Source organism: Manihot esculenta, chromosome 10 (genome assembly GCF_001659605.2).
Source record: "Manihot esculenta cultivar AM560-2 chromosome 10, M.esculenta_v8, whole genome shotgun sequence".
NCBI classification, from domain to species: domain Eukaryota; kingdom Viridiplantae; phylum Streptophyta; class Magnoliopsida; order Malpighiales; family Euphorbiaceae; genus Manihot; species Manihot esculenta.
Genome location: NC_035170.2, coordinates 20,750,131 through 20,822,219, shown reverse-complemented (window position 1 = coordinate 20,822,219; position 72,089 = coordinate 20,750,131). Strand labels below are relative to the sequence as shown.

Genomic DNA, 72,089 nt, shown 5'->3' with positions numbered 1-72,089 from the left:
GCCAAATTCTCTAAGTGTGAATTCTGGCTGAGGAGCATCTCGTTCTTGGGGCATATAGTGTCAGAGAATGGGATAGAGGTAGACCCCAAGAAGACAGAAACTGTGGCTAACTGGCCGAGACCCACTTCAATGACGGAGATCAGGAGTTTCTTGGGTTTGGCAGGTTACTACAGGAGGTTCGTTCAGGACTTCTCGAAAATAGCAGCTCCTCTGACCAGACTAACCAGGAAGAATCAGAAGTTTCTGTGGACCGACCAGTGCGAAGAGAGTTTTGAAGAGCTTAAGAAGAGGTTGACTTCAGCACCAGTTTTAGCTCTGCCATCAAGTGATGAGGACTTTACAGTCTTTTGTGATGCGTCCCGTGTGGGACTGGGTTGTGTACTGATGCAGAATGAGAGGGTGATTGCTTATGCTTCTAGGCAGCTAAAGAAGCATGAGTTGAATTACCCCACACATGACCTAGAGATGGCAACAGTAATCTTTGCACTCAAGATATGGAGGCACTACCTCTATGGGGTAAAATGTGAGATCTTCACAGATCATAAAAGCCTGCAGTACATCCTGAGTCAAAGAGATTTGAATTTGAGACAAAGGAGATGGGTAGAGCTGCTGAGTGACTATGATTGCAAGATTCAGTATCATCCGGGTAAGGCGAATGTCGTGGCGGACGCCCTAAGCCGGAAGTCACTAGGCAGTCTATCCCACATCACGGCAGAGAGGAGACCAGTGGTGAAGGAGTTTTACAAGCTCATTGATGAAGGCCTACAGTTGGAGTTGTCTGGTACAGGTGCCTTGGTTGCTCAGATGAAAGTGACACCCGTGTTTCTGGAGCAAGTGGCTCAGAAACAGCATGAGGACCCAGAGTTAGTAAAGATTGCCAGGACTGTTCAGTCAGGCAAAGACAGTGAGTTCAGATTTGACAGTAAGGGGATCCTCCGCTATGGGAGTCGTTTGTGTGTACCAGATGACATAGGGCTAAAAGGAGACATTATGAGGGAGGCTCATAATGCAAGATACAGCGTTTACCCCGGAGCCACCAAGATGTATCAGGATTTGAAGAAGGTTTATTGGTGGCCAGCGATGAAGAAAGAAGTGGCACAGTTTGTGTCCGCCTGCGAAGTATGTCAGAGGGTGAAGCTGGAACATCAGAAGCCGGCTGGAATGCTTAACCCGCTACCTATTCCAGAGTGGAAATGGGAGAATATAGCTATGGACTTCGTAGTGGGGTTACCGGTGGCGTCCAACAGAGTGGACTCCATATGGGTGATTGTGGACAGACTCACCAAATCTGCTCACTTCATCCCTGTCAGGAGTGGCTACTCTGTGGACAAGTTGGCGCAGGTATATGTAGATGAGATCGTCAAACTGCATGGGGTTCCAGTTTCGATAGTGTCGGATAGAGGGCCCCAGTTCACCTCCAGGTTTTGGCGGAGTCTGCAGAATGCCATGGGTACTAGGTTGGATTTCAGCACTGCCTTCCACCCCCAGACTGACGGACAGTCAGAAAGGACCATCCAAACTATCGAGGATATGCTTAGAATGTGTGTGCTGGACTTTGGCGGTTCTTGGAGGCAACATCTACCTTTGGTAGAGTTTGCCTACAATAACAACCATCATGCTAGCATCGGGATGGCTCCATATGAAGCTTTATATGGAAGGAAGTGCAGGTCACCTGTTTGCTGGGAGGAAGTTGGAGAAAAGGCCTTGGCAGGGCCTGAGTTAGTAGAGATCACCAGCCGGGTGGTGCCCATTATCAGAGAGAGAATCAAGACTGCTTCAAGCAGGCAGAAGAGTTATGCAGACATCCGCAGGAAACAGGTAGAGTTTCAGGAGGGAGATCTGGTATTGCTCAAGGTGTCTCCAATGAAAGGAGTGGTTCGCTTTGGGAAGAAAGGTAAACTAGCTCCACGATACATCGGACCCTTTGAAATCTTGCAGAAGATTGGGAATGTGTCGTACAAGCTGGATTTACCTGCTTCAATGGCAAGAATCCATCCGGTTTTCCATGTTTCAATGTTGAGGAAATTTGTGTCAGATCCGGGCAAGGTTCTTAGTGAGCCTGATGTGGAGATCCAAGAGGATCTCACCTATGTTGAGCAGCCAGTGCGGATCATAGACACCCAGATCAGAAAGCTAAGAAACAAGGAAATCCCGATGGTGAAAGTCCTATGGAACCACCACAATATGGAAGAGTGCACGTGGGAGACACGGGAGTCCATGCTCCAGCAATACCCTTATCTTTTCTAAGGTTAGTTCTTTGTGAGTTCTATGTGTTATGTATGTATGTTATGTTTTATGTTATGCATATCCTAGTTGAGGAACATTCGGGGACGAATGTTCTTAAGGGGGGGAGAATGTAATACCCGGCTAGACTCCGGTATCGGAATTCCTACCGTCCGGTGGGATCTCGGATGTCGGAAACCTCTAGAAGGGTAAAAGTATGTTTTTATGATATGTTTTCATGTTTTTAATAATTTTAAGTATGTTTTCACATGAATTTTGTAATAAAAGTCTTTGGAGGAAAACCCAGGTTCGGCCGCCGAAAGTCAAGTTCGGCCGCCGAACATGCATGCGTTTTGGAGGCACGTTAGGCCCCCGAAAGCATGAGAAAAGGGGAGTCCAGGTTCGGCCGCCGAAACTCAAGTTCAGCCGCCGAACATGGCATGCATGCGGAGGCACATTCGGCCCCCGAACGTGGCCTGGCCAGCCACCTATAAAAGGGGCACTTAGCCGAAATGGGGGAGCTTTCTCCCATTTCCGGCCACAGCCAGCTTCTGACCTCCCTCTCCCCAAATCTTATGTTCTTTCTTCAAATCTCCTCCATTTTTCTTGAGTTTTAACCTCACATTGCAAGTTTTGAGCTTTTTAAACAAGTTTTGGAGCTTTGGGAACTCAGGAGCTCATTTGCTTGGATCTCCGAGTTTAGGTCGTCTCTCTCTCGATCTTCAAGAGGTAAGAGCCGATCTTAAGCTCATAGTATGTTTTAAATAAGTTTTATGAAGTTTTATGGGGTAGAAATGCATGTTTAAGTTAGTTGAGCTATGTTAGGTTTTATGTGATTTGTGAACAATGTGGCATGTTTGAGTATGTTTGAAGTGTTGTAGTTGGGGTATATGTTTGTTTGAGGCCCCTAGGAGCTTGTATGCATGTTTTAGAACAAGTTTATGCATGATTTGAGGCTTGGGGAGGCAAAAGGCTCGTTTGAGCCGAGTTTCTGCCCATTTGGGAGAAACCAGGTTCGGCAGCCGAAGGAACTTTCGGCCGCCGAACCCTTGTGGAGGCAGCATTCGGTTGCCGAAGCTTGCCCCCGAAAGAGGACTTTCGGATCTGTCTGGGACTTTCGGCCGCCGAACCTGCCGCCGAAAGTGCCCTGTCCAGCCTTTCTTTGCATGTTTTGCATGGATGTTTTGAGATGTTTTAGGGGGTTTTTGGGGGATGTTTTTAGAGTTATGTTCTAGTTGTTTGGTCCCTCACTTGAGTCCACCTGTGTAGGTTTGGACCCGAGGAACCGAGGACCTCAGCAGTGAGTCAACTGCTTCAGTCATTGTCAGAGCTAGCCAGAGGTGAGTAGAATAACTCTTTATGTTTCAAGTAAATAAATCAGTTTTGAGCATGTTCATGCATCACGGATGCCATGTGATATTTTAGGTTGTTTGCATTAGAAATCACGAATATGTCGCATTGCATAATATGTTGTTGATGTGGATGAATGTTGAATGATCCATTAGCCCTCATATGTTATGACGCAATGATATGATATGGAAGTCCAGGTGTGGCCTGCACTACGCCCCTGGCACTATGTAAGAGAAAGACCGGATGTGGCCTGCACTACGCCCCCGGCACCATTGGTTATGTATGTTATGTTATGTATAAGAGAAAGACCAGGTGTGGCCTGCACTACGCCCCTGGCATGATTGGAATATGTAGAGGGCTAAATGGTGACAAGTTCATCCTTGATATGATTAGTTGTGATGTGATGCATTTCATGTTATCATATATTTTAAATGCTTTACTATTCTGCTCACTGGGCTCTAGTAGCTCACCCCTCTCCCAAATTCCCCAGGTTTGCAGGTACGGGTTAGACAGAGAAGTCAAGAAGAGTAATGAAGTCTTATGTATGTAATAGTTAGTAAGTGGACATGACAGATTGTATAATGATGTATAGATATGTAATGTAATGATATTGAAGTTAGAAGTGTGCTTGGCCATAGTTTAATGTAATCCCTTTGAAACATGATCTTAATGCTATTGATGTCCATGTTTAGCTAACTCAACTCTTGTTATGCCACCCATTGGGGGCTTTGATGAGGTCCCACAGAGGGGTCAAGTTTATGATTATGTATAAGTTCAGTGCATGCACAGGTTGAGTTTGGCATATGATAGAATGTATGAAAGAAAAGTTTTAAATTTTTAAGTATGATGTTGATCATGTATGGGATTAAACAGGTTTACAGGTTGCATGTCAGGCTTGCTACGGGTCCCGGCGGCCTTAAGTCGACCCGGATCCTAGCGCCGGTAGCGGTCCGATTTTCGGGTCGTTACAAACATAATATGCAATGCAACATATTCGTGAATTCTAATGCAAGCACCCTATTATATCTCATGGCATTCATGATGCGTGAATCATGCTAAAACTGATTTATTTATTTAAAAGCATAAGAGTTATTCCACTCACCTCTGGGCAGCTCTGACCAGACACTGGGGTAGCAGACTCACTGCTGGGGTCCTCGGTTCCTCGGGTCCGAACCTACACAGGTGGACTCAAATGAGGGACCAAACATACTAGAACATAACTCCAAAAACATCCCCCAAAAACCCCCTAAACATCTCAAAACATCCATGCAAAACATGCAAAGAAAGGCTGGACAGGGCACTTTCGGCGGCACCTTCGGCGGCCGAAAGTCCCAGACAGATCCGAAAGTCAGGCACTTTCGGCGGCACCTTCGGCGGCTGAAAGTTCCAGACAAATCCGAAAGTCCTCTTTCGGGGGCAAGCTTCGGCAGCCGAATGCTGCCTCCACAAAGGGGGGTTCGGCGGCCGAAAGTTCCTTCGGCTGCCGAACCTTGTTTCTCCCAAAGGGGCAGAAACTTGGCTCAAACGAGCCTCTTGCCTCCCCAAGCCTCAAATCATGCATAAACTTGTTCTAAAACATGCATATATATCATACATTACACCTAGGGGTCTCAAACTAGCATATACCCCAACTACAACACTTCAAACACACATCAACAACATACATTGTCCATAAATCACATAAAACCTAACATAGCTCAACTAACTTAAACATGCATTTGTACCCCATAAAACTTGTTTAAAACATACATTGAGCTTAAGATCGGCTCTTACCTCTTGAAGATCGAGAAAGAGACGACCAAAACTCGGAGATCCAAGCAAATGAGCTCCTGAGTTTCCAAAGCTCCAAACTTGTTTAAAATGCTCAAAACTTGCAATGTGAGGTTAAAACTCAAGAAAAATGGAGGAGATTTGAAGAAAGAACACAAGATTTGGGGAGAGGGAGGTCGGAAGCTAGCTGTGGCCGAAAATGGGAGAAAGTTCCCCCATTTCGGCTAAGCGACCCATTTATAGGTGGCTGGCCAGGCCACGTTCGGGGGCCGAAAGTGCTTCCGCATGCATGCCATGTTCGGCGGCCGAACTTGAGTTTCGGCGGCCGAACCTGGACTTCCCTCACTCATGCTTTCGGGGGCCTAACGTGCCTCCAAAACGCATGCATGTTCGGCGGCCGAACTTGACTTTCGGCGGCCGAACCTGGGTTTTCCTCCAAAGACTTTTCATACAAAACTCATGTAAAAACATTCTTAAAATTATTAAAAACATGAAAACATATCATAAAAACATACTTTTACCCTTCTAGAGGTTTCCGACATCCGAGATTCCACCGGACAGTAGGAATTCCGATACCGGAGTCTAGCCGGGTATTACAGTGATCGTCTTTATAGATGATATCTTGGTGTACTCCAGGAATGCCGAGGAGCATGCCCAGCATCTGAGGGTAGTTTTGCAAACCTTGAGAGAGCATGGCTTGTATGCCAAGTTCTCCAAGTGCGAGTTCTGGCTAAAGAGCATTGCCTTTTTGGGTCATGTAGTTTCAGAGGAAGGAATAACAGTAGATCCCAAGAAGGTAGAGGCAGTAGCCAATTGGCCTATACCCACGACAGTGACAGAGATCAAGAGTTTTCTGGGTTTGGCAGGCTACTATCGGAGGTTCGTTCAGGATTTTTCGAAGATAGTTGCTCCTATGACCAGACTGACCAGAAAGAATCAGAAATTTGTATGGTCAGAGGATTGTGCTGAGAGTTTTGAAGAGTTGAAGAGACGGTTAACTTCAGCACCGGTGTTAGCTCTGCCGAACAGTGATGATGAGTTCACAGTGTTCTGTGATGCATCCCGAGTGGGATTAGGTTGTGTGTTAATGCAGAATGACAGAGTGATAGCTTATGCTTCGAGACAGCTGAAGAAGCACGAGCTGAACTACCCGACACACGATCTGGAGATGGCCGTTGTTATCTTTGCACTTAAGATGTGGAGGCATTACCTCTATGGGGTAAAGTGTGAGATCTGTACGGATCATAAGAGCCTGCAGCATATCTTGAGTCAGAGAGAGTTAAACTTAAGGCAGAGACTGTGGGTAGAATTGCTTAGTGATTACGATTGTAAGATCCACTATCATCCGGGTAAGGCTAATGTTGTAGCTGATGCCTTAAGCCGGAAGTCACTTGGCAGTTTATCCCACATTGCAATAGAGAGAAGACCAGTGGTGAAGGACTTTTACAGACTCATGGATGAAGGGCTACAGTTGCAGTTATCTGGTACAGGTGCTTTGATTGCACAGATGAGAGTTACATCAGTGTTTCTAGAGCAAGTGGCTCTGAAACAGCACGAAGATCCTGAGTTAGTAAAGATTGCCAGGACTGTTCAGTCTGGCAACAGTGCAGAGTTCAGATTTGATAGTGAGGGGATTCTTCATCACGGTAAGAGAGTATGTGTACCAGATGATAGCAGTTTGAAGGAAGACATTATGAGGGAAGCTCATAGTGCGAGGTATAGCGTTCACCCTGGAGCCACCAAGATGTATCAAGACTTGAGAAAGGTGTATTGGTGGCCAGCAATGAAGAGGGAAGTGGCACAGTTTGTGTCAGCCTGCGAGACATGTCAAAGGGTGAAACTAGAACACCAGAAGCCGGCTGGAATGCTGAACCCACTACCGATTCCAGAGTGGAAATGGGAGAATATCGCTATGGATTTTGTAGTGGGGTTACCGGCGACGTCCAACAGGCTAGACTCCATATGGGTGATTGTGGATAGACTCACTAAATCTGCCCACTTCATTCCAGTCAGGAGTAACTATTCTGTGGACAAGCTAGCGCAGGTCTATGTAGAAGAGATAGTCAAGCTACATGGAGTTCCAGTGTCGATAGTATCAGATAGAGGACCGCAGTTCACCTCCAGGTTTTGGCGGAGTCTGCAAGCTGCTATGGGTACAAGATTGGATTTCAGCACTGCTTTCCATCCACAGACAGACGGTCAGTCAGAGAGGACCATCCAGACCATAGAAGATATGCTGAGAATGTGTGTGTTAGACTTTGGCGGTTCTTGGAGGCAGCATCCACCTCTGGTGGAGTTTGCCTACAACAACAGCCATCATGCTAGCATAGGGATGGCTCCTTATGAAGCTCTGTATGGGAGGAAGTGCAGAACAACTGTTTGCTGGGAAGAGGTAGGAGAGAAGGCTCTTGCAGGGCCAGAGTTAGTTGAGATTACCAGCAAGTTAGTGCCTATCATCAGAGAGAGGATCAGAACAGCTGTGAGCAGGCAGAAAAGCTATGCAGACATCCGTAGGAAGCAGATAGAGTTCCAGGAGGGGGATATGGTATTGCTAAAAGTGTCTCCAATGAAGGGAGTGGTTCGCTTTGGAAAGAAGGGTAAATTGGCTCCACGGTACATAGGTCCCTTTGAGATCTTGCAGAAAATCGGGCCTGTGTCGTATAAGCTGGATTTACCTGCAGCGATGGAACGAGTTCACCCGGTATTTCATGTTTCTATGTTGAGAAAGTTTGTGTCAGATCCAGAGAAGGTTCTTAGTGAGCCTGAGGTGGAAATCTTAAGCGATCTCACCTATGTCGAGCAGCCAGTGCGGATCATTGACACCCAGATTCGAAAGTTGCGGAACAAGGAGATACCAATGGTGAAAGTCCTGTGGAACCACCATAATCTAGAAGAGTGTACCTGGGAGACACGGGAGTCGATGCTCCAGCAATACCCATATCTGTTTTGAGGTTAGTTATAGCTTTTTTTTCCCCTTTTCTATGTATTTTATGTGTTTAGTTGTTTGAGGAACATTCGGGGACGAATGTTCTTAAGGGGGGAAGAATGTAATACCCGGCTCGAGTCCGGCCTCGGACTTCCTGTCGTCTGGTGGAATCTCGGGTGTCGGAACCCTCGAGAAGGGTAAGACATATGTTTTCAGGTGTGTTTTCAAGAGTTTTGAATGTTTTTAAGTGTGAAAGGAAATGAGTTTTGCAAGAAAAGCAATAAGGGAGAAATGCAAAGGTTCGGCCGCCGAAGGTCACTTTCGGCCGCCGAACATTGCATGGTTTCGGATTCACATTCGTCTGCCGAAGGTGGTCTGGCCAGCCACCTATTTAAGGGCCAAAGGTCGGTGGAAGGAGGATATTTCTCCTCCACTTGCAGCCAGAGGTGAGTTCAAGCCTCTCCCAAGTTGACTTTCATGTTTTCCATGTTTTTCACCAAATCTTTCAAGGGTTTTAAGAGTTTTGGTGTGTTTTGAAGGTTTTGCGCAAAACTAGCAAGTTTTGAAGCTTGGGGCTTTGAGAGAGGATTCCTCCATATCTCCACGTTAGGATCCTTCATCCTCAAGTTCCTTAAGAGGTAAGTGAAGATCCTGAGCTTCTTTGATGATTTTTGAAGGTTTCATGAAGGTTGTGTGGGTAGTATGCATGTTTAGGTTTAGGTGAGGTTTTTGGTGATCTTTGGTGTTCAAGCATGTTTGCGTGTTATGTGCTATGTTTGTTTGGGGTTTTAGGTTAGTTTTAGACCCCTTTGTGCAGATCTAGGTGTATATGCTAGTTGGGAGTAGTTGATATGCATGTTGAGAGGAGTTGGGGAAAAGGTTGCATGAAACAGAGCAGGGTTCTGCCCGTTAGGCAAAACCAGGTTCGGCCGCCGAAGGAAGGTTCGACCGCCGAACCCGTTGGGGAGGCAGTTTCGGCTGCCAAAGCTTGCCCCCGAAACTTGGGACTTTCGTCTCTGGAGGCAAGGTTCGGCCGCCGAAAATGCCGCCGAAGGTTGAGTTTCGTCTCTGGACGAGACTTTCGGCTGCCGAAGGTGCCGCCGAACATGCATGAGTTTCGTCTCTGGAGAGGGGTTTCGGCCGCCGAACCTGCCGCCGAAAGTGCCCTGTCCAGCTTTCTTTTGCATGTTTTATGTGATTGTTTGGGGAGTTTGTAGAGGGTTTTTAGGGAGGTTCTTAGAGATGTTCGTGAGGTCGTTTGGTCCCTCATTTGAGTCCACCTGTGTAGGTACGGACCAGAGGAATCAGGGAGGTCAGCAGTGAGTCCAGTTTCAAAACCTGCAGAGTCAGTTCAGAGTCAACCCAAGGTGAGTGGAACGGAACTTAATGTTTGAATATGAGAAATGACTATTTTATCATGCTTCATGCATCATGAATATGCTATAGGGTGAGTGCATTAGTGGACACGAATATGCTGCATTGCATTTATCCTTGTACTTGGCATTGCTCCTTGTACATTGTTTCTATGCCTGTATGGACATAGTACGGATTCAATAGCCCTCGAAGGAAAGACCTGGAACAGCCCTACGGGGACCAGGCACAAAGACTTGGAATAGCCCTAAGGGGACCAGGCACATGGTACTTTGGTACCCCAGATGAGATGCAGTCCTAAAAGCTCCTTTGTGGGCTGGACCCAGATAGAGGGAGTGTTGATCCGTCCATACTGAGATGGTGTGATTACTTGTGATGTGATACCTTTCATGAGAGCATGTTTTATCACCTGTTCTTTATTACTGTTCTACTCACTGGGCTATAGTAGCTCATCCCTCTCCCCTAACTCCAGTTGTGCAGGTTCCGAGATCAGAGGGAAGTCAGCAGGGTACAGGAAGAGTATATAGTTTGTAATAGCTAGTGTAGACATGCATATGGAAAGAGATAATGTACAATGTAGAGACTTGTGTTTGACTTAGATGTGTTGTAATCCCTTGTTGTAGACACATGATCAGTTTATGTATGTTTCTTTTCTTGTTCACCTTGATGAGAAAACCAGGCTTCATATGATGAGTATATCCGCCTTGAGTGGGGATAGCAGAGATATAGTGCATGCACAGGTTAAGCCCTGGAGAAAAGAAACGTTGAAATGTTTTGTTTTAACAAGAAAATGTATGATCATGTATGGGATTTCACAGGTACACAGACAGTATAGCAGGCTTACTACGGGTCCCGGCGACCTTAAGTCGATCTGGATCCTAGTGCCGGTAGCAGTTCGGTTTCCGGGCTGTTACAGGGCCATTAGAGGAGGAGTTGGAGGTTGAACTTCCACCAGAAAAAGAGGAAGAAGTATTTCTATTCATTACTATAAAAGAAAAAGCGAATAGGAGTTACCTTGAAACAAGGAAGTGTGGATGGAAAAGACAAGTGGTCGAGTCTTTTCTAAAGTGCAAATGACGGTTGTGAGAAAAAGTGGTATTCAGAGGATAAGAAGGATTTTTTTATGACGGTTTTGATGGCAAGCTTTGAATATGGCTCGAGGAACCAGACAATCATCATTTATGATCAGGAGCAAGCAAAGCAACGTAGGCATGGGAGGCCAATCTAGACGTGCCACGTGCTCGAGATCGTGAAGACAAATGTCACCTTCGAATCTTAAGAATCAAAGATTAGCAAGAAGACTTCTGATGTAATACAACAATCACCCAAAGTAAGTTATGAGCTGTCACCATAAGACAGGATCATATGGCAATGGTTTAATTAGGTGGTATGCAGTCCCATTCATGAAAAAGAAGACCCGGACACTGCAAGTCTGAACTTTTTATCAATACTCGTCCTCTCAACTATAAGGTGAGACACCATAGGAAGTTACCATTAGAGAATGCAATCCAGTAGATCTCATTACACCTATAATCGCAGGATCCATTATCTACTAGTCGGTATTTAGTCAAATTTCCAGGAGATTTGATAACCAACTCTATCTTCTTACAGTATAAAATCTTATGAACACAGAGATCAAGGTATATATTCTTACACAACTACTCTTGAGTTCAAAGTAATTTATTACACTCGCCTTTTTTTTTCAGTTTACTGACTTGAGCGTCAGAGTGACTACCATAGGCACTAATCATCTCGCTTTTTTTTTTTATATAAATTAACCAATTGCAACACAGTTTCGTTTTAGTCAAATCACTAACATAATATCATTAGTGATAAATAATGCAAGTTCATTTCTCAAAAAATAGTTATTTAATTATTATTTTTAAAATTTTAATTAAAATATTTTAATATTTTGTAAAATTTATTTCTTAACTTATTTTATAAATATTTTTTTAAATAAAATATGAGTAAATTTATTTTGAATTTAGTTAAAGAGATTCAATTACATAAAAAAATTTAAAATTATAGAAAATAAATAATATAAATAAATAAAATTATATGAATTAAACACTATAAAATTTTAAAATTCAAACGAGTTGGTCAACTCTTTTTATAAAAAAAAGTATTTTTTAAAAAAAATTAAAAATTTAATTTTTAAAAGAAATTTATTTTAATTAAATCTTAAAAAAAAAAGATAATATTTATTTTTAATTGAATACAAGCAACTTGTCATGAATGGCCTGTTTCACTAAATAGGAACAAACTGACCGTAAATCCTTTTAAAAGAAAAATAAAATAAAATAAAATATAGGAGGACCAATCATTTACTTGCACGTGTTATTGTGGGGCCATGAATCGACAACCTGGAGATTGCAACTGCCAACTGAGGAAACTGGACTGGACATCACCTCAAGCGATAAACAAGGACAAAATAAATATCCACATCCTTTTCACCCACTGAAACCGATGTCGTTTCATCCTTTGAGGATCCGCTTTTTCCTACATTTATCTCTAGCGCGTGTAATTCCTTTCCCCAATAAAATCCTCACAGCTGCAACGCAGAAACCACTACTATTGGCTCAGATTGGCCACGATCTTTATCAGGCGCGTGAGTTTTAAAACATTCTTTATTCTGTCCTACTCGGATTTTCATCACCTTTGGCATTTGGATTTCGATTTTAAATGGCGAGGGAATTGAATTCAATTATTGAGAAGAAAAAGGCCCTCAAAAAGTCTGATTTTCTCGTCCATAGATCGATCTCTTTTTTGGGTTTGAATCGAAAACCTCGGTTCTTGTTCATTTCATTGAAATTGAATAAATAGAAAGATGGGATTATGGGAAGCTTTTCTCAATTGGCTGCGAAGGTAATGTATATTTTTTTTGCCTTGGTAGTTGTTTATTTGGATTCCTACAAAATTTGGAATTATTTTAAGCTCTTATTATTGTTTGGAAGAGAGAAGTTTATGAATTGCAGATGAAGGCCATTACTAATCATAATAAAGGTCATGCATGGGATTCTTGATCTATTTTGAGTTTCTTTCACATTTTCTTTTATTTCATTTTCCCTCGGCGAAACCTAAAATTGCATATTTTGATAGTTAAATCTTGGGTTTGGTGGAAAGAAATCTTTTTGTTAATGGGAACGCATGGAAGAAGATAGGAAACTTTGAGTTCATGTTTTAATGCTATGTAAATTTGTCTAACTGGAGTTTGAACTTGGTTTATCTGATTGCATCCTTTTTGTTTTAATTATCCCTAAAGAGAGAGAGAGCTATCAGTCTAAGTTCAGCAAGGTGATGGATTTTTATTGAAACAAGGAAAATTCTTTGAATCTTCGTGAGAATTTGATAGGCTGATCTTTTAAATGGGTTGTTCAGCTGCATGGTTGCTAGGTTGATTTGGTTTGAATCTGATTTTATCAACGTTAAATCAATTAATCATTATCGTTTGATAATGATGGCATATTCTCATCTGAGTAGTAATGACTAATGATGGCGGTGGCAATGGGAACAAGGTGGAAGTTAGCAGGATATTTTGTAATATCGCGGCAAATATTGTTGCATGGCAGTGGTGGTAAGTTGGTGGGAATGTACAATGTAAAACAAGTAGGTTATTGTCATCCCAGAATCTTTAGCACAGCTTCTGGAAGTTCTGTAAGTTTTGTGGTCCTATGGAATGGAGCTAGGACCACCTTCATAGGTTCAAATGTAACATCCATACAATTGTTCTGCAATTTGAAGAATTTTGGCACATTTGAAGCCACTGATATTTTATTAGTGTCCTTGAGAGGATAGCCTACTGGTTAAAACTACGGATTCTGATTTGGGGTCTCAACTTCAAAGTTCAGACACTTGTGACGGGATAGGAGATTTATGGAGTGACGGCTATCCCCTTGTGATTTGTGAAGTTCAAAACCAGATTAGGTCCTAATAGACAAGGGAGAAAATCTAATGCTCTTGTATGGAAGTGTGATAAGTTGGTAGGGGAAGGATGGAAGGAGAAGGGGAAGGGTGAGATGTAAGATGATCTAGTGGCATTAGAGGTTTTATTGGTTTGGATATTGATGCAGACTTGAAGTTAACAGAAATGGTTGGCAAAAAGGAATCCATTAGCAAGATAAGGCTTAGTTATTGTTGTTGTTTACCTTGAAAGTTTACATAGATTATGTGTTTATATACAGTGGGGTTCCGCATCATACAGTTTGTGTCAAAAGCGAAGAAAGTCTTAGGTGGCTCATTTGGAGTTGAAACAATTAATTTTTCATTCATTCTTTGGCAGTTGGTATTTTGGTCTTTCTATTGACACACTGCTGTATGGTGAGAGTAAAGTGGAAAAGAATTTCTGTTTTAGACTGCAACTTTGAAAATAGGAGTGTGAATATTTGAAAAAGCTCAATTTGTACAGTTGATCTTTGCTGGGTTTACGGATAATTGAAATAATTGGAAGGCTCAAGTTTTTTGCACCGCTTATTAAGGAGTTCCAACTGCTGCAGGGGTTAGAAATGATTGAACGCATTGTTGCAACTTTCTTTCATGGAAGTATTTGATTGGAATGACTCATGCATGTAACTGAATATATCAATTAACCTCTTTTTACCTGTTTCCTGATTGTAGTCTCTTTTTCAAGCAAGAAATGGAGTTGTCTCTGATAGGACTTCAGAATGCTGGGAAAACATCACTCGTAAATGTTATTGCAGTAAGTGGAAAAGTTTGGTTATGTACATGTTTATATGTTTTTCTTCTCTTTTGGTTTTTGTTTTGGTTCTGATGGCAGAATTTCTTATCCTGGTTCTTGTTTCTAGACTGGTGGATATAGTGAAGACATGATCCCAACAGTGAGTGCTCTTCTTAGAAGAACATCTTTACCCTTGGGAGAAATACCATCCGAGTATTTCTCATTTGTATACATCGTCATCTTTATTTGTGGTTTGATTAATTTATGCACATGTAATCACATCAATTCTTTTACTACAGGTAGGATTTAATATGAGGAAGGTAACAAAAGGGAATGTCACAATAAAGTTGTGGGATCTTGGTGGTCAACCAAGGTTTCGCAGCATGTGGGAGAGATACTGCCGTGCAGTTTCAGCTATTGTGTATGTATTATGCATGACCCTGTCTACAAACTTAAAAGATGCTTTTTTCAAAATAGTAGGAAAAACCTAGGATGTTTTCATTGTACAGTGCCATTTATATGTGCATTTCTTTGGTTCTTTTTGCTCTTTTTTCTGTTGTTGCTGAATTTCATTGGTTCAAATCATGATCAAAACTTATCATGTTCTAGTATATTTTTCTTTTCATTACGGCTTGTTTTACTTTATTTTGTTGATAATTAATTTATTTTTGAACTTGTTTTTGGATTATTGTAAATCTTATCTGTCTTCATCTTCTTTCTTTGCTTCATGTTCCTCCTCTTTGTTTTGCATTCAGCATTTGTACCATTGCTGCCCCCTAAATCCAATTGACGCATTTTTTATGCTCTTCAAATTGCAATCATTTTTAGTTTCACCCTCTTGCTTCTTTTGAACTCAGATTTTATAGTTTCAAATTTTAGGCTCTATAATTTTTCCCCTATTCTGGCCTCCAGTCAGTGTTCCACAGACCAATGTCTTGATGTATCATTGGCTTATCCAATAGTTTGCTGCTCCTTATTTGCATGCCCATTTCTGATGAGCTATTCTGGCCCCTAATGTACACTGAGATCCTTGGGCTTATCCAGTTGTTTGCTGCTAGTTATTTTACAAAGGCAGTTTCTGATGTGCTAGGCAGCTAGCAGTGAAATTGACACTGAAATTGGATGCTAAGTAATATATTAATGTAGTCAACTTACTGTTATCTTTTTAGGATTATCCCAGCTAGTAGGTTGCATTTGCTAATTCACCTTTTCTTCTGATGTTGATGTTATTCCTTCTTATCTGAAAGAAATTAGTTAAGCACTGACATCCATTTTATGTCATTTATTTCCAAATTTTCGTACACCTGAATTTATAGGGAGTCTTAGGCAGTTGGAAACTGGATAGTGATTCTCTTTGCTCAGTGTACACGTTCGTGATCTGTATTTGGATAAAATATTCTCATGCTACATGTTGTTTAGAAAACAAGCTCAATAACTTTGGATGTGTGCGCAGATATGTTGTGGATGCTGCTGATTTTGATAATTTATCTGTTTCAAGAAGTGAACTTCATGACCTTTTGAGTAAGCCCTCTTTGAACGGCATTCCCTTGCTGGTGCTGGGGAATAAAATTGACAAATCAGGAGCTTTGTCTAAACAAGACTTCACAGAACAAATGTAAGCGACTTCTACAAATCCTAAGCATAATGCACGTGAAATCCATTTGACATTTTTCCATTTCTCTTATCAAATTTCACAGCATTTTGATGTCAACCACCTTTTTAAAAATATTGTGCAGGGGGCTCAAATCAATTACTGACAGAGAAGTGTGTTGCTTCATGATATCATGCAAAAACTGCACCAACATTGATACTGTTATAGATTGGCTAGTAAAGCATTCGAAATCAAAGAATTGAGTCAGTGTGACAATTTTAAATAGCTGAATTTTCAGCTTTGTTGAAGTGGGAATCTACTATGTCTAACCGGGTTTTACATTGATGTCTGACCATCATCTTCATTTTTCTGCATGGCTTTAATATGTACCAGTAATTTTGTTTGGGTTGACATCCAGGTTTTGATGACATTCTTGTTGGGGTTGGGTTGGGTTGCAAACTGCAAACCGGTTTGATTTTTTTGTGTACAGATATTAAATTTGTGATTAATTTGCTACATATATTGTGGTTTTGAGTGAAATAATGTTTTTTTTTTATGAAATGTAAGTGTGGGTTTTAATAACTTATGTTTTAGATAAATTTTTTATCCATATTATCTCTCACTTTGAGAATTTTAAGGTAACATTAATTATTATTTTCAAAATATACCCTCATTAGTTTTTAAGTAATTTAGTATTAATATATAAAAATTTTTATAATATAGAAAAATTTACTAACTAATTTTTTAATTTTAAAAATATATTAAAGTATTTATGATATTTTAAAAATTTTACTAATTATTCTCTTTATTAACTTTATTAAATATCGATAAAAGTTTAAGAATACTCTCAATTAGACGAATTAATTAGTTCACTCTTTATAAAATTGATAGACTAAGTAATAAATTTTTTCATATTATAAAAAATTAAATAATAAAATATTTAATATCTAAAATTAAAAATTGACCGATTAATAGATTTTTTAATTAATTTTTTTATATTTTATATAGAATAATTAATTTTTTTATATTTTATATAGAATAATTAATTTTTTTATATATTTAAAATAGATAAAAAAATATAATTTATATTAGTGTGTTAAATTAAATTTTAATAATAATCAGAATAATTTATTTATTATTTTTATTATTTTCTATACATTTCTTTATTCTAAAAATTTTTAACATAATATTTTAATTTATTAATATTAATTATTTTTAACATGATTTTATTTTGTTTATACTTAAATTTTAGATGATCTTATTAATATGGAAAAAAATAATAATAATTAATGCATAAACGATTTTTATGGATAATTTGTAATTTTTTTAAAAAAATAAAATTATTAGATTTTATTATTAGTTGGATTATATAATTTAAAAATAAATTCAATTAATTAAAAATATTCATATTAGCTAATTTTAAAATAAATATTTTATTTTTTAAAAAATATTATATTTTGTTATAAATTATATTTTTATATATTTTATATTTGCCTTATTATAAATTTTATAACAATTTAGTTTTTATAGAGAATAAAAATTGATATAATTATATTTAAAGTTAATATATTTAAACATTCATTTAAAAAAGAGAATAATCTTATAATTTATTTTATATTAATGCTTATATTTTATCTTCTATTCTTTATAATATTAATAATTATTTAAAAATTATTTTATATAAAAAATAAAAAAAAATACTTTTTAGTCTTTAAAGTATAGCATAAGTAACGGATTTGTTCCTCTATTTTTAAAACCAACACTTTCGTTCTAAAATTTAATTCCGTTAAAATCCAAGGTTTTTCTGTAAAAAAATTTTATTAAGTCAATGATTTAGTCAAATAAAGATAATAAATATAATACCCTTATCAATAATAAAATAAAAAAATTATTATTTAGTTTTTATAGTATGAAAAAAATTCTCTATTTAGTCCCTTAATTTTGAAAAATATATTAAAATATTTCTGATATTTTAAAAAGTCTACTATTTAGTTTTTTTATTAATTTTATCACTAAAAATTTTACTATTTAGTCCCTATAATTTAGAAAAAAATTATTAGTTGGTCCCTCAAATTATTAAAAAGTTTACTAATTAGTCCCTTCATATCAAGGGTAGTTTAGGTTTTTTTTAATATTTAATAATTAAAATTAACGGAAAGACTAACTAATAAACTTTTTAAAATATTATAGACATTTTAATGAATTTTTCAAATGGCGAGCATTACAATTTTTATTTGTTTATAGAGATTGAATTTGAGATTTTCTTCCTTAGATTTTGACTTGAATTCAAAAAATAGAGGAACAAATCTGTTAATTATGTAATATTTTAGGGACGAAAACATATTTTTTTCCATCAATGTTTTGAGAGAAGACCTATAAATTTGTAGGGATTAAATTTGAATGACTAAAATGTTGGGTTCTAAAAAGAGTAATTCGATCATTTTTCCTGTCACTAACGGTATTTTTGACTGAAAGATCTCTAATTTTAACGGAATTAAACCTCAGGATGAAAGTGTTGTATTGTGTTCTAAAAATAAAAAGATAAATCCGTTAATTACGCTATACGTCAAAGACTAAAAAATAATTTTTTAAAAAAATATATTAAATATAAATATATAAAAACTTCCGAGTTCATATAATGAATATTACACATAAAATGAATAGTAATAACGTACGATAGGTATGTTAACTGATACTAATAATTTTAAAGTACTAACCGAAAAAATTGTTGATTTTATTGTATTTTTATAACAATTTATTTAAAAGATTGATGGAAGATATTGTTATTTTTAAAAATAAAAAATTAATAAAAGAAGAGGAGGGAGGTTGTAAAATCAATGGAGGGAAAGACTTCTTACATTCCCTCCAAAATTTATTTAATGCATAATTATCGATCAAATTAATTGAAAATATTAATATTTTTTTTACATGTAAAAGAGGAATTTAACTCTTATAGAACTTTCTTAGGCCAACATGCTCCAGCACAATCAGCTTCCAACAATAATTTCACCATAGAGCACTAGGCTCCTCTACTAATCTCAACTCCAAAGGCTCGAGCACCGCTTCATTAGCTAGCCTGTCTCTAACATTGTTCCCCTCCCTGTAAATATTCTTGAAGACCACTTCCCATTGCCTTGTAAGCAAATCAACACATCTTGCTACAGGATTTATGATGCGAAAAGACCCCCTTGCCCCCTTTGAATGGAAGTAACTGCCACCTTAGAATCAGTTTGAACTTCAATTTTTCTCCACCCTCTATCCCAAGCTAACGTCAAACCATTATGAATGGCCCAAAACTCAGCCTCTAGAGCTGTACATGCACCCAAATTCTGCTTAAAACCACCTTGCCAAGACCCATGCTCTGATCGGAAAGCCTCCGCACACGCTGCACGTCCTGGCACACCTTTGACTGTTCCATCAGTATTAACCGCCACCCGTCCAGGTTGAGGCGCCTCCCAACCAATAAAAATCTGCCTTTTATACATCATTGTTGTGTTCCTCAACCTAACACAATTAGCCCAAGCCACCTGAATTTCTCTAGCCTTGGCCAAAACTCTTTCACAAGTTAATGAAGGATGCTAATCTATGGTATTAAAGACAACAAAATTCCGATATTTTCATAGCCACCAAATAGTAGAAGCAAATAAAGGACCCCAATCAAGCCCTTCTACTTGTTGACCATAGCAATTAAGCGTAATACTCCGCTAAACTCGGTGTTGGAATTTCCACTTTCCGATCGGAATCTCCATCGAAATTCGAAATTCCAAAATTGAAATCTTTAGAAGGGTAAAATAAAGTTTTCATAAAAATGAATTTGAAATTTTTGGAATCGTGTTTAAAAAAAAAAGAGTTTTAGAGGAATCTTAAGATTTGGCCGCTGAACCTTCAAGTTCGGCCGCCAAAGGTGACTTCTCCAGCCACCTATAAAAGGCTTTCAGCCTGAAAATGTGATAACTTTTTCTCCACTTTCGTGCAGAGGTGAGTTTCTACACCACCCTTGACGTTTTTGCTAAATTCCTTCTAATCCCTCAAAGAATTCATGAGTTTATTTTGTTGTCTAGAAGTTTGTTTTGTGTTTCAGAATCCTAGCTTTTGGGACCCTCGGAGCACATCTCTCCATCTCCAAAAACTCTCCCCTTACTTGCTGTCGCCTTAGTGTTCTTCAAGAGGTAAGTTTGATCTTCACTTCTTTTTTGTTTTCTAAAGGTTTCAGTAAGTTTTATAGGTGTTTAAGGGATTTGTTGATGCATGCAAATTAGTTTTTCTTTTAGTTGATAGGTTTGAGTTTAAAGTTGATAATGGATGTTTTCTATTGGGTTGTTGATAATGCATGTTGAGGATTAAGCTAGCTTCAGATGCCCTTATGCGTGTTGAGCGTGTACAAGTGTTTCTAAGCCATTGCATGTGAAAATCGGAACTTTTTAGTGGCTGTGAGTGTAAGGCAGAATCAGATTTTGCCTTGCTGGAGAATCCAGCACTCACAATGCCAAGCACGCACAAGCATCAAGGTTTCGTCAAGAATTCCTGACGAAGCCTTGACCAAAAGAAAAGTGTTCGACACTAATAATGCCGAACACTTTTCTTTTGCATGCAAATCCGCATGCAGAGCCACGCGGACCTGCATGCAGAGACCCAGGGAGACTTTGGCTTTTAAAGCCAAGTCTTCCTCCATCTCCTTTTTCCCCAATTTTCATCAGCAATCCTTCCTCTCTTCTCCTCTCCGGCATTCTTTCTTCTCTTCTCCCTCTCACACTTTGCTAAATGCCTCCTTCAACACACTATAATCTTCTCCTTCAACATTGTGATCTCCATTTTCAACTCTTTTCATTTTCTGAAGATACCACCATTATCACGTTTTTTTATAAACTGATTTTTATTTTTTTTAATCAATAATTTTTATTTTTAAATGTATATATATTTTCGTTACTTGATATATAAAAAAAATTATAAATTAAAATATTAAATATTAATAAAAAAATGTAAGGTATTTCAGATTAAGTAATATTATTAATATAATTTTTATGTAATTTTTATAATTTTAGAAACTTTATTAAATAAATTTTAAATTTTTAAAAATTAACTAATTAGTATTTTTATTTAAGAAATTAAATAGTTAATTTTTTTAAAAAGTTTTAACCGTAAATCAATTATTTAATTAAAAAAAATTATTTAATTATATTTTTATATCAATTTATCTATAAAATATATTTAAAAATTGAAATAAAGTTAAATGAACATAATCTACACCCTTAAATTTTTATAAATTAATTTCTGGAGAAACTTTTAAAATGATAGTTGAAAAATTATTTTTTTAAGAAAATATGATATTTTTAATTCAAATATTATAATAATATATGAATTGGTTATTATTAATTTTATTTTATGTTTAAGTGTTTTTAAATATTTTTTAATATTTAATAAAAATTAATATTTTAAAATAAATGTAATTGAAAATTTAATAAAGTTTAATATTTTTTAAAAAATAAAATAATTTAAATTCTTAAGATATTTCATCCGTCTAATTTTTTTAAATTATTTTTAAATTATTTTTTATTTTATTTTTATATTATAATAATTTATAAATTGATTAGTATTAATTTTATTTTATGTTTAAGTTTATTTAAATATTTTTTTATATTTAATATAATTTAATTTTATTAAAATAAATATAATTAAAAAGTTAATAAAATTTAATAATTTTTAAAAAATATAATAATTTAAATTCTTAAAATATTTAATCCATCTTAAATTTGTTATTTTAATAATATGAAAATTATTATTTATTTTATTTTTTGTATTATAATAATATATAAATTAATTAGTATTAATATTATTTTTTGTTTAGTCAACTTCTGGATGATGCTGATGAGGAAGTTGTACAGAGATTCACACGAATATATATTATGAGGGTCATTGGATCTATTTTTAGTGATATATCTGCTTCGCATGTGAACCTAAAGTTTTTACCTTTACTAGTCGATTTGGAGGAAGCTGGCAGTTATAGCTGCGGCTGGGCATGTCTGGCATGGTTGTACAGACAGTTATGTAAGGCGACAAATCTGAAAATTATGCAGATGGCTGATCTATTGTTCATACTTCAGATATGGGCATTGACCGTATTACAGCAGTATAGCCGACACTGTCTAATCGAGTACCATATCATGACACTCCACTAGGCAGCAGGTATGTAATATTATATTATTGTTATTTTTTTTAAATTTAATATTTAAAGAAATACTTGCTAATATAATATGTTGTGCATGTGGAGTAATGCCAGACAGATAACGGAGGTTGTCACCCACATACTAGTGAAGCTGCGTTATCAGCTTGATCGATTATTACCCGAGCAGGTAATATTGTTAAAAAAAATTAATAATTTAAAGGTACATTAATTTGTGTATAACAATTGAATGTTCATTTCAAGTAATTTGGGAGGCTTATATTGATGCCCTGATTGAGTTGCTCTCCGAATACTATCTCCAAGGACGAGAAATTTGGAGAGCTGTTGTCCCACTAGTCTGCTTTCATATTATAGAGTGGCATCAGCCGGATCGGATTATGCAACAGTTTAGTATGCAGCAACATATTCCTACTGAACCTCAACAACCTGCTGCACTCCATGATGTTGATTTGTGGAAAAGCGACACAAATTGAGCAAAAGTGCACTCTCATTGGATCGCGCGCTGGAACACCAGAGATAGAAGAATAATAACTGACCCGCCAGCAACAGAGCCACTCCATTTTCATTCAGAGTATATGGAGTGGTACCGTAGGGTATCCAGATGCTGGATTTCGGTTAAAGGAGTGGCATTGGGATCAGGGGTAAAAAATTTATTATTTTTATGTCATTTTCAATAATAACAGCATATTCTAAATAATATTATTAAATATATGTATTGCAGGAGGATGGTCTGGAGCATATGTACGCTATTGCTACCAACCCGACCACTGGAAGCATGACAGATATTTGCGACTTCATACAGTCTGTTTCTTTTTGTACGATGGAAGAGAGGCGGCAAACACAGTTGCCAGCTCCACATCCAGCACCTGCTACACCGCCTAGCATGGCTGACCCAGATGACCCACCTATTCTAGATTCAGTATCACGTCGTAGTAGGGGTAGGACTCGTGGTCATGCTAGGGGCCGTAGAAAGGATTACGCACAAGCAGCACAAGGTGAGAGGGATGTGCATCCAGTGTCTCTCCCGATACGGTATCATCAGTCACAAGCGGCACACGAAGATGCACCAAGTTCGTCTCATGTGCCACCCAGTTCATCGCAGGTGCCTTCTATGTTTTATCCTTCTCAAAGTCAGTTCATGGGATGGACGTCTGGACCGAATGCAATGCATTCATTTACGACCGGTGCTTATGGTGTACCATATACGCTAATAGGATCAATATTTCCTACATTTGCATCAGAGCATGAGCTTAAGCCTTCTACTTCTACGCAGTTTTACATGTCAGGCGGAACTACAGAGAATATGTTTGCAGGATATAATGCTGAATTAGGATATGGCCAGACTAGTGTCGGTCTGTTTGGTCAGTCCGATCCTTCTGCTGCTGAGGTGCAAAATCTAGATGTCAATGCGCCAACACATGATGATCTTGATCCTCAACAATTCCTAGCACCGGGACCATCGCAAGGTCGCTTACAGGGTCCACATGAGAGGAGACATAGATGATGTGGTACTGGTAATCATAACTGACTGTGAGTTGAATATGTTTGTAAAAAGTGTTTTAATTAAATTCTTTACATTATGTTTTTTTTTTATTTAGTTGAGCCTATTCCAAGATATTGATTGAATCTTATGATTCATTATCATTTTTGGCAATGCATGTGGTAATTAGACATAACATCTTTGGCGGACACTTGAGGAAGCTGGTACTAAGTTCATTCCACATGTAAAATTGGTGCGTGTAATTCACTTTAGTAGACTCCGTAATAAATTTACCGATGTACTATATATGAGTTTGTTACTCACAATATAATTTTGTTTGGGTTGATACAGATATGTTTCTAATCATATATTTCTACTTATGTGTAATGGTGGGGTCTCTAATTGTGAGTTGCTGAATTCAATAGTTCATTGTTGGTGATCTCATATTACGATTTGAATGGATTAATTGTGGCTATCTAAATATGTGTCGACTCCTTGATTTGCTTTTCCTCTCTAGGTTCATAGTGATTATTCAAGAGATGATATTGGTGTGAAGTTGGACAGGCCTGCTAATGATAGAATGAATTAGGATTAGACTGAGGTTGTCGGTCCAAACTTGTAATTTTCATATTTAGAAGCGCAATTATATGAGTGGTTTCTTAAATATTAAGTTGATTTTGTCATTTTTCCATGTGAATAACGTTAGTAATTTGCAACCTTATGCTTCATTATAATATTTGTTATGTTTTATGTTTGGATGGTTGCTTTGCTTATGTTTAGCATGGTTGCGACAGTGAATGCTTTTGAATGAATGGTTACCTTACAGACTTCCTTGCATGTGGATATGAGTTTGTTAATTGTTTAGATTGATCAATCAGAAAATTGGTTGTCCATTTGCTATTACAATTGCATATTCTTTGTGAGGAAATAGATTAAAATCTCAGTTATGTTTTAGCATCTTTTTATCTTTTTTAATTCACTTAGATTTTGGTTCAAAATGAAGTTGTTACAATTTCACTAATGAACCTATAGCCTTTTATTCACTAATAAAACAGTCTCAGTGTATACTGCTTGTTCAGATAACTAATAAAAAAAAAACTTAAATTTCAATCATTATTTCTTTATCTATTGATAACTAATTAAAAAAAAAATTGTGTGAGTTATAAAATAAGTTTAGTGAAATTGTAGACAACATAAAGAATGATAAAAATAATCTCAATTATTACACTTAATATTTAATTATGTTACAAATTCATATATAATTCTTATGTTATAAAAATAAACTAATTTATTAAAAATAACTTAATAATTAACTGAATTCTTTGCAATGCTCTATACATTTGTAATAAATAAAATGATCAATATTTATCTACTTGAATCCCCACCCATATAAGTTTTCTTATTGTGCCCCACCCTGCCATAAATGGAACAATGGACTCTAGACGTTTCTTTTATTTTGTTTGACCTCCAGTCCATCTCATTACCTATTCTAGAAGACCTCGGTTGTCCCTTCTTCTTTGTTCTAGAAATGTCAGGCACAAGAGGAAGTCCATCTGCTGCAGGCCAATAGTCAGGATGTCCAAGAGGATGGAATGCGTACGTGTAACATTGGATAGTGCGATCTAATTTATAATAGTCAGATACAAATTGTTCGTAGTCAATTGAATGTGACATGCATGCAGCAATAGCATGTGAACATGGTATTCTTATCTCCTGAAATTTGCTACATGTGCATGTTTGATCCATGAGTTTCACCACTTGCTTTTGCCTACCTTTGTAGTAATTATTTCGCAAACCATTGTCTGACTATTGAACCGTCTAACTCTATGTTCATTCGCTTTAATTGCGTTAGCACGCAGTGTTTCATTGCAAGACTGACTGAAAACATGACCCTTGCTTTGTTGATCCAAAAATGTTGTCTTCCGCGTGTCAAAATAATATACACACTGGAAAAATATTTTTTTCAACTATTGCCATTATAGGCAACGCCTAAAATCCTTTCATCATGCCATTTAGGGATTCAGCCATGTTTGTTGTCATCACGCCATACATTTGTCCACCATCGTGTGATCTCGTCCATTTCTCTAAATTTATCTTCACTGCCCAATCATATAATTCAGGGTGTACCTCCCGAATATTGTTCATTGCCTCGTAAAAATTTCTCTTCTGGTTTTCATTTGCTGATATGAATGACAAGTTCATCAAAGTAAAATTAGCATCAGACAAAAGTGACATTAAATTAAAAAAATAACGTAAACTTCGTATTAAAACATGACGCATACCTGCCCTGCACAATGCTTCCTTTATTGCTGCATTTTTTAATGTCTTGTTGTAATTACTCAAAACATGTTTGAAGTAGTAACGATTATGACCAGCTGGAGGTTGTTACCAATCTTTTTGCATCGCCTTAAGATTTCCAGTATGACGATCCAAAATTACACACAAGTCTTCTTGATTAGTCACAAAGATCCTTAAGCAATTCATAAACTACGACCAATTGTCACCATCCTCCGTATCAACAATGACAAAAGCTAATGGAAACAATTGATTATTTCCATCGAGTGCGGTTGCACACAGTATACACCCCGAGTATTTTCCATGTAGGAATGTCCCATCAATTGAGATTACAAGTCGATAATATTTAAATCCCTAATCGATTGCTTAAAAGCCCAAAACATACGGTCAAATACACGACACATCAGATTTAATCGCTCATTTATCCAATGTGTATTATCTTCAATCATGTATACTGTTTTTGGGTTAAAATGATGAAGAGCAGTCATGAATCTACACAAACGATTGTATGATTCATCCCAACCCCCATAAAGCCTTACAATTGCCTTCTGCTTTGCTTTCCATGTTTTTTGATAAGACGGCTCGTACCCAAATTTATCCCTCACTTCAGCTTGAAGGGCAGCAATTTTTATATGGGGTTGCTGTTCAATTAATGCAAAAATGAATGAACAAATGAAATTTTCATCCAATTGGATATGGTTTTTCATCAACTGAGGATTTGTACATGTGTGCAGCCCACTGTATCTCGTAATTTTCCATATATCCTCTCCTTCTTTCTTGGATGCTCGAAGCCTCCATGCACACCCACTATCTTTGTCTTTACACTTTATAGAATAAGTCTTCTCCCTTGTTTCATGGTAACAAAATTAATGATAATGTCTTAGGTGATATTCTTTTGCAGTCGTAACCATTGCATCTCTCGAAGAAAATACCATCCCAACTGAAAACTCTTTAGATGGATCCCAAAAGGAACGACCTTCTGGCTTATCATAAGGACCCACCCTAAGCAAATTGAAGTCTATTTCTGCGTATGGGGGAGGATGAACAACAGGCACAATATGATTAGAAAATTGAGTGTTGTAATATCGAGACTCACTCCCACTATCCTTATGACCATTATCATCATCATCATTCTTAGTAGACATCCATGGATCATCATCATCGTCATCGTCATCCTCTACTCTATCAGATATATTATTTGACGGCCCTCCAAGACTAACAGGTAAATCATAATCATCCACTAAATTTTGCTCTTCACATTGTTCAACATTTGATTCCACGGCAGTTCCAGATAGACCTATATCAGCATCTTCATTTGTCGCATCAACACAACGAAGTATCTTAATATATATTTCTATACCAGGTAGATCACTAATTTGATATAAGTAATTAAACATACTATATACATCATCTTCACCCCATATCTCCATGCATTCAAATTTCACAATTGTACGCTTTCTAAAACTAATTGTCTCTATATATTTATTATTCTCGGATAATCCAATTGCACGAGCAATTTTTCCGACCAATTGATTAAAACTTATATGTTTACCTATTGGAACAATCTTTGAAAAACCTCCATCATAATTGCATCCATCAGAACTATTTATAATATTTCCATCCCAACGAATATTAGCATATGCAGGAATTGCCATTTTTATGATAAAAAAAAAAAGAACATGTAAATTCAATATTTCTATAATTAATAAAAAAAACTTTTTTATTTTTTAAAATTACAATAAATTAAAATCATACACAATAAATATGATATATTTATTTTAAAAAATTGTGATTTTTTATGTACTTGTCTTTTAGTTATGAATCATTGTATCACGTTTTCACCGATATGACTAATGAAATCAAATCTTCCAATTTTTGCAAAAAAAGAAAATTATATTATGAATTTATTTTTCCTTACAAAATTTACTATAAAAATAAAAAATAATTTAAATTTAGAATGAAAAAAATCTAAAACTTACCGGTATTTTTTTTTTTTGCAGCTGAGTTAAAACAAGTAAATACGATAATTTTATGAAATTTGTAGAGAAAAAGAACTGAATTGTATCGAAAATTAAGTAAAAAATATGCAAGATTATAGAAGTAAAAATCAAATAAGAGATGGGACGGAGCAAAAAAAAAAACTTGATAAAAAGGGAGGTTGATTATAATCGGGTAAAGAGATAGCAAATTTATAGTCAGGGGTGTGGTGTTTACTGCCGAACTAGCCGTTGTGGTAAATGCTGGAGTAAATGTGGAGATGTGGAGCGGTAGAGCATTGGAGTAAATGTAGAGTGTTGGACATGTTCGGCACTCAAAGCGCCGAACATGTCCAGCACTCAAAGTGCCGAACATGTCCAATGTCATAGTGGTGGAGAGATTCTCTGCACCACTGTGACATTTTTGCATGCATGTCAGAGTGGTGCAGAGAATCTCTACACCCCTGTGAGATTGAGCACCCCTGTGACATGCATGCAAATATGTGAAATGCATGCAAATATGTCACAGTGGTTTGGACATGTTCGGCACTTTGAGTGCCGAACATATCCAACGCTTGCATGTATGTCAGAGCATGTTCGGCACTCAAGGTGCCGAATACACCACATCAGCCACTGGAGTAATTTGAACTGCTTCCGAGACAAGGGGCATTGTTGTTTGATATCATTGGTATCGAACAACAACGCCGCGTGGCAGTTCGACACCCATGATGTCGAACAAGTGTTCAGCAGCCGAACACATCCCTTTTACACACATAATTTGAAATTATTTTCAAATTCTGCATGATTTGATAATTATTTTCCTTATAATGTATGAATCGAAAAAAAAATTTTGGCAGCTCTTGAAAATAGTAATACTTTGATTCATTGCGGTTAATTAATTGTCATTTAGAAAAAGAATAATTTATTCTCTGTCCAATTTACTTTTTCCATAAATTAAAAAATAATAAATTTTATTTTTTAATACATATTAAATTAGAGTATATTATAAGTAAATAAATAATTAAAAAGATAATATTTTATAAACTGGGATGGATGGAAAAGAAATTTTCTTTTTATTATTTTTTTGTGAGACAAGAGGTTTACTATTATTAAACTGATTAAATAATTATCTAGTTTTTAAAAAAATATTTTACCTTTTTAAATCATGCAAGGTGGCGAGATATTTTTTTAATTAATTTTTCTTCTTAAGAATGATAATTAGCGAATTAAATAGGAGCTCTGATAAATTCGGAGGCGACACGAACTGCACAGCGCATGAAAAAAAAAATGGAGGTCTGCAAATTAGTAGCCAAAGCAGCAGACGAGTGTCTTCACCTTTTTGACGCACCCAAATGGAGCACGTATTCCAAGAACCGTACTTCAGCTATGCCCATGTTTTAATTAGCTATTGTTTTACTACTCTCTATCTCTATCTCTCTCTTGGTTTTGTTCAATTGAGAAGAAGAAGTGAAAGCTTTTAATGATATTTTTATGGGTTTTGCCTTTATTTTCTTGTGTGTTTTTGGTGTTTAGTGGAGCGTCATATTTGTTTATGTTTATTTTCATATGTATGAATTCTCCTGTTCCTTGATTATCAGGTTCTGTTTGAGTTTTATTGTTGCCTTGAATGTGATGGTATGCAAAACTTCAAATACACATTCATTAGATCTCTAGTCTTATAATCAATTAAAGTTACAGTTGTAACCTCATAGATTCATGTTTGGAAACATTGCGGATGTTTTTCTTTTGCTCAACAGCTAGAATTAACACCATAGTTTTATATAATTATTGATGTATTTCATTAATTAAAACATGGTTGTTCTTTCTATTTGCCTTGGATATTGTATTTGATTCCCAGTGTTGGACTTTCAGTCTTGCTCGTTTCTTGTAGCGTAGGACACTAGACTTTAGAGAAATACTCAGCTTACATGAATGCAAATATTATGTAATTAATAATAATTTTCCTTTTTCCCCCTTTTCTGAGTGAATTCCTATCTACAAAATTAAACATACCGATGGTTGAAACAAGATGAAATGAAAAATTGTATGTGCATCTTGTGCATGCTAGAAGTGGACATCAGTACTTTTGCAGCTTACATTTGTTTTTCTGCAAGGAATGGCCATTTGCCCTTAAATTTGACATCATTTGTTATGGCATCAATTTCTGCATCTCTCTGTTTAAAAGTTACGTCATGAAATTAGATTTATTTCTCAAGTATTTTTGATTCATAATCTGAATCAACAAAGGACTGTCATGGTATCCCTGCATTTTGAGTTGATACATGCGACCAAGGTCTGGATGCAGCTAATTTCCATCCAGCTTTTTAGTTTAGGTTGAGGGACAGCGTCATTTGCTATTAATTAAGTGTCCCAGTAGTTTGGGATTATAGCGAGCTGAGTCCAGCTAGTTTGGGATTAATGCTTAGTTGTTGTAAGTTTCTCGTGTAGCAGTCTGCTGCCTGTGACTTGTTCTGGTATTAGGATCCATAGCAGCAAAGCCTAATGTTGTAATATGGAGCAGAAATGAGATGACAGGCAAAGTTGGTGAAAATTGATGACTGAATCAGAATGCCTTGACAGATGAGAGAACATTTCTTATTTGGAGTAAGAAATTCAAAGGGATATGCACATATGTGTGTTATATATTTTCTTTGTCTGCACAAGTGTTTCTTGGTATGTGTTCTATTGTTTAATTTTGGCCAACCTCTGACTTGTAATTTTTGTTAATGAACTTGCTCATATTATTTGCATCATCTGGCAGAGTTCGGGTAAGTTGCCTTTGCTTCTTGATGAATGGAGCTAGATACAGGTATGATCCTAAGCTTGCAGTCTTAATCTGAAACAAATTACTATACTGTGGACTAGCAACGAGTTCATTGGTTTTAATATTGTCTTGTTTATCAATAGATAAATTTTGCAACCTTTCTTTCTGAAAGTATTGGTGAAAATGTGCTCAGTAAATGTAAGCTTAGGTATTCTGATAATTGATGGTTTTGATTAGCAATGAATCATTATACTCATACACTAGCTCTTTGTTGTTCCTTTTTGGCTTGCTCTATCTGCCATGAAATTCTGTTTTCTTGAGGTGTAGTAGGAGAAAGTATGAAAATAGGGAAAATGAACAAGTGTGAAAAGTTGGTGTGAGCGCATGGAAACTCAACTAAAATCAGCTCGTAAATTAGAGGGAAAAGTTGTTAGTTGTGGACAAGTTGGTAGGGAGTTGGAGAATTTGGAGGGAATTCTATTTCTCCTTTTTCTATCTTCCTATTCTCTTTCCAACTCTCTCTCTCTCCAGTCTGTCTCTTCTTTTTCTAATTCTTCTTCCTATTCCCAAGATATATTCTTGCTAGGGTCCTTCCCTAACATTTGGTATTAGAGCTTCTTTTTTTTTTTTTTTTTTTGGGGGGGGGGGGGGGAGGGCTCTACATGCAGTCTGGTTTCTGGGGGTTGCAGCTTGCAGGGCATGGCAAAATCTGCTGTGGTTAGTCAAGGATCAGTTAGGTAGCAGAGATGGAGGTTCTTTCACTTGGAGAGTCACTGGACAAGGAAGGAATAGGAGATTCTGAAATCTGACTTCAAGAATCCACAACTTGGAGTTAGGAATGATACAGAAGCCATGGAAAAGAATTTTGGAGTTTAAAAACTCTATTAATTCTATGGAAACTTCCATAGGAGAGTTAAAGTCTCTAATTTTGGGGCTGAGATGGGTCTTGGCAAGAAAATTCTTTTGGGTCTCATGGGGCAAATGGAGTGGCTAACAGGGGAATGCTGCCACTTCCAAGCAAAAACCTGCCCTCTGAAGGCAAGAAATAAGGTGGGTTTGGGTCTGTAATTGGATCAGACCTGAATGATCTATATCAGGATTTGGAGCAGAAATTCCAAGCTCAAGAAGCAAAGATTGATAAAGGTTTTAAAGAAAATGATTTTGTAAATATTGTGTTAGAAAATAATGCAAGTTAATTTTTTGCAAGTTAGTTGTCATATTTTCAAGAGTCATGTTGTTAGTGGTTTAGTCATGTTGTTAGTGGTTTAGCCATATTCTTAGTGGTTTAGTCATGTTCTCAGTGGTCAACCCATGATGTAGACAATGCAAGTTAGTTTTTACTTTTACTCAGCGGTGTGAGGCTGAAGGTTTTCTGTTTTTAGGAGATGGTTATATCTCATTCTTGTATTTAAGTGCAACAATTCAATAAAAAAAAGGGTGAGAAAAATTTCCAAAAAAAAATCTTTGAGTACTATAAAGTCAAGAGGTTATAGGTTTCCTCTGATGAGCCCGATAGCTATTCACAATAGGTCGCAAAAAAAAAAAATCTATCCTCACCTTATCTAACTAAGAGACTCTTTATTCAAACCCATAACTAGATCCTATTATAGGGATCCTAACAAATTGGTATCAAGGTCAATAGCTATGGGCGAATCAGTTCAAGCATAGCTTAACAAACTCTTCAACTTACTCTTAGCTGAGCAGCAAGCCAACCAGTCCAAAAATGAGAAAATTGAACAACTTCATGCCAAATTAGACACCTCGTCTCTTGACTTGGAATCGACAAAGAAGGGGATGTCTTCTTCAAGCGCTGAAAGTCAAACGAAAATATGAAAAGATAAGGGAATTTCTGGTGCGGCAGTTTCTGAAAATTCTGGAGGAAACTCGATTGTGCCAAATTCACAAAACTTGACTTCCCTCCCTTCAATGGGCTAGAAGACCCTTTGGGTTGGCTTAGCCGTTGTCAACATTTTTTTTGCCATCCAATCAACACTCAAGAAAGAAAAGGTGAGCTTAGGCTCCTATCACTTAGAGGGAATTGCTCAATTGTGGTATACGCACATGTTACATGTTACAGGATGTTCCTGATCCGACTTGAGAAGAATTCTCGCACCAATGCAACTTGCGTTTTGGCCCCCCAATTCGAAGAGATAAATTGGGCAGATTAGCAAAGTTGAAACAAACGAGTACTGTTGCTCGGTGTCTCACGAGCTGGCCTCCTCAACCAAGACCAGAAAATATACTTGTATATAAGTGGATTGCAAGAATATATAGCGGTGGAAGTTGAGCTTCACCAATTCAAGGACTTGGTTTCAGCTATGAGCATGTCTCGACTCTATGAACGGAAAATTGGTCCATATGTGCTGCAAGTCCTTCAACCAATTATCCATCTTAATAAATAATGAAAGCAAAAGGTACCCAAATCATTAAGCACTTGAACCGCGAGGAGATGGAGGAACGACAATGAAAAAGACTTTGCTTTAATTGTGATGAACCTTTTATTTGAGGACATTCGTGCAAGAAATTATTCTGGCTGGATTTAGTTGATGACGATCTAGGAGATGTCGTAACGGACCAACTACTGGCTGAATAGTCCCTAGAAAATTCTTGAGTTTGTGCTTGAGGACAAATGCATAGTAGAGGAGTAACTTTAGCAAATAATGCAAGTTAGTTTTTTGTAAGTTATATTTTCAAGAGTTAGGTAGTTAGGCCATGTTCTTAGTGGTCAACCCATGATGTAAATAGCGAAAGTTAATTTTTACTTTTTCTTAGGGGTAGGAGGGTGCATGGTTCCCTGTTTTTAGGAGATAGTTATATTTCACTCTTATATTTAAATGCAACAATTTAATAAAAGAAGGATGAGAACAATTTTCAAAGAAAAGTGTTTGAGTATTCTAAATTCAAGAGGTTACAAATTCTCTTTGACGAGCCTAACAGCTATTCACAATAGGTCGCAAAAAGAAAAATTCATCCTTACCCCCTTCTATCCTGCCAAAAGACTCTTTATATAGATCCATAACTAGATCCTATTCTAGGGACCCTAACATATTGCTGGCTACCTAGAAGAAAGCAATCTCGGAACAAAGTTGAAGTTTGATGAAAAGCTTGGCTGTTGCTGAAAAAATGGAGATTTCAACATCAAATTTACAACCTTAAATCAAGATAAGATTCTTGTTCTAGAACCTGTTGAAAATTCAGAAAGAGCATCTCTTGGATGCCACTAAAGCAATCTGGATTTGTACAAGACAATTTGTAAATGTGATTCTTTGGTTGTTGAGATTCTTGAGGAGATATTCCATAAAGAAAAAAGAAGGGAATTGGAGAAATTGGGAACATTGCGAGGAAGTGGCATTATTTTGAGAACCAAGATTGTGAATTCTACCCTAGTGATTTCATAAATTCCATGGAGTTCAAATGGGAGTTATCAAGAAGGCAGAAGAAGAAATTGATTTTAAAGGGAGCTTTTGTTGGTTTAGTCATTCTTAAAGAAGATGTTTCTGAAAGATGGAGAAGACAAAGGAAGACAAAGCATTCCTTTTCAAGGGATGATTTGAACATTAGAAATGTTTGTGTAAATGGACACGTAAACTGCTGAGGTCTTATCAGAGTTGATAAAAAAAGTCTGCAGAGAGCATTCTTCCTATTGCTGGAACTTTTCAGAAAAAGTATGTGATTGGGCCTTTTATTTATGGCTGGACATCAAGTGGTAGCAAAGAAAGTCAAATCTATGTCAAATTGTCAACCCAGAGTTTATACTTTCATGTGTCTATACTGAAACAGTAGTTCAGTCCTAATATTTCCCAACAGCCTATACTTTCATTCATTGGCAACAAGGGACAAGTGACATTTGTTTCAATTCTCTGATTTTTTTTATCATATTAGAAGAAGAAAAAAAAAATGGGTTCAAAGTGGTAGCTTAGGATGCCACTGGAAATATAGCACATTTATTCAAACTCAATTTCCAAATTTTAACATTATTGGGGACAAGAATGTTCTCATGATGAGGCTATTATCACAGAAGAGAAAGTATGAGAACAGGAAAAATAATGAGTGTGCAAATCAGCTGTGAACACAGGAAAAGTCAACTAAAGTCAGCTCATAATTTGGAGGGAAAAATTGTTAGTTGTGGATTAAGCTGTTAGGCAAATAGAGAATTGGAGGGAATTGTGTATCAAAGGAGCTGTTATGTAGAAGTTATTCAATAATATTGTTAATGAAGTCTTCTATATTCTTTCTTCCTATTCTCTTTTTAACTCTTTCTTCTTCTTCTTGAGATTACATCCTGTTAGGGTTTCTTCCCTAATGTAGAGCAGATTTTTTTTTCTTTCTGTTCAATATATAGCAGATTTACTTGATTGCTTTATTAGAATTTTTACTTGCCATCTTCAGGTCACTTATTGCATACTTTCATTTCCACAACCATTTCATAGAGAGTAGCTGCCTTTTCAATTGATAACTGGGTAAAAGGTCATTGAAAAGCACAAACAGACAGGAAAAGTGGTGGTGGTGGGGGCCTTGGGACTTGTATTTCTGCAGTTGACTTCAGAGCAGATTACAGGGCCATATATTTTAATTTTTGGAACAGAACAAAAATACCTAAAAAAGTCTATGGTTGACTAAGGACAGGTACAGGGCCAGTTTTTAATCTCAATATTTGGATATGAAAAAAGACAAAAAGCTGGGGCATTCCGAGAATCGAACTCGGGACCTCTTGCACCCAAAGCAAGAATCATACCACTAGACCAAATGCCCAATTGTTATGTTTGTTTAATTTATAATTTAAAAGAAGCTTCAAATAATTATTTTTGTCATGTTTTCTAAAAAAATTCTTGTATTTACTGCTGTTTTCATGTATACCATGCATGTCGCGTTTTAGATGAACCAAATATGAATAAGTGCTTCATTTGTAACATGTTGTTTGGCCCTAAATTATATTTAGGAAAATAATTAGCTTAAAAGAGTTATTTAATTTTCAAACCTTCAATATGCAGTCAACTTGAAATTTGGGATGCATGACCTAAATAATTTGAGCAGTAAAACAAAAATGTTAAGTTTGTGAAAATATAGATTGTTCAAAAAAGTTATGAGACCATGTCAAAAATAGCGCGAGTTACCTACATGAGCATACTCGGGCAAATTGCCTGTTTCTTTTGCCTTGATGGATAGGGTTGATCTGAATTCTATACTTAACATGTGTGCACTACCTGTTTATTGTTTTATGTTTGTATTCTCTAATTCAGCATGTCTTTGATTGATCATTTTTCTAGAGAATTTGCTCTCAATAGTTGTTTTATTTTGCAGGGTTCAGGTAAATTGCTATTCCCCCCTTGATGAATTGAATGGAACTAGATACAGGTATGATTCTGAGCTTGCTAATTGTTAGTCTGAATATCATCTTCATAAACCATAAAAAGTGCATCTGAATAGAATGCCTAAGAATCCCAAAAATAGGGTGGAAATGGAGTGGAAATGAGAACGAAACTTGGGACCTACTGCACCCTAAGTGAGATCATACAACTAAACCAAATGGCCAGCTGCTGATGTTATTTGCTCTAATAATGCTAATTTCATTTCGGATTGGGTGAACAAGACTTTAAAGCCTTATTTCTATCGTCTTTGGATTCAATGAAGTGTATCTATGCATGTTACTGATACTGAATGCTTGATTTATGATCATTGATGCTGTTATCTTTTGTCGACCTGGTGCCAATATCTAATGCTCTTTTTGTTTCTCTCTTTCTCTCTTTTCTTTTTTAAATTTGATTGCATGGGATCTTGTTAGGAAACTAAAGTCTCATACATACATAAATACATATATATATGTGTATATATATATGATTGACTTGGGCTTTGATTCCTCTGCTCAAAAGCAATTTAAATTGTAATCAGTGCTACTAATTTACTCTATAAATTAATTGGCATAGATAAAGATCTAGTAGATCTAAGCTATTAAAAAAGCATGAAATATTTGTTATCCTATTAGACTTAGGCTAGGATTGACTTGCTCAAAAAAATCTTGTTAATTGAAATAGCAAAATGGGGGGGGGGGGCATTTCGAGAATCAAACTCGAGACCTCTTGCACCCAAAGCGAGAATCATACCACTAGACTAAATGCCCATTCATACTAATTATGTGGACTGTTGCTATTGCTAGTTTGGAGCATTATTTCTGTGGTTAGATGTGAAATTGACATACAAATTCAACGTTTGAATCTTATTTGTTGCTTTTTGCTTATTTTTAGGACATCTTTCCTACCAGATGCTCTTTTTTTTTTTTTTTTTTTTTTTTTTTTTTTTTTTTTCCTGGTATCTGGCATTCCTTGATTAATCTTTCAAATTGAAACTAAGCACTAAATTATGGACTAGAAGTCAGTTCCCTAGTTGTAAAATTTGGTTTCTCTACCCATAAAATAGACTCTTCAACCTTTTTCCTCTCAATGTAACGATGAAATATTCTTAGGAAAAATGTAAGTTTACATATTTGGACACACACAGGTTTTGTCAACAATGGATTTGTATACTCATTTTTTTCTCATCTGCGGTTTCTTTTTTTAGCTTGCTCCACCTGTTGATAAAATTCATAATATATAGCACATTTAGTTTGTTTATTATTATTATTTTTGTTTTTATATGCCTGGTATTCACTTGTTGCCTTCTCTGGCCTTCACAACTTTTGGCAGGGTTGAAGTAGCTTGTTTTGAAGTGATTGCTGAGGACACTTGTGTTTCTAAATTATTTTTAACTCATCAGTTGGAAGTGGACTAAAGACTTGTGGTTATGCAGTTGAGTTTATGCTGGCCAAATCTAAAATAGAACGAAGAAAATCTAAACTTATATGGTTCGAATCTAGACAGATACAAGGCAAAATTTTAATCTCAGTATTTGAAATTAAAAGAAAAGCCTATTTACAAGAAAAATCTAAAACTTTTTACTATTTTATAATTTAATCCAAAACTTTAAAAGTTGGTAAAATTATCAAAAATTGCAAATTTTGTTGTAATTATATTCAAGCTTAAAAGTTGAATTGGAGAGTGTGTCTTGATGATGTGGCAAGATGATGTAGATTATTTTATTATATTTATATGTTACGTAGATAAATATTATTGATAAAAAATCTAAGGGAGATTTACAATTTAGTCCCTGGATATTGTCATTATTAACAAGTCAATCCCTGCATTTTCAGAAACCTATTAAAACGTCCTTATCTTTTCTCTCCGTCAACAAAATAGTCTTTTCGTCTATTTCTGCCGTTAAAAATATAGCAAAAGACCAAATTACCCCCTTCTTTTTCCCCTCTCCTCCTCCTCCTCCTTCTTCTTCATTGATTCTTCCTTCTCTTCTTCTTCTTCTTTGGTTCTTTTTCTTCTTCTTCTTCTTTGATTCTTCTTCTTATTCTTCTTCTTTAAGGAGGAGGAGGAGGAGGAGGTTTTTCTTATTCTTCTTCTTCTTTTTTTTCTTCATCATCATCTTCTTTTTCTCTTTCTTCTTCTTTTTCTTCTTTTTCTCCTTCATCTTCATCATCTTCTTCTTTTTTTTTCTTTTTTTTTGAGGGGGAGGAGGAGGAGGAGGAGGAGGAGGAGGAGGAACGATAAAGACTTTTTAATAGATATGAGAAAAGATAAGGACGTTTTAATATATCTTTGAAAATGTAGGGACTGACTTGTTAATAATAGCAATATTCAAGGACTAAATAATGGGTTTTATTTTAGAGTAAAATTGTATTTTAAAAATTTTCTCTCTCATCCTTTATCTATTTTTAACGGAAAAAATAACAAAAGGATTATTTCGTTGACAGAGATAAAAATTAAGGACGTTTTAATAGGTTTATGAAAATGCAGGGACTGACTTGTTAATAATGGCAATACTCAGGGGTTAAATTGTAAATCTCCCAAAATCTAAAACTTTTAGCTATATTGCAATTTAATTCAAAACTTTAAAAATTAATGTAATTTAATTCAAAATATTTGAATTTATTTTTCTTCGTCTCTGTTTGCCTTGGTGTAAAAAATTACAACTTTAACTTCTTTGTATTTGCTATTAATTCCCACAAAAACTGTAATAGGTTTTATATTTGTTGATTTCTTACTTTTTAAATAACTTGTTAGGTGTTCATCACAATAAATTTCATATATTCATTATAAAAAATCATTTCAATATAATAAAAAATAGAAATTATAGTGTTACCGTTTACAATTGTGCTATTAATTTTTTGTTTCTATTTAATAGTATAAACTAGCCTTTGAAGGCATAAGCACAAATATTGTACTAAAAGTAGATATAATTAAAACCCAAAAGAATTAAGAGAATCAGAATTAAAAAAATAGAAAGAAGTTTTCTTATAGTTTCTTGCACAAAAAAGATAATAATGAAGTATAATAATAGGGTCTTAGAAATTTAACGATGAAAGAGAATAAATTAGGGATTTGGAGTTGAATTTATCAATTTTTGAAGTTTTGGATTAAATTACAAAATAGTTAAAAATTTTGGATTTTTTTGTATTAATAGCACTTATCAACGTGGCATTGAGTATAATAAAATAATTTATGTCATTCTGCCACGTCAGCAATTTTGGACAATTTTACTAACGTTTAAAGTTTTGGATTAAATTGCAAAATAGCGAAAAATTTTAAATTTTTCATTTTAATAGCCTTTATAAAAAATAAGATGGGGCATTTTGAGAATCGAACTCAAGACCTCTCGCACCCGAAGCGAGAATCATACCATTAGACCAAATGCCCATTTGTCAAAATTTGATTTGTTCTAATCTATAACTAATAGTTTAATACCACAGTCCCATATATATATATTTATGATTTATATTCTCCTGAACTGATCATTGAATTTATTGACATGTTCATGTAGGCTGCACATGCTAAATTTCAAATTGATTAGATATTTGGCACACATAGGTAAAGCTATTTAAAATAACTGCAGTAAAATATTTTGCTATTTTGAATTGTCACTTTTGTTTGTGAACTTATTCTTGATATTTTTTTGCCATTTCATGAATGGAACTAGACGCGGGTGTCATATTGAGCTTGTTAATCTTGGTCTGAAGTCTGAATGCCATCTTTATATTATTTTTATTGATGCATTGGTGAAGAATCTGATTGAAAGAAAATACATCTGAATAGCACAGCTCGGATTCTGAGGGGCTAAAAAAAGAAATGGATATGTGGCATTCAAGATAATTGAACTCGGGATCTCCTGCTCCCTAAGTGAGAATCATACCACTAGATCAAATGCCCAAGTGAACTCAGGACATTCCTTATGCATACTTAATATGTGTACATGTTTTTTGGTACACGTTGCTATTCGTTAGTTTTGTACAACTTTGATTGGTCATTGTCAATGAACATATTTGGGCAAATTTCTGTTTCTTTTGCCTTGATGGATGGAGTTGATTCTGAATCCTATACTTAAGATGTGTGCCCCACCTGTTTATTGGCATGTGTTTCTATTCTTTAATTCAGCATGTCTTTGATTGGCCATCTTGCTTTTAATATTTGTACTATTTTGCAGGGTTCAGGTAAATTGCTGTTTTTTCCCCTTGATGAATGGATTAGATACAGGTATGACTCTGAGCTTGCTAATTAATCTAAATATCATCTTCATAAACCATAAAAAAAATGGAATTCCTAACAATCCAAACAAGAAGAAAAAAAAAAAAAAAAAAAAAACAAAAGAGAAGAGGAAATGGGTCATTCTGAGAATGGAACGTGCAACCTCTTGCATCTAAGCAAGATCAAACTACTAAACCAAATGCCAAGCTGCTGATGTTATGTGCTTCGCTAATTCATAATTTTATTTTGGATTTGGAGAACAAGATTTTAAAGCCTTATTTTTACTGTTTGGATCGAATGAAACATTTCTATGCATGTTACTGATACTGAGTGCTTGATTTATGATCAGTGATGCTGTTATCTTTTGTCCACTTGATGCCAATATCTAATTCTCTTTTTGTTTCTTTTATTATTATTATTGTTATTATTATTATTTTTTAAATTTTATTACATGGAATCTTGTTAGAAAACTAAAATTCTTATTTTATATATATATAAGATTTTCTGTTTGACTTGGGCTTTGATTCCTTTGCTCAAAAAGCAATATAAAATGAAATCATATGTGCTGCTAATTTACTATGTAAATTCATTGGCAAAGATAAAATGACCTAGTAGATCTAAGATATTAAAAAGCATGAAATATTTGTTGTCCTATTAGACCTAGGATAGAATTGACTTGCTCAAAAATGGTAAAAAAAATGGGGGCATTCCGAGAATCGAACTCGAGACCTCTCGCACCCAAAGCGAGAATCATACCACTAGACCAAATGCCCATTCATTGATACTAGTTATGTAGACTGTTGCTATTGTTAGTTTGGAAGTTTGGAGTATTATTTATGTGGTTAGAAGTGAAATTGACATACAAATTCAGCACTTGAATTTTATTTGTTGCTTTTTGCTTATTTTTAGGACATCTTTCCTGTCAGATGCTCCTTTTTCTGGTATTGGGCTTTCCTTGATTATTCTTTGAATTGAAACTAAATAATAAATTGTGGACTAGCAGTGAGTTCACTAGTTTTAAAATTTGGCTTCTCTACCCTTAACATAAACTCTTCAACCTTTTTCCTCTCAACGTAATGGTGAAAATTCTCTTAGGAAAAAATTGCAAGTTTAGATATCTGGATTCTGGATACAGAGGTTTTGTTAACGACGAATCTGTATGCTCATATCATCTGTGGTTTCTTTTTTTTTTACCTTGCTCCACCTGTTGCAAAAATTCATGATGCATAGCACATTTATTTTATTTTTATATGCCTGGTTTTCACTTGTTGCCTTCTCTAACCTGCACAAACGTTTGGCAGGGTTGAAATAGCTGGCTTTTTAATTGATTTCTGGTAGCAGTTATTTTTCTCAATTATTTTAAGTTTATTAGTTGGAAAGTGGACTAAAGACTTGTAGTTATGCAACTCCATGACAGATAACAAGGAAAAATTTTAATCTTAGTATTTGAAAATGAAAAACAAGGTGGGGCATTCTGATAATCAAACTCAGGACCTCTTGCACCCAATGCGAGAATCATACCACTAGACCAAATGCCCATTTGTCAAAATTTGTTTTGTTTTAATCCATTACCAATAATTTAATACTAAGAATATATATATATATATATATATATATATATATCGTCCTGAACTGACCATTGAATTTATTGATAGGTTCATGTAGGCTGTGCATGCCAAATGTCAAATTAATTGGATATTTGGCATGCATGATCTAAATAAGTAAAGCTATTTGAAATAGCTGCATAAAATTATTTCCAATTTTGATTTGTCACTTTTGCTGGTGGTTTTCAGGCAAGTTGTCTGTTCTTGAAGAATGGAACTAGATACAGGTATCATGTTGAGCTTGTTAATCCTCATTTGAATACCATCTTTACATTATTTTATTTGATGCATTGATGAAGAAACTGGATGGAAGAAAATACATCTCACTAGCATAGCTAGGATTCTGAGAAGCAAAAAAAGAAAAAAAATGGATATGGGGGCATTCCGAGAATTGAACTCGAGACCTCTCGCACCCTAAGCGAGAATCATACCACTAGACCAAATGCCCAATTGATGGTTCTTATTTCTTTAAATGATTCTTAATTTTCATTTCCCATTTAAGGCTTGGGCGAACAAGATTTTTAAAAAAATTTAGTTTAACCCCTTTGGATTGAATGACACATGTCTATATATATATAAGATTTTCTGTTTGACTTGGGCTATTCCTTAGCTCAAAAAGTAATATAAAATGAAATCATATGTGCTGCTAGTTTACTATGTAAATTCATTGGCCTTTGCTCAAAAAGCAATATAATATGAAATCATATGTGCTGCTAAATTCATTGGCATAGATAAAGAGATCTCGTATATCTGAGCTATTAAAAAGTATGAAATATTTGTTGTCTTATTAGTCCTAGGATAGAATTGACTTGCTCAAAAATGGGGGCATTCCGAGAATCGAACTCAGGACCTCTCGCACCCAAAGCGAGAATCATACCACTAGACCAAATGCCCATTCATTGATACTAGTTATATAGACTGTTGCTATTGTTAGTTTGGAAGTTTGGAGTATTATTTATGTGGTTAGAAGTGAAATTGACATACAAATTCAGCACTTGAATTTCATTTGTTGCTTTTTGCTTATTTTTAGGACATCTTTCCTGTCAGATGCTCTTTTTTCTGGTATTGGGCTTTCCTTGATTATTCTTTGAATTGAAACTAAATAATAAATTATGGACTAGCAGTGAGTTCACTTGTTGCCTTCTCTGACCTTCACAAACATTTGGCAGGGTTGAGAATAGCTGGCTTTGTAATTGATTTCTGGTAGCAGTTTATTAGTTGGAAAGTGGACTAAAGTCTTGTAGTTATGCAACTCCATGACAGATACAAGGAAAAATTTTAATCTTAGCATTTGAAAATGAACTAAAGACTTGTAGTTATGCAACTCCATGACAGATACAAGGAAAAATTTTAATCTTAGCATTTAAAATGAAAAACTAGGTGGGGCATTTTGAGAATCAAACTCAGGACCTCTTGCACCCAAAGCGAGAATCATACCACTAGATCAAATGCCGATTTGTCAAAATTTGTTTTGTTTTAATCCATTACCAATAATTTAATATTACAGACCCATATATATATTTGGGTATATATATATATATATATATATCCTCCTGAACTGACCATTGAATTTATTGATATGTTCATGTAGGCTGTGCATGCCAAATGTCAAATTAATTGGATATTTGGCATGCATGATCTAAATAAGTAAAGCTATTTGAAATAACTGCATAAAATTATTTGCAATTTTGATTTGTCACTTTTGCTGGTGAACTTCTTGACATATATTGCCATTGTGCAGGTTTCCAGGCAAGTTGTCTGTTCTTGAAGAATGGAACTAGATCCAGGTAAAGCTTGTTAATCCTCATTCGAATACCATCTTTACATTATTTTTATTGATGCATTGATGAAGAATCTGGTTGGAAGAAAATACATCTCAATAGCATAGCTAGGATTCTGAGAAGCTAAAAAAAAAAAAAGAAATGGATATGGGGCATTCCGAGAATTGAAAATGCATTGATGAATCTTGCACCCTAAGCAAGAATCATACCACTAGACCAAATGCCCAATTGATGGTTCTTATTTCTCTTAATTTTCATTTCCCATTTAAGGCTTGGGCGAACAAGATTTTAAAAAAAAAATTATTTACCCCCTTTGGATTGAATGACACGTCTGTACATGTTACTGATACTGAACACTTAATTTACGTTCATTGATGCAGTTATCGTTACATCTAATGCACAATTTTTTTTGGGTAAAAAAAAAGATTGCAGGGAATCTTGTCAGGAAACTAAAATCTTAAATTTGTATTATAGTTTTTCTGTTTGACTTGGGCTTTGATTCTCTGCACAAACACAATATAAAATTGAAATCATGTGCTGCTGATTTGCATTGTAATTCATTAGCGTAGTTAAAAAAGATATATAGTAGATCTGAGCTATTAAAAAACATAAAATATTTGTTTTCCTATTAGACTTAAGCTAGGATTTATTTGCTCTAAAACCTTGTAAATTGGAATAGTAAAAATAAATAAAAAAAGAGCATTCCGAGAATCAAAACTCAAGACCTTTTGCACTCAATACCACTTCTTTACTAGTATTTGTTTGTATTCTTGAATTTTTGTGGCTCTTTGATTTGTCGTTTTTGTTAGTGAACTTGCCCTTGATAGGTGTTGCCGTTTCGCAGGTTTCGGGCAAATTCCTATGTTCTTGAAGAGTGGAACTTGATACAGGTATCATGTTGACCTTGTTAATCTTCATTGTCTTATTTTTGATGCATTGTTTCAAGTACATCGATTCTGAGAAGCTTGAAAAAATAAAAAAATTGATATGATATCATGTGGGGGCATTCCGAGAATTGAACTCGGGACCTCTCGCACCCTAAGCGAGAATCATACCACTAGACCAAATGCCCGATTGTTGGTGCCTCCAGCCAGTTATCAATAAACCTGTCTTTTTCGTTGTAGTTTTGCTGTTTGGTTTGTATGAAAACTCCCGTTCATAAAAAAGTGATTTTCATAAAAAAAAAAAAAAATTATTTTAGATATTGTTGAAACAAACAAATACATAACAACAAATATAAATTTCAATATGTTTAACTAACAAATTAAACAGTTTTTTTTTTAAAGAAAAAAAAATAGTAATTCTAACGACAATACTGAACAACTCTGAATAATTTGCTTAAAAGAAATGGCAATATTTGAGTTGGGATTATTCATGTCTCTTTCCAAGTGATTTTGAGTTCTGGGATATTTTTAATTTGAGGGATAAAAATTACGGTTTGGTTTTTGTGTTAGAAAATTTTATTAATTTTAAAAAATATATTAAAATATTTTTAACATTTTAAAAATTTATTGATTAATTACTTTATTAATTTTAAGTATTAAATATTATGAAAGAATTTAAAAACTCTCGATATAAAAAGAATAATAAATAGATTTTTATAAAACTAATAGATCAATTAATAATTTTTTTTAAATCACATAAATTAAATAATAAAATATTTAAAAGATTAAAATTGATGGAATGATTAATTAATATATTAATTAATAAATTTTTTAAAATTTTAAAATATTTTAATATATTTTTAAAATTAAAAAATTAATTTAAGATAGTAAATCTCTGTTGAAATTATCAAGTCTTCTCTCCTCATTCATAAAGGTGTTTTGATAAGTCCGGTTGTTTTAAAATTTTCTCAGATTTTTGGTTTCGGCTTTTTTATATATATAAAAAGTTAAAAATAGATTATAAAGAGATTATATGTAATATATTTAAATTCATATATTTATATTAATTGTTACATCTAAAATTATATATTTGTACCACGAGTGACATATATTACTAATTAATATGTTGATAATAAATATAATTTGAACATAATGAATATAATTTATTATTTTTATTATTTTTTTAAAAATAGGATTGGGGATCGGGGATTTGAACAGATACACTTATCATTAAATTAAGCATAAAATTAAGCATATAAGTACATTATTTTTATTATTATAATTTGTATATAATTTTTTAATTTTTTATAATATTTTTAATATAATATATTAATTTATAATTAAAAATTAACTATATTTTAAAAATATTCAGTAAATAATTAATACATATCTAGTTTTCTAATGATAATATGCGGAATAAATATATTTATAATTTTTTATATATTTATAATTTTATTTTTATATAAATTAAAAATTAATATATATATATATATATATTTATTTATTTATTTATTTATTTATTTATATAGGATATCGGTGACCGCCGGATTTTACGCGTTTAGATATGAGGTCAGATCTATGAAGGCTGTCCCAACCCAAAATCTAGGAAGTTTCCAATGACGTGATATGAGGAAGGAAAGCAGACCTAGTCATTTCGTAGCCCTGCTTGCATGCGCGTTAGGAGAATTAAATGGCCGTTTGGTGTGAAGAGGATGTCTGACGCCATTCTTACTTACGGACCTATTCAGCAGAGACAAGTGACACTATAATAAGAAGACTGTTATAAAGAGAAAAATAATAAAAAAGAGAAGAACACCTTTCTTTCCGTTAAATCCTAATTTTTGAATATCAGAATATCATAAATATATATATATATATATATATATATATATATATATATATATATATATATATATATATATATATATATATATATATATATATAATGTATTGAATTTTTAATTTATATTTTTAATTTGATATTTTAAATTAAATTTATTAAGAAACTTCTTTGAAAATTTTCTAGATTTTTAATTTTTAAAATTTTATATTTTTATTATATATAATTTTGAAATTTTATTTTAAAATTATTTAAAAATTACGTGACAAGTTTTAAAATTATTTTTGTATTTTATAAATTTTGTAAAAGTTTCATGAGTTTTATAAATTTTTTCTAAATTTATTTAGAGTTATAATTCAGAATAAAAAGTTAAAAATAAAATAAAAATAAAATTAATTAAATCAGATTGATTAAATTAAATTGATCAGATCAAACTGATTGAATCAAATCGATCAGATCAGATTGATTAAATCAAACTGAATTTGCCGCTTTTCTCTCCTCCCATTTTCTTTTTTCTTTTTTCTTTTTGCTTTTCTTTTTCTTCCTATCTGTTTTCTTTTTTCTTTCCTTCATTTTCTCTCGATTTCTCTCATCTTTAATTTCCAGCAAGATTGTACTCTTTTGATTCTTTTCCTTATTGATTCTTTTCCTTACGGGTTTCACATGGATACCAATCTTACTCGCTATCATCACTTGCTATAAACAAACCGAGCATTCAAAGTTTATGACTTTTTTACTCTTTTTCTTGAAATTTCTACCTAAATTAAATATGCTATAAAAAAAAAAAAAAATCTACAGTTATCAGTCGCATACTCATTGAGAGCTTTACATAGCTATTAATTTTATAATTTTTTGATATCAGACAAATTTTGAAGACCTATAATTTTTTAAGCTTTTAGAGTTATATTTTTTTTTGAAATAAAGTACTTCATACAGATACTTCGTAATTTCTTTATTGATAATATATTTTTTATTATTTTATGATATTTTAATATAGATAATTCGAATGAGTCATCTTCTTTTTAGCATGCATATGCATTATAAATATGTTATTATATTATCAAGAACACTTTATTTATTGCATAAATAATTTGTGATATTATTTGTGGTTGTCAATTTGGAGTCAAATGAGTGAGCGTGTATATGAGTATTTTATAAATATCGATTGGACGGGCAAATCGACTGAATAGGTTTTTATAAATGTGTCTCTTTTCCCCCGATTTTGATCTAACACATAATCAAGTTGAACTTGGTCTTTATTTATTTGAAAAGGATGTGTCAGAGTAGTTATGGTAAATTCACTATCTTCATAAGGTTGGTTAAATTGTCCTTATCTAAAAATTCCTTCTTGTATTTTAATTCCCCTTTAGTATGTTGTGGTTTAGTTTGTTGATCAAAAGTTTCTTTTAAAGGTTTTGTTCCTGAAGTTTCTCCTACAAATGACCCTTTATATGGAGGTATGAGAGTTTCTTCGGAAATGCTAGTATCTGTTTGTATTTCTATATTTTGTCTTCTCCGGGATGATTTTAAGGAATGTCTGCTTGGTTGATATATGGAAGAATTGGTTTGTCTAAAAGAATTAGATCTTTTGAATTTTAATTCTACTGAACCATCATCATTTTGTATAATGTAATCTATTTCTTTATTTTCTTTTGGAGGTAAGTTTGGTATTGTTTTAATTGGGTATTTCCAGCTTTCTGGTAGAGTTACATCTTTCCATTGTATGGTTTTTGGTACAGTTATATTAGGTTTAGTCTGGTCAATTTCCCAAAACATTGTTTCTCCTGTTAACCTATTATGTTCTATAGCATTAGGGCATAATCCAGTATTCATTATTTTATAATTTAATCTATAAAAAATTTCATATATATGTGATCCTTTTAACATGTTATAATTATGTGTTAAAATGTCTAGAGTTAAAATTTTCATTATATGAGGATCTGTTAATGATATTGTGAAGTTTGGAAAACAGTTTGAATATATAGGTCCATTTGTTAAACTGGTTTCAAATAATCCTAATAATGAGTCCTTATAATTAATATGTTTACAATCTCTTAATGCAACATGCATACTAGTATTTAAGCCTTCTACTGTTAAAGGTTTAATTGCTATTTGTACTAGTCCTATATGCATAAATCTGTATCATTGGTTGATATATTTTTCTATAGTCTTTTTACTTAATAAACTCATAGATTGGTTTTCTGAATATAAAGGTACTACCTTTTCTTTTGTTTTAATTGCCCTAGCAGATTTAAAATCTAAAATTCCCTTTTTATATATATTATGTATTGGTGTTTTAGGTGGTTTCCAATTAGCTAATTGTTGACTATTCCAGTTACTTTCTCTTGATAGGATAGTGTTATTATTATCTATATTTATGTTTAAGTCTCTAATTAAGTCTTCATCTTGGTTTCTCGGCCTAGTGGATCTATTTCTTCTAAACATACTCATTCTAAACTTTCAGGGTTTAATCATACACTTCCTTCTCACACATTTGCAGGCCTTACACTCTTCTGCCTGACTTATGAATCTAGCGAGTACACAGATTCAACCCTAATTGTCTATTATGAGTTGTTTAAAATTAACAGAATAACTAAGCTCTGATACCATTTACGAGGGCTCCAAGACAACTTAACTTAAAGACAAACTTAACTTAAAGACACTTAACATAAATACTTAACTTAAATACGTCCTAAATACTACTGCAATATTAAAAATTGTAATAATCATAATCCATACAGAAACTATATAAAATACGTACATATATCCATACATACATAATACTAGAAACATATATGAATACATACATACATACGTCATTAATTGTCATCAACATGTAGTATTAAAAATTATTGTTATTTAGTAATATATCTAAATACATTATCATGTGGTTAAATAATTCTAATGTCCTTTGTGTTTCTCTACAATCACATAAATTACTATGGTTTGTTACATGCCAATCCATTAAATAAGTTCCTTGTCTTATTAAATTTCTTTTTAAACATTCTACTTCATTTTTATTGGTCATATCTACTAAACTTAAATTCTCTAATGCAATTGTTATAAATCTCATTGTTTAATCAAATGAGCAACACAATTTCTGATGTGGCAGATCGGTAAAAACCGCAACCACAGAGCATACTTATCATGTAATGCAATTGATTTTATGGTTTGGGTTCCTGCAATGTTAACCTGGGTTTTCCAGAATTAACTCAGATTGAATTACGAAGAGAGAGAGAAATAGTTGCCGTCAACACGGTCTTACACAGTAACAGTTGTATAAGAACAATTGTATTAATTGTATATAAATACAAATACTTACCAAATACAAAATACTTTTAATAATAAAATACTGCTACGTTCAAGCGGTAGTACGCTATGAACTCCTTACAACTTGTAAAAGAAAAATACTGAGAGCTAAACATTTGAGAACAATTTCAGAGAGATTGATTTGTGCGAATTTTTGCCGGTGCTCTTAGTAGAGAAGGAAGCCCTTTTTATAGTCATCGGACTTCAAAATTTTCTTCATTGTAATTTGGCGGTCAATTGTCTATTGTGGGTCCTGCTTCGTCAGACTCTTTATTTTTGTCGGCTACTTCTTTGTCATTTGTGTGAGTCATGATCTGTGTCGGTGTCGGTGTCGGCCACTTCTTTGTCTTTTGTAGTTTTACAGCTGTCAGTCACATGGAGTGTGGGGCAAGTGTCGGTGTCGGGCACTTCTTTGTCTTTTGTAGATTTACAGCTGTCAGTCACATGGAGTGTGGGGCAACACCATTTCATTTTGTCTGTCAAATTGTTACTGGCATCGTTGTTACATTTCTATCTGGGTGAAAAAGTCATCATTTTCATCTGATAGATCTACTGGTGATAGTGAAACTGTAGAACTCCTGGTTTCTTTTAACTCTTCCATCAATTTGTCATACTCCTGTTCAGAGGTACAGGCAGCCATTTTAGCCATAATTTGCTGCTTTCTGGCAAGAAATGTTTCCTGTTTGGTAATGGTGATTGGGTTTGGTATTTTGCAGTATTGTGGATTGTCTAAAAAGAATTGTTCCACAGCCTGCGGATCGCAAGCTTGTAAATTAGTTTTATTCCACCATTTGGTTTTATATCTCCTGATCAGTATTGGTACTTGAAAATTGTCAATGGTCTGGTCTTTAATCTGATATTCAGCCATGAGAATCCATGGTATATGAAAATGGTGGCAATAAATCAACCATTTAGGAGAACAAGTAACTTGGTCTGGTAAATTACTTTTGTCAAAAAATTGGTTTTTTGCTATCTCAATTTGTTCAGGGATATTGTCAGTACATATTCCAAATTTGTTCCACCATTTATGAACCCAATAAGGCAAAGGATAAGGAAAATTGTCAGAGAAAAAGAAGAAGAAAGAGATAGATAATTGGTCATTCTGCTTAAAAAAAGTTCTTTCCCAAGCAGAAACATAATCATAATAGTTATATTTAATACTTTGTCTAATTGGTCCATTTGTCACATTCATTTCTCTTATTTTATGGGGCTCTAGACCCCAATCTGTAAGAGTCCAGAATTTCAATATACGAACTTTGCAATATCTTATTTTGTTTGGATATTGAGGATCCATATTATTTTGAATTATAATGGAATTGGTATGGGTAAGGATATTCTCATAAAATTGTTGAGACTTTTGAAAATTGTCTGGTATATAATAATGGGTTTTTGGAAAAATGGTTTCACATATCTGATAAATATTTAAATTAGGGTTCTGAGTCCAGTATTCAGGTTCAATGGTAAGAATGTAATCTTCTTCTGTTTTATACTTATAATCTGTTTGGGATTGGTCTGGGCTTGATAATGGTTTTGGACTTGGAGATGATGGGCCTATGATAGCTTGTTTGAAATTGGAAGGAGTCACTGGTTTAATTGGAGTTTGGAGTGGGTTAAATTTATTGAGAGAAACGAAGTTGGGCCTAGGTGATCTTGGTCTTGGATAACTGGGTTGGACAATTAAAGCACTGGATATGGGATGCAAAGGTCTGTTAATAATACTTGAAGTACTGAAATAAGTGGGTCTTGGGCTGTTTGTTTTTGGTCTTAAAGAAATTTTTTCAACTTATTTTCCTTTGTCTGTCATCGTCCCTGCAAGAATTCCCTTGTTAGAAAATCTGCAATAGAATTATCAGTTCCTTTAATATGAATAATGTCGAAATCAAATATTGATAGAAATGCTTGCCATCTAGCAAAAATATGTTTAGCAGCTAGATTTTTAACATCTTTTGTTAATACATCTTTTGCTGCTTTGCAGTCTACTCTAATAGTAAATTTTTGATTTAAAAGGTCACTTTGAAATTTGGTTACGCATAAAACAATAGCTAAAATTTCTTTCTTTATGGTAGAGTATTTTTCCTGAGTAGGATTCCATACTCCTGAATAATATCTTATAATATAGTCTTTATTATTCATTTGTTGTTTTAAAATTCCTCCAAAGCCTTGATCAGAAGCATCTGTTTCTACAATTTTAGGAATATTAGGATTACATAAATTTAAACATGGTAATGTCTTGACATGTTTTTTGATTTCTTGTATTATTTTAGTATGTTCCATTGTCCAGGGTTTAGGATTCTTTTTTAGCCTATTGTATAAAGGTTTACACAAAATTCTTAGATTTGGTAGAAAGTCTGCAACATAATTTAATGATCCTAAAAACCTCTGTAATTGATTTTTGTCTTTAATTTCATCAGGAAATTTATCAGCAAATTCTATACTTCTTTGGATTGGTACTATTGTATTTTGATATATTTCATGACCTAGAAATCTAATCTTTGTTTGAAATAACTTCATTTTTGGTTTAGATAGAACAAGACCATTTCTTTTTATAGCATTATAGAATATGTTTAAATGTTTAATGTGTTGATCTATATTTTGACTAAAAATTAAAGCATCATCAATATATGTAATTATGAATTCATATGGGTTGAAAATATCATTCATTATCTTTTGAAATTCACTAGGTGCATTTTTTAGTCCAAATGGCATTATATTTCATTCGTATTGTCCAAATGGTACTGTGAAAGCAGTTTTATATTTGTCTTGTTCAGTTATTTGTATTTGCCAGAATCCTGACTTCATATCAAATTTTGAAAATATTTGTGCTTTATATAACCTATTTAAAAGATCTTGTTTGTTTGGTATATGATATCTAATCCATTGTAAAGCTTTGTTTAAAGGTTTATAATTTATAACTAGTCTAGGTGCTCCTCTTTCTATTTCAGCATTTTTGATTACATAAAAGGCGGCACAAGACCATGGTGACTTACTTGGTCTGATTAATTTTTTGTCTAACAGATCTTGTATTTCTTTTTTACAATATTCTAACATCTCTTGATTCATTTGAATTGGTCTAGCCTTAGTTGGTATATTCTGTTCTTTAAAATCCTTTTCATAAGGTAGAGAAACTATATGCTGTTTCCTATTCCAAAAGGTTGTTGGTAAGTCAGAACATAATTCTTTTTCAAATTTTTCTTGGATTTGACTTATTTGTTTTTTAATATTAATTGTTTCTAATTGTTCATTTATTCTTTTGGAATTTAAATCTTCTTTTAAATATTCTATTTGTTTTTCTATATTATTTATTTTGCTTATATGCATTTGTTGAAATAAATTAATGTCATGATATCTTATAGGAGTGATGAATTCAAAAATTATGTCTTGTCCTAAAATGTTTGTTTCTAATCCTAATTGAGTCACTTTAAAGGGATATAGCATAAAACTTGTCTTAAAACAAATATTATTATTACAAATATGGGCACTTGGTATCTTATATTGAATTTTAACTTTTGTTGAATTTGCAGCTGAAAGAACTTGTTTTGTTTTATGAAAATATTTATTAGGGATAATTCCTTGATCTATGCAATTCATATCGGCACCTGAATCTAACATAGCAATTGTTTCTAACTTAAAGTCTTTTATGGTTAAATTTATTTTTACATACCATTTTTGAAATTTAATTCTAGTAATGTCATTGAACTTTAGTTCTGTTTCTTCTTTATTATCATTGTCAGAGTCCTCTAATTCTTCTTCTAGTTTTTCTTTATTTTTTCTTGAATTTTGGTTTTGTTCTAACTTGTCACATCTAATTTTTAATTCTTTTACTTCTGTTTTTAATTTTCTTATTTCACATTGTAAATCCATAGAAGAAATTGTATTTACAGGTTTCTTTTGTTTGAACATTTGTTCAATGTCTTCAAAGGTTGTTGGTGCTTCAGTCCCTTGTTTAATTTCTTCTTTTATAACCTTGTCTAATTTTTTAAAGAATTTTCTTTTTATACTAGGGTCTTCTACTTGTTCTAATTGTTCTAGAATTTTATTATAATCTGTTAACATATTTAATTTATTATTACATGCACATATTTCTGCATTATCATTATTATTGTTACTTTCTATTGAGTCACTAGAGTGGTCACTACTATAGTCATCATCTAGTTCTGAAGAAGATAACTTTATTTGGTCAATCTTATTTAATAGTTGGTCTATATTATCTATTTTTAACTCTAATCCTAATTCATATATTTTCTTTCTTGCTGGACATTCCCTAGCATAATGTCCTTTTTGGTTATATAAATAGCATGTTAATCTATCTTTTGGTTTTCTTTGGATGAATTTTCTTTGTCTAAATTGTTTTTTCTTGTTTGTTTTTATTTGATCATTATTGTTATTTTTATTATTTTCTTGGTATCTCTTAAATCTACGTTTTCTGTAAATCCTATCAGTTCTATAAGATTTTATTCTTTTTTAATTTGGTCCTTTTGTAGATCCGAACCCGAATTGTTCACACCAATTTCCTAACTCTTTTTTAGATTGTCTATTTTCCATTTTTAATTTATTCTGTAGTTTTATGTCTCTACATAATCTTAATCCTGTTAGATTGACACATGTTATTAAATCTCCGTATGTTAAATCATCATATGAAATATGTCCAAATTTTTGTTCTATTGTTTCTTTAACTTTTGTAGAAAATAATCTTGGTAATCTTGTTAAAAATTTTTCTTTCCAATGGTAAGCATTGGGGTCTGCTAAAACATAAACTCTTTTTAAGAAATTGTCTTTGTACCATTTAAAATTTTCTAATTTTCTACATTTAAGATTTTGTAAGATTTCACTATTTCTTTCTGTATACAAATCTAAGTCCCCTATAAAATGTGATATAATATTATAGACTAAATAAGCTAAAATAAAGGATTGTGGTTGATTTGTGGTTGGATCTATTATATATTCGCCTGTAGTGTTATTAATCCTTCTAGCTGATAAAATGTTTTCTTTTATTTCATTACTTAGTAATTTGTCTCACCAAGTTCTTAATTCACCTGTAAATCCTAATATTATATTTTCTGCAGCCTCTTTCTCCGTTATTCCTACTCTTTGTTTGTAAATGTTTCCTACAATTACCATTTCTTTAGTTATTTGTATTATTTCTACTTCAGATCTTTCGTCTATATTCCACTCATAAATATTCTTAGCATTATATTGTTTTTGTTTTCTATCTAATATTTTTAAATCATCCGGTTGGTTATTATATTGTCTTCCTATGGTATTTAATGGAATAAAACTCTCTTGGTCAGAATCTAATGTTTCTAATGGATTTTCAAATGTTTCACTATCAGAGGAAGATGAGGAGTCATTATACTCAGTTAATATTGTTATCTTATTTTTGTCTTTACTACTAGATTCTTCTTTTAGATTTTGTTGAGTCTGTGGTTCTTGTATTCTAATGCCTGGTAAATTATTAGTCTTCGGAATTTTATTCTGTTCACTTATTATTTTGTTTAATAATTTTGACATGTCTTCTAATTCAGTTTTTGAATTAATTGTCGTTATATCTATAGGATTTTGTAATGGGGGTATGATTTTTGTGAAGGGTTTATTAATTTGTTTTTGTGATGGATCTATATTATAAGGTTTTGAATTAGTATATCTTTGAGAATGATAGGAAGTATTTGGTTTGTTGATTACTGGGGATGGCGCTTGTGGAACTTCTATATGTTCTATATTGGTTATTGCTTCATGATTTTGATCTATTTTTTCTTCTATCCTGTCTAATTGATTTCCTATTAAATGAAGTGTTGTATTTGTCCAATTATTTTGTAAACATATATCTTTTAATTCGTTGTTTTGTATATTAGTAGGATTTACTATTGGTTGTATGCCATTATATTCATGATCTTTTTTGAAAAAAGCCTTATTCATAGGTGGTCTTTCAGATTCATAATATTGGTCACTTGGTGCTCCTATGTCATTTACTTTGTTCCATCTATGTATTTTCTTTTCGAGAATGTTCAAATTATTTTCATGGTAGTACTTTAAATATGTAAAGAATGGTATTGTTTTTTCTACTTGGTTACAAAATTCAAAAAATTCGTTCTTAATTCTATGTTGTTGTTTCAATGAATAGGTTTTTATAAATATGTCAGAGTATTTATGGTAAATTCACTATCTTCATAAGGTTGGTTAAATTGTCCTTGTCTAAAAATTCCTTCTTGTATTTTAATTCCTCCTTTAGTATGTTGTGGTTTAGTTTGTTGATCAAAAGTTTCTTCTAAAGGTTTTGTTCCTGAAGTTTCTCCTACAAATGACCCTTTATATGGAGGTATGAGAGTTTCTTCGGAAATGCTAGTATCTGTTTGTATTTCTATATTTTGTCTTCTCCGGGATGATTCTAAGGAATGTCTGCTTGGTTGATATATGGAAGAATTGGTTTGTCTAAAAGAATTAGATCTTTTGAATTTTAATTCTACTGAACCATCATCATTTTGTATAATGTAATCTATTTCTTTATTTTCTTTTGGAGGTAAGTTTGGTATTGTTTTAATTGGGTATTTCCAGCTTTCTGGTAGAGTTACATCTTTCCATTGTATGGTTTTTGGTACAGTTATATTAGGTTTAGTCTGGTCAATTTCCCAAAACATTGTTTCTCCTGTTAACCTATTATGTTCTATAGCATTAGGGCATAATCCAGTATTCATTATTTTATAATTTAATCTATAAAAAATTTCATATATATGTGATCCTTTTAACATGTTATAATTATGTGTTAAAATGTCTAGAGTTAAAATTTTCATTATATGAGGATCTGTTAATGATATTGTGAAGTTTGGAAAACAGTTTGAATATATAGGTCCATTTGTTAAACTGGTTTCAAATAATCATAATAATGAGTCCTTATAATTAATATGTTTACAATCTCTTAATGCAACATGCATACTAGTATTTAAGCCTTCTACTGTTAAAGGTTTAATTGCTATTTGTACTAGTCCTATATGCATAAATCTGTATCCTTGGTTGATATATTTTTCTATAGTCTTTTTACTTAATAAACTCATAGATTGGTTTTCTGAATATAAAGGTACTACCTTTTCTTTTGTTTTAATTGGTCTAGCAGATTTAAAATCTAAAATTCCCTTTTTATATATATTATGTATTGGTGTTTTAGGTGGTTTCCAATTAGCTAATTGTTGACTATTCCAGTTACTTTCTCTTGATAGGATAGTGTTATTATTATCTGTATTTATGTTTAAGTCTCTAATTAAGTCTTCATCTTGATTTCTCGGCCTAGTGGATCTACTTCTTCTAAACATACTCATTCTAAACTCTCAGGGTTTAATCATACACTTCCTTCTCACACATCTGCAGGTCTTACACTATTCTGCCTGACTTATGAATCTAGCGAGTACACAGATTCAACCCTAATTGTCTATTATGAGTTGTTTAAAATTAACAGAATAACTAGGCTCTGATACCATTTACGAGGGCTCCAAGACAACTTAACTTAAAGACAAACTTAACTTAAAGACACTTAACATAAATACTTAACTTAAATACGTCCTAAATACTACTGCAATATTAAAAATTGTAATAATCATAATCCATACAGAAACTATATAAAATACATACATATATCCATACATACATAATACTAGAAACATATATGAAATTTTAAAATTATAGTTATTTATTATAATTATGATGTTCTGATTTAACATGAACAATTATATTTAAAAAGTTTATACATGAAAATAATAATTTAATATAAAGTATAATCTATTTAATAAATAAAAAATAAAAATAAATTTATAATTTTATTTCTTTTAGCATCATGTTTTAAATCATCAAAATTTCTTTAACTGCATCATTGGTTATAGTATAATTCTTTCCTTTATCAAATGAATTTTTAAACATTTTAACAATATTATTAAATATAAAGACTTCAATTTTAATTTCCTACATAAATAAATTATATGAATCATGAGATGAAAATTAAATATAGAGTATTAAAAAATTATAATAAAACAATATTTACCTTCATATAAGTGAATATTTATTTTTTAAAAGGTTCAATAGATTCAATTTTAATAATTAATAATTTGATCCTCCATTCTTTTTATCCTACCTGCAAATTATAATTAAAGTTTATATTTTTGTATCGTTGTATATTTTTTTACTATTTTATTTTCTTTCACCGTAATATTACTATATGATATTGAAGAAAATAAATAATTATATATAGAATTTAAGAAGTATTATATAATATGTGAAAACAATGAGTATCGTATGTTTGTCACCCTACATATAAAGTATTATATTTATTACATATTTATAGAACTAACAATGAGAATAAAAAATAAAGAGCTTACAAATTTAGTAAAAAATTACTTTAGTATAATTTCTGCTGTTGAAATTATTTTCATATAATTTGTACCCTTAATTAATTAATATAAAATTCTCCTCTATATATAGACTTTTATTTAATGTGATACGAGTGGTTTAACCATATCGAGTGATTTAACCATATTGAATTTAGAATGGATTAGAATTAAATATTAAAGATAAAAAATTATATTTATTTTAAAAGATTTCGAAAATTTTTTTTATATTTACTTTTAACAATAAATATTTTTTGATATTTACTTTAAATAATAAATATTAAAAAAATTCACAAATAAGACGTGGTTCAATATTGACTAGAAAATTTTCACCATATCTAATGTTTAATTAGTATTGTAATATTCGTTGTAAAGTTTAAATTTAAAAAGATTTTAAAAAAAATTATATTTAAAGTTTAAAAATTTAGAAAATTTTTAGACGTAGTTCATTTTATTATTTAGAAAATATTTTGATGATTATCGAGCTCTAGCATCGGGACTGAGACTGAGCCCTGAAAAAGGAAACAGGATCAAAGTCTAGTAGAACCCACTAAACAGATCAACCTATCAGCGTGTTATCCAGTCCGTGACTAAAGCAGACCGAACTGACTCAAGGCTTGAACCTGTCAGAGGAGAGCCTAGCTCGTATAATGTGACGAGGAGTAGGAGAGCAGATCCGGCTACGCCATTGCCCTATTAGCATATGCGTCGGAGGGGAATTAAATGATCGCCTGACTAGAATGGACAAGAAGATACGTCCGTATGTACAGGTCTGCATGACAAGGATAGATGGCACTGCAGCAGGGCGACAGTTATACGTCACTAGAGAACAAAGGAAAAAAAGGAATAAAGGGGAAATACATGACCCCTCAAACCAAGCTTATACACACACTCTGTAGCCCTACTTTTCTCTAGATCTCAGAACATCAATTGGCACCGTCTGTGGAGACGAAGAAGATCTTTCCATCACCAGAGTTTCTAGTTCCATAACACTCACTGAGATCCACATGGCTAACCACAACGAAAACCACACTACCAACACCCCAAACACCTGAGTTCTACTCATGAAGGTCAGCAGTTTTCATTTTTCAGTCCCACAACCCCATCAAACCAACCACCTGTATTGTTTAATCCCTCGCCGAGCTCAGCAGGGAATCAACCCAGAACAACCTTATCTGATCAAGAGCTACAAATTATGGCTCTTTAACTACAGAATACTGCCCATTGGCTGGGGCAGATGCTGCAACAAAGGGACCTCAACACACCGCTGAGTGTACCCCCTGTGATTGAAGGCTTTAACGCCACTGAATCCCAATCCACTTTCAACTACCAAGTCCCCCAATAGAGTAGCCGGAGAACAAGTGAAAGAAGTGGAGAGACCGATAGGAAAAATGAGCCCGCGTCAGAGCTAGAGGCCGAAGGGTGAGAGAGCTCATCGAGAAGGATGAGGCGGAGAGCTATTCTGCTGAGCCAACAAGGAGGACAAAGTGAAGAGTGGGAGAAGGGATATCGCCTGGAAAAAAAGCCAAGGTAGGAGGAGACAGATGTGGATCAGAAGTTGGAAAGGATGAAAAAACAACTCCTGGCTGAACTGGGAGCACGAGACAACAGCTAGGCCCTCCTACCCACATCCTCACCTTGTTCAAGGTGGATCCAATAGGAGATCATCCCGAAAAAGTTCATAATGCCGCCGATGGTGGCCTATGATGGTGCGGGAAACCCCCGGGAGCACATCCTGAACTACAAGAAGTTCATGGAGCTTTAGACTCTCTCAGACGCCTTGATGTGTAAAGTCTTCCCAACCACTCTTACAGGGCCAACTCGGGCGTGGTTTAATAGCTTGGAGGCAAGAAGCATAAAGAGCTTCATGGATCTGGCAAAGATATTCATCAGTCGGTTTATTCCAGGGGTCCTGGCTGAGAGAAAGACCAGTTACCTAGAGACGGTACAGTAGAGGAGGAACGAGTCTCTGAGAGAGTACGTGGCCAGATTCAACTCGGAGGCCTTGTAAATCCCCAAACTGGATGAACCAAAAGCAGTGGAGGCTATGCAGAAGGAAACTATATCCCCTGAATTTTTTGGTCATTGTGCAGAAAGCCACCCACCACCCTGGCGGAGCTAGTGAAGAGAGCTGAAAAATACGTAAGGCAGGATGACACCTTAACCATTAGCAAGTTTGCCAAGGAGGCAGGAGATAGGAGAAAGGCTGTGGAGAAGAGAAGGCTTGAGAGGCAGGAGAGGAAACAGAATCGGGGGCCTGAGATGAATAGACAGCCCTAGGATAAAAGAGAACAGAGGGCATATCAACCCCGGATCCTTGAGGCAATCACTCCTCTGAATGCATCTAGAGCCGAAGTGCTCATGGCGGTGCAAGACAAAGACTTCATCCAATGACCTAAGCCCATGAGAGTCGAGGCCAACCGAAGGGATCCAAATAAATATTGCCAATACCATCGGACACATGGCCACGATACCAACAACTGCTACTAGCTAATAAATGAAATAAAAAGGCTGATCAAGAGGGGCACCTCCAGAACTTCATGAAAAAACTAGAGGGAGAGAGGCCTCAGCAAAATGCGGTGGCAGAGAGACCCCACGGACAAGGGGTAGGGCCTGTGAATGATGGTTCTAGCAGAACCATTAACATGATTGTGGGAGGAATTGGAGGTCGAATGAGTAGAAGAGGGAAGAAGAGGAGTCAAAACGGAGATGGGAGCAGCAAGGAAGTCTTGCAGATAGTGGAGCACTCCCCGATGGCCATCTCTTTTTCTTCCAAAGATGCTCACGGGATCCAGATGCCTCATGATGATGCCTTAGTCATTGAGGCCGTCATCCACAACTTCAGGGTTCGCGAGATCCTAGTAGACGACAGAAATAAAGTGAACCTGTTGTCAACAAAGTCTTTCAGCAAATAAATATCCCGGAGGAGTAGTTGGTGAGGGATTAGGCCCCGGTCAAGGGAATAGGGAGAACCCTTGTGGCAGTAGAAGGGAAGGTAAAGGGGCCTTGACACTGGGAGAACCACCCCTGTCGCGCACTCACTATGCAATATTTCTTGTAGTAAAACTCCCCCTAAGCTGCAACACCATTATGGGAAGGCCGGTGTTGTATGATTTTGAGGCAGTAACCAATATCCGGTAGCTAACTATAACGACCCGGAAACCGGACCGCTATCGGCGCTAGGATCCAGATCGACTTAAGGTCGCCGGGGCCCGTAGCAAGCCTAACATACATCCTGTCATACCTAATAAATCCCATACATGATCATACATTTCCAAAAAAACTTTAAAACTTTTCATATACCAAATTTGACCTGTACATACATCATAACTGTAAACATAAAACCCCTTACTGGAGCCCTCATCAAATGCTCCAATTGGGTCAACATCTCATATGTCAAGCCTGGTTCAGCATACTCATCATTAAAACATATCATAAAGATCATGTACAACAGGGATTAACCATACATTAAGGCCAAGCACAATACTAATCCTCATTACATTATTTTACATTACATTTATGTCCACTACTAATCTATTACATATACAAAGCCTTTACCCTTGCAAACTTCTCGGTCTATCCTGAACCTGCAAACCTGGGGGTTAGGGGAAAGGGGTGAGCTACAAAAGCCCAGTGAGCAGTACAATAAAAGCAGTTTATAAATATATGCCATCATGAAATGCGTCACAACACAAACAATTCACATTAAGGATGGACTTGTCACCAATAACCCTCTACATATCCAACCGTGCTAGGGGCGTAGAATGGGCCTCGTCCTGGACTTTCTCTTAACATAACATAACATAACATAACATAACCAATCATGCCAGAGGCGTAGCATGGGTCTCGACCTGGACTTTCTCTTACATCGTGCCAGGGGCGTAGCATGGGCCTCGACCTGGACTTACATATCATATCATATCATATCATATCATATCATATCATATCATATCATATCATATCATATCGAGGGCTAGTGGGTCATCCAATATCCATCCACATCAATAGAAAATTATGCAATGCATCATATTCGTGAATTCTAATGCAATACAACCTATTACATACATGGCGCATTCATGATGCATGAACATGCTTAAAAGTTTAATTACTTTGAAAATAAAAGAAGTTATGTTTGTTAGTGTATATGCCCTAGGCCATTATCTTGGACCTATTTGTATGTCATTTTGGAGGTTTTTATTATTATCATTATTATTTGTTTGCATGTTACATAATAATGATTATCATCCCTGGTTACTTATTATTATGTTGATAATAATAAATATATAACTAGTATGATTATTGATTGATAATCATGAGATGATTATGTATATGTTGATATAATTAATAATCATAGATACTTGTTAGAGAACAAAATATTGGATGGACCCGCACTGAGATCACTACATGGGTTAATATCATAAGTGAATCTCAAAATAGTTATGTCTTAATCCTTTGACTTGAGATTGTCATAGTTTCCAACATAAGGACTGTTATGTTTTGACATAACCAAACGTTGTCTTTAATCGGACAATCATAAAGGTTATGATTGGGCATAATAGAAATTATGTAGAGGAAAATGAACAATCAAGATAGGATTTGTTCCTCTCTTTGAGAGAGATATCTTCTGGGCCCCTCGATAAGTGAGACTGAGAAATGCATGGCCGTGCTCAAATGAATTGATAGTGTGATCAATATCATTTGAATTTATCAGTCTACTTGGAGATCGAGAAATCATAAGTTTGAACATTATAAGTTTGACATTGACCATGACTTATGTTCAAACTAGATATCGTGAGACAAAGGGATTAACACATGTTCTATTTAATAGGCTTTATCGGACTATTGATCCTCATATTAGTTGGGTAGTCATAATGTCTTGCTAGAGGCCACTTATGATTTATAGGCCTTGTTGGACTGGGCCTATTGCCAATTAATATGAGCCTATTGGGTCACACACAAGAACGTTGTTGATGTGCTATATTAATGGGCTAAAAGCCCATTAGTATAATTAATAATAATAAAGTGTTATTATTATTAATATTAATATTAATTAATAATAATAAAATGTTATTATTATTAATTATTTATTATTATGAGATAATAATATTTAAAAGATATGCAGTCTATCTGTAACTGTTACAGATAAAGAACTCTATCACATAAAGATATTTGAGTATCTGTGAGATTGTGATAGTGGGTTCTGAACACAATTCTTTTAGGAAAAGAGTTGTACAATTCTTTTAGGAAAAGAATTGTGGGAAAACAAAAAGACTGAAACCTATAAATACTCCTACTATGAATTTAGGAGTGATGATAATGAATTTTTCAGAAAAATTCAGTCTAACTATTGCAGATTATTTATGGAGCACATAATCTATCCATCCTTGAGAGAGCTAGCACTCTAAAAGGATAGAAGACGTTCGTGTGGATACCATAGAGGGTGTTCGTTTGAAAAGGCAGCACCATCAGTCTGCCATTGTATCTTCTTAATGAGATTAACAGGTTAGTCTCATATCCATATTTTGAATTAAACGAAGCATTCGGATTCTGGGAAAGAAAATCCAAAATTTTATTTTTCCGCTACGCAATTTGGATTGCAATTATTCATGGGATTTCCCAACAATGTTCTACTCACCTCTGGCAGACTCTGAACTGACTCTGAAGCAGCTATCTCACTGCTGATCACCTCGGTTCCTCAGGTCTGATCCTGCACAGGTGGACTCAAATTAGGGACCAAACATACTCTAATATGACTCTAAACAACTCCCTAAAACATCACAAAACATGCATTGAAAATAGGCAAAGGAAGGCTGGACAGGGAGCTTTCGGCGGCAGGTTCGACGGCCGAAAGTCCCTACAGATCCGAAAGTCAGGCACTTTCGGGGGCAGGGTTTGGCGGCCGAAGGTCCTTCCAGAGCCGAAAGTCACAACCTTCGGGGGCAGGTTCGGCGGCCGAAAGTCCAAAATTTCGGGGGCGAGTTTAGGCGGCCTAAAGCTGCCTCCACAGGCAGGTTCGGCGGTCGAAACTGGCTTCGGCGGCCGAACCTGGGTCCTCCAGAACGGTAGAACCCGAGCCTCACATGCACATCCAGCCACCCCAAAGCCTTCCAACTCACACCAACTCACACAAAAGCATGCATAAACACATTTTCAAGCATATAGGGGCATAAAACTAGCCTATACCCCAACAAGTAACACATAAACACCACATTAAGCATAAAGGGTACATAAACCCTAACATTTTACATTTACTCTAAACATGCATCAAAACCCTTAACCCCTTCTTAAAACTTACTTAAAACATCATAAAGGACGTGGATCTACACTTACCTCTTGAAGATTGAGAGGAGATGTGATCCAAACTTGGAGGTTGGGAGAAATCGAGCTCCGGGGTCTCCAAGCTTCAAAACTTTGATTTAAGCTTAAAAATCTTAAAAACAAAGTAAAACTCATCAAAAACTTGAAGGGATTGAAGGAAAATACAAAATCAACCATGGGAGGGCGAAATCTCACCTATGCTCGAAAATAGAGAGGGAAAACTCGCCCATTTTCGGACATGGGGCCTTTTATAGGTGGCTGGCTAGACCACCTTCGGGAGCCAAAGGTGCTTCCGCAAGAACCCAATGTTCAGCGGCCGAATATGGATTTTCCTCCTTGGTCTTTTTCTTTCAAAACTCACTTCCTTTCTTCATTAAAACCATAAAAATAAATAAAAACATTTTAGAAAACCTTTATTTTACCCTTCTAGAAAGCTCCGACATCTGTGAATCCCGGATTCCAACGGAGATTCCTCCGGAATGTAGGAATTTCAATGCCGGGGTCTAGCTGGGTATTACATTCTTCCCCCTTAAGAACATTCATCCCCGAATGTTCAACAAACAAACACATGCATAGCATAAACATAAACACATAAACAATAACCTTAAAAGAGATAGGGGTATTACTGGAGCATAGACTCCCGTGTCTCCCAGGTACATTCTTCTATGTTGTGGTGATTCCAAAGGACTTTCACCATCGAGATTTTATTATCTGCACTGGCTGCTCAACATAGGTGAGATCTCCTAGGATCTCTACATCTGGCTCACTAAGAACCTTGCCCGGATTTGACACGAACTTCTGTAATATGGAAACATGGAAAATCGGATGGACTCTCTCCATTGAAGCAGGTAGGTCCAGCTTGTACGATACATTCCCAATCTTCTGCAAGATTTCAAAGGGTCCGATGTACTGTGGAGCTAGCTTACCTTTCTTCCCAAAACGAATCACCCCTTTCATAAGAGACACCTTGAGCAACACCATATCTCCGTCCTGAAACTCTACATGCTTCCTGCGGACATCTGCATAACTCTTTGACTCGCGGTTGTCGAAGCCGGTCAAAAATAACCTTTCCGGTTATCAACAATTTTACAACTGCAGATAGTGGTAAAGGATTGAATCCACAGAGAATTGTAAACTTATCTATTTTTCTCAACAAGACCAAGAGAATTAACTGAATGAGAAACTGAAAGCAAGTAACTGAAAGCGGATCAAAAGTAAAGTGCAGTAAAAGTAAAAGGGGGGGTTTTGGAATTGATTTGATTAACAACTATTGAAAGCAATTAAAACAGCAAGTAAATTAAATTAAAAGGGAAATCTAATATGAGAAAGGCCTAGTTGAAGATATGGATCCACCTTGATTGTTTGGATTGATCATTGAAACTTAGATTATCTTGATTGATTCAATAGATTAGTTATGGGGGTGGAAAACACTTCTCACCACCATGTCTCTCCTTATGATTAAATCAATTATGGAACGTCCTCTAATTAATTACTAATTAACAAATTGCCAAGGAACGTCCTTGGGCCATAGGCATCAAAACATCAATTGCATGAAGAAATAGAGAGATCCAATCCTAGCTACTCCAAACACATGAAGATGGTGCTAGATCATACAATTCCTTAGTTTTTACACCAAGTGTTCTTAGGTCAGAATATTTCCAGCAATTACGGATTAAAAATAATCTCAACTAACAATCAATTACCTTGCAATCAAGTATCAAGTGGCCAATTTGATCAAAACAACAAAGCAATCATGGAATTAAAGCATCAATTGCATGAATATTGAACAAAATCAAAGACAATAGTTTATGTTCAGATCTCACAATCCATTAAACAACCTTAGTTTCAACCAATCCTCAACTAGAATAAAAGCTTTCAGCCACTCATGGCTGAAACAAAAATCAAAAACAAGAAGAGAAGAAGATAAAGGAACCGAATTGATGGAGAGGAAGAGGTGGTGCGCTGGCTGCCTTGTCTTGGCCGAATGGGATGGAGAGGCAATCTGCCTCTTCTTGTCTTCTTGAAGAGTTTAAATATGACTTGAGAGGCTACCTAGGATTTCTTGGTTGTCCATGTATCTTTTAGAGGCTGCCCAAAGTGCCCTTGGTCCAAGGTGTGCCATCTATGCACATGTGTGAAGGGAAAAACGTGGAGCATGCATGGGATTGCAAGTGGGGGGGCTCTTTGGTCTTTTAATTACTGTCCAAGGTCTTCAAGATGCTTCCTTGTGTGTCCAAGAAGCCTTGTGTACATTGCCCTTGCCGCCCATTCACTAAAGAGGAAGGTGGAGCCTTCCTTTGCAATTTGAATTTTGAATGTGCATGGGATGAGGTGGCAAGCATGTGATCTTCAAGATTTGGCTTCCTCAATAGGCTGGATCTTGAAATTCAAAATTTGAATATGAATCTTGAAGATTTGAATTTCAAAATACTTTCCTCAATTGGCTCTCCATTTATGGCAACTTGAGATATGGCTTCTTGAATAAAGAAAAGGCAACTTGGAGACTTGAAATTTGAATTTCAAATTGCTTTGCCTGAATGTTCTTTCCTTCTTTGCCACTTTCCTTATTTAGAACTTTCCTTATTTAGCTCCACATGATCTCAACTTGGCAGGCTTGCTCTCCTTTGCTCCAAATAAGGCAGTTTTAGGGGGATTTTCTCCAAAGTGTCCTTTTACACCATTTTCTGCAAAACAATGCCAAGAGCACTAAATTAAGCAGAAATCATGTAAATAATCATCAATAATATCAAGATAAAATGGACTAAAATATGTTCTATCAAATACCCCCACACTTAGCCTTTTGCTTGTCCTCAAGCAAATAAACATAGTCAAATAAGCTTTCTTTACTACTTGATCCTTACTTCCACTTAAGCTCTCACTCTAAACACCTATTTTGAATCATTGCAGTGAAGAATGTATGCATGAAGATTACTCACCTTCTTTCCTTGTTTCCCTTTACTTACCATGGCTAGGATTTATTTTCGTCAAGAGAGACCATACATGCACATTTTTGTTAAGTCTTTTTCTAGCTTTCAGAGTGATTTGCCCTTACCTTGAAGTACTTTATTCAAGCTTTTTGCACTTTAATTTTGCTTGGAGAAGTCACCAACCTTTTGACGTGAAGGTACATATTGGTGATACCCACCTCCAGTTACTCAGTTGGTCACCTTTCCAAGTGGCTACTAGCTTTGTTCTTAGTCTTTTGACCATTAGAACAATTTTTTATTTGTGCTTTTGAGGTCTTTGCCTTTGCTGAATTTTCTTTCTCTCAATGATTTGGGCAAATCAACACCAATTGCTAAAACAAGTCACATTAAGTTCATTCACACAACTTTCAATTCATTCTCTCAATTGAGGGTCATCAATATATTTTTCACCATGGCAAGCTCAAAGATTCAATTCAAAAGGAAATTGTAACGACCCGGAAACCGGACCGCTACCGGCGCTAGGATTCAGGTCGGCTTAAGGCCGCCGGAACCCGTAGCAAGCCAAAACATACATCCTGTGAACCTGTTCAATCCCAAACATGAACCAAAACATACATAAAAAAATTAAAACTTTTCTTTCATTCAAACATTTCTTTACCCAGCCTAGCCTGTGCATGCATAAACATAACATAAACCCCTCATTGGAGTTCTCAACAAATACTCCAATGGGGTACATAACATAAATCAGGCTTGGGTTACATAAACATCATAAAACATTTATCTCATGTATTTAAGGGATTACAACAGACTCTAGTCAAGCACACTATAAAACTTACATTACATTACATTACATACTTTTACATTATGAATAAACCATGTCCACAGCTATGCTATTACATGAACTTCTCTTACTCTTGCTGACTTCTCTATCTACTCAGTACCTGCAAGACTGGGGTTAGGGGAGAGGGGTGAGCTAAAAAGCCCAGTGAGTAAAAAGTAAAAACATGATATTAATTCCTCCCTTTTTAGGTATTTTATTCTTCATTTTATTATTATTAGCATTTGCTTTAATTCCACACTTTTTAGGTATATTATTATTCATTTTATTAATAACATTAAAAATAACATAACCTTTACTTTACATGCTTTCATGAAATGCAACACATCACATTTAATCACATAAAGGATGGTATTGTCACCATTAGTCCTCACATCTCCAAGTGCCAGGGGCGTAGAATGGGCCTCGCTGGTCTTTCTCTTACATAACATACATAACATAACATTCCAAAGTGCCAGGGGCGTAGAATGGGCCTCGCTGGTCTTTCTCTTACATAATGCCAGGGGCGTAGAATGGGCCTCACTGGTCTTCCATAACATATCATCATAACATAACATTAGAGGACTATGGATCACCCAATAACCATCCACATCAACATCAAATTATGCAATGCAACATATTCGTGAATTTCTAATGCAAACATCCTGAACATCACATGGCATTAATGATGCATGAGTATGCTATCAAATTCATTCATTTGTTCATTCATTCATTACTTAAAAACTTAGGGAATAATCCCACTCACCTGGTGACCGAAGCTTTAACGACGGACTCTGAAAGACTATCTCACAACCGGGGGTCTCGGGTCCTCGGGTCCGAACCTACACAGGTGGACTCGAATGAGGCACCAAACAACAAGAACATAACTCTAAACATACCCCCAAAAACCTCCTAAAAACACCTCAACACATCCCTAGAAAACATGCAAGAAAAGGCTGGGAAGGGCACTTTCGGCGGCACCTTCGGCGGCCGAAAGTCCTTCCAGAGCCGAAAGTCAGGCAGGTTCGGCGGCACCTTCGGCGGCCGAAACTTCCAGACAGAGACGAAACTCATGCATGTTCGGCGGCACCTTCGGCGGCCGAAAGTCTCGGACAAGGCCGAAACTCAAACTTTCGGGGGCAAGCTTCGGCAGCCTAAAGCTGCCTCCCAAGCTGGTTCGGCGGCCGAAAGTACCTTCGGCTGCCGAACCTGGTTTCTGCCAAAGGGCAGAAACTTGGTTTTCTTTGTCCAAAACAACCCCCTACACAACCAATCATGCATAAACCTATTCTACAACAAGCATACTCAAGCATACAAGCTCCTAGGGGTCTCCAACAAGCTTAAACCCCAACTACAACACACAAGCAAGCCACATTGCACATAAACACACATTAAACCATGGATTTTTCATAAAAACCCATCAAGCCTACTCATGCATTTCTACCCCAAAAACTTGCATAAAACTTACTTAAAACACATTTAGAACTAGAGATCGGCTCTTACCTCTTGAAGATCGAGAGAGAAACGATCCTAGCTCGAAGGTGGGGAGATTCGAGTTCTTGAACCTCAAAGCTCCAAAACTTGCTTAAACTTTGAAACTCTTCAAAAACAAGATGTAACTTGTTAAGATCTAACGGATTTGAGGGAAAACACTTAAAATGACCATAGGAGAGCTGGAACTTACCGCCGGACGGAAGGGGAGAGAAAACCTCGCCCATTTCGGTCACGGGGCCTCTTATAGGGCTGGTTCTGCCACCTTTCGGCGGCCTAACGTGCCCCCACATCTCATGCATGTTCGGCGGCCGAACATGAGGTTCGGCGGCCGAACCTTGAGTCTTCCAAACAAGGCTTTCGGAGGCCTAAAGCGCTCCCAAAACCCCACCATGTTCGGCGGCCGAACTTAACTTTCGGCGGCCGAACCTGGCAAAGTCTCCTTGGTCTATTTCATTCAAAACTCAATTTCCTTTTTGCTTAAAAACATAAAATACATTAAAAACATTTTATAAAACATGGTTTTACCCTTCTAGAAGTTTCCGACATCCGAGATTCCACCGGACGGTAGGAATTCCAATACCGGAGTCTAGCCGGGTATTACATTCTTCCCCCCTTAAGAACATTCGTCCCCGAATGTTCACCAAACAACACATAACATGGCAAACATATAACATACATACAAGGCACAACAACACATAGGGATCTAACCTTAAAAGAGCTGAGGGTACTGCTGGAGCATAGACTCCCGTGTCTCCCAAGTGCATTCTTCCAAGTCGTGGTGGTTCCACAGGACTTTCACCATCGGGATTTCCTTGTTTCTTAACTTTCTGATCTGCGTGTCTATGATCCGTACTGGCTGTTCAACATAGGTGAGATCCTCTTGGACCTCCACATCAGGCTCACTAAGAACCTTGCTCGGATTTGACACAAACTTCCTCAACATCGAAACATGGAAAACCGGATGGATTCTTGCCATTGAAGCAGGTAAATCTAGCTTGTACGACACATTCCCAATCTTTTGCAAGATTTCAAAGGGTCCGATGTATCGTGGGGCTAGTTTACCTTTCTTCCCGAAGCGAACCACTCCTTTCATTGGAGACACTTTAAGCAATACCAGATCCCCCTCCTGAAACTCTAACTGTCTTCTGCGGATGTCTGCATAACTCCTCTGTCTGCTTGCAGCAGTCTTGATTCTTTCCCTGATTATGGGTACCACCCTGCTGGTAATCTCTACTAGCTCAGGCCCTGCCAAGGCCTTCTCTCCAACTTCCTCCCAGCAAACAGGTGATCTGCACTTCCTCCCGTACAAAGCTTCATACGGAGCCATCCCGATGCTAGCATGATGGCTGTTATTGTAGGCAAACTCCACCAAAGGTAGATGCTGCCTCCAAGAACCGCCAAAGTCCAGCACACACATTCTGAGCATATCCTCGATAGTCTGGATGGTTCTTTCTGACTGTCCATCAGTCTGGGGGTGGAAGGCAGTACTGAAGTCCAACCTAGTACCCATGGCATCCTGCAGACTCCGCCAAAACCTGGAGGTGAACTGGGGCCCTCTATCTGACACTATCGAAACGGGAACCCCATGCAGCCTGACGATCTCGTCCACATACACCTGCGCCAACTTGTCCACAGAATAGCCACTCCTGACAGGAATGAAGTGAGCAGATTTGGTGAGTCTGTCCACAATCACCCATATGGAGTCCACTCTGTTGGACGCTGCTGGTAACCCTACTACGAAGTCCATAGCTATATTTTCCCATTTCCATTCTGGAATCGGTAGCGGGTTAAGCATTCCAGCTGGCTTCTGATGTTCCAGCTTCACCCTCTGACACACTTCGCAGGCTGACACGAACTGTGCCACTTCTTTCTTCATTGCTGGCCACCAATAAACTTTCTTCAAATCTTGATACATCTTGGTGGCTCCGGGGTGAATGCTGTATCTTGCATTATGAGCCTCTCTCATAATGTCTCCTTTTAGCCCTATGTCGTCTGGTACACATAATCGACTCCCATAGCGGAGGATCCCCTTACTGTCGAATCTGAACTCACTATCATTGCCTGACTGAACAGTCCTGGCAATCTTCACTAACTCGGGGTCCTCATGCTGTTTCTGAGCAATTTGCTCAAGGAACACGGGTGTCACTTTCATCTGAGCCAACAAGGCACCTGTACCCGACAACTCTAACTGTAGTCCTTCTTCGATGAGCTTGTAGAACTCCTTTACTACTGGTCTTCGTTCTGCTGTGATGTGGGATAGACTGCCGAGTGATTTCCGGCTTAAGGCATCAGCTACTACATTAGCCTTACCCGGATGATACTGGATTTTGCAATCGTAGTCACTGAGCAGTTCTACCCATCTTCTTTGCCTCAAATTCAAATCTCTTTGACTCAGGATGTGCTGCAGGCTCTTATGATCTGTAAAGATCTCACATTTTACCCCATAGAGGTAGTGCCTCCACATCTTGAGTGCAAAGATTACTGCTGCCATCTCAAGGTCATGTGTGGGGTAATTCAACTCATGCTTCTTCAGCTGCCTAGAAGCATAAGCAATCACCCTCTCATTCTGCATCAGTACACAACC

At 35.2% G+C, this 72,089-nt stretch overlaps 1 protein-coding gene and 6 non-coding genes across 7 annotated transcripts; 1 reads left to right on the top strand and 6 right to left on the bottom strand.

Annotated features, from left to right (window-relative positions):
* Positions 1-12,315: 12,315 nt before the first annotated feature.
* Positions 12,316-16,460, top strand: LOC110623924 (ADP-ribosylation factor-like protein 8a). The gene is made up of 6 exons (XM_021768945.2): positions 12,316-12,505; positions 14,255-14,336; positions 14,443-14,475; positions 14,615-14,736; positions 15,769-15,930; positions 16,052-16,460. Exons 1-6 carry the CDS (start codon positions 12,468-12,470, stop codon positions 16,167-16,169), a joined length of 555 nt encoding a protein of 184 aa, XP_021624637.1. The 5' UTR covers positions 12,316-12,467; the 3' UTR covers positions 16,170-16,460.
* An 18,822-nt stretch (positions 16,461-35,282) lies between these two features.
* On the bottom strand, positions 35,283-35,354 carry TRNAP-UGG. The gene has a single exon. It is a non-coding gene; the product is annotated as a tRNA-Pro (tRNA).
* A 3,914-nt stretch (positions 35,355-39,268) lies between these two features.
* TRNAP-CGG lies at positions 39,269-39,340 on the bottom strand. The gene has a single exon. It is a non-coding gene; the product is annotated as a tRNA-Pro (tRNA).
* A 1,526-nt stretch (positions 39,341-40,866) lies between these two features.
* TRNAP-UGG lies at positions 40,867-40,938 on the bottom strand. The gene has a single exon. It is a non-coding gene; the product is annotated as a tRNA-Pro (tRNA).
* A 1,207-nt stretch (positions 40,939-42,145) lies between these two features.
* On the bottom strand, positions 42,146-42,217 carry TRNAP-AGG. Its single transcript has one exon. It is a non-coding gene; the product is annotated as a tRNA-Pro (tRNA).
* Positions 42,218-42,591: 374 nt separating this feature from the next.
* Positions 42,592-42,663, bottom strand: TRNAP-UGG. The gene has a single exon. It is a non-coding gene; the product is annotated as a tRNA-Pro (tRNA).
* Positions 42,664-44,550: 1,887 nt separating this feature from the next.
* On the bottom strand, positions 44,551-44,622 carry TRNAP-AGG. The gene has a single exon. It is a non-coding gene; the product is annotated as a tRNA-Pro (tRNA).
* Positions 44,623-72,089: the final 27,467 nt, after the last annotated feature.

What these genes read in the sequence shown, in the direction of transcription:
- LOC110623924 (XM_021768945.2), top strand. Translation starts at nt 12,468, where the DNA reads ATGGGATTATGGGAAGCTTTTCTCAATTGGCTGCGAAG. An exon ending in GTGAAGACATGATCCCAACA is followed by an intron (nt 14,476 to 14,614) that starts GTGAGTGCTCTT and finishes CTTTTACTACAG; the next exon opens with GTAGGATTTAATATGAGGAA. An exon ending in CGTGCAGTTTCAGCTATTGT is followed by an intron (nt 14,737 to 15,768) that starts GTATGTATTATG and finishes ATGTGTGCGCAG; the next exon opens with ATATGTTGTGGATGCTGCTG.